At 46.9% G+C, this 71,252-nt stretch overlaps 2 protein-coding genes across 8 annotated transcripts in view; one reads left to right on the top strand and one right to left on the bottom strand.

Moving 5' to 3' along the window:
• Window positions 1-17,222, top strand: part of ELP4 (elongator acetyltransferase complex subunit 4) — a 183,626-nt gene extending 166,404 nt beyond the window's left edge. The window contains exon 10 of the mRNA XM_081099558.1: window positions 14,453-17,222. Coding sequence (XP_080955684.1) covers window positions 14,453-14,584 — 132 coding nt within the window. The 3' untranslated portion in view covers window positions 14,585-17,222. The remainder of the gene's footprint in view (window positions 1-14,452) is intronic.
• A 2,911-nt stretch (window positions 17,223-20,133) lies between these two features.
• Window positions 20,134-49,389, bottom strand: PAX6 (paired box 6). 7 transcript variants are annotated; one of them, XM_081099553.1, is made up of 14 exons: window positions 42,820-43,018; window positions 42,528-42,720; window positions 38,557-38,633; window positions 38,155-38,215; window positions 34,458-34,588; window positions 33,619-33,660; window positions 33,309-33,524; window positions 32,444-32,609; window positions 26,534-26,692; window positions 25,991-26,073; window positions 25,637-25,787; window positions 25,421-25,536; window positions 21,864-22,014; window positions 20,134-21,129 (listed from the first exon to the last, which is right to left on the bottom strand). In XM_081099553.1, the coding sequence occupies exons 4-14, from the start codon at window positions 38,162-38,164 to the stop codon at window positions 21,044-21,046; spliced, it is 1,311 nt and encodes a 436-aa protein (XP_080955679.1). In that variant the 5' UTR covers window positions 38,165-38,215; window positions 38,557-38,633; window positions 42,528-42,720; window positions 42,820-43,018; the 3' UTR covers window positions 20,134-21,043. The 7 variants fall into 7 exon arrangements, with proteins under 7 accessions (XP_080955679.1, XP_080955682.1, XP_080955681.1 ...); XM_081099556.1 differs by lacking the exons at window positions 33,309-33,524; window positions 42,820-43,018 and adding an exon at window positions 49,246-49,389 and having other exon boundaries at window positions 33,611-33,660; XM_081099555.1 differs by lacking the exon at window positions 33,309-33,524 and having other exon boundaries at window positions 33,611-33,660; window positions 42,820-42,960.
• Between the last annotated feature and the right edge of the window lie 21,863 nt (window positions 49,390-71,252).

The following is a 71,252-nucleotide window of genomic DNA, read 5'->3' as shown; positions in this document are numbered from 1 at the left end:
GATTCTCTGCTTACTTCTTATCTGTGAAGTCACTGCAGCATAGCAGCTCTTTGGAGCTATGTCCTCATCTCTAATCTGTAGCCCTCAGCTTGAGCGCTGGTCTGGTGCTGCCCCATCCCTGCCCTAAGGCATGCGGAGCGAGGGCTCTGGCTTTGCCCAGTCTGTTCACAAGCTCCCTTTTGAGACTGGTGAGGAGGGAGGTCTGTGGAGGGGGGAGATAGATGTCCCGGGTGACTATTTGAAACCAGGGTAATTTGTAAGTTTGCCATAACTTTTAAGTGAGAATTGCGCTGGGGGATTTCAGGGTTAGCATGCTTTCAGGAATCCAGAGGAAAATGGAACTTTTCTTCCCATTTCAGAGGGCTCTGATATGAAAGATTATTTTGTTTTGTTTTTCTAAATTTTGCCAAGATTTCAGAAATTTATCTATAGACTTAAAAGATATTAAATGTTCATGACAGCATTGCCATACTATATATTTATATATATAAACAGGCATAAACACATATGCACATAAACACACGTACACTCGCACTTTTGAAATAATGCTCCTTAATACCACCTGGGTATTAATTTAAGTTTTGAGCAAGTGAAATATACACCGCCTAGAAGAGTGTACCTTTATCTGACCATGAAGAGTGAAGAAAATCACTGCCGTAATCGATACTTTTTGTTCACTATGGAAAGTTTTTATACAATCAGTATAGAGAAAGCCACGTTTTATTTTGTCAAACCAAAAGCATACTACCTCCTCCCGTTTATATAAAAACTAATGCAACATGTCAAAAATGACAGCAGAGCCCTCAGCACACATGGATCTGGTGAAAGAAATGAACAGTTTGGCAAACATGAAATATAAAGTTAATTTTTGTACAATTTTCTTTTCATTCACATTCATATCAGGTAGACTTTGTCAAATACCTATAGTAAAGAAGGACTTGTTCGTGCATGTAGAACAAAATAAAATAAGATTAAAAGCCCCAGGAAATCAGCCCGCTTCAAAAAACCATTAGAGTGGTGCCTCTCCCTCAAGCTTTACAAATGTGCTAATTGTCATGTTTCAGTCATGTAAATATGTCTCAGCATAGAGTAACCAAGATTTCCTGCTATAGATGCACTGCTCTCCAGGGGTGTGGGGGGAGGGAGCGACGAAGGACTAAATAACACACTGTAATGAAACCTGCCTTTGGGCAGCACATGCTTCAGTTCTGAATGCCCAGAAATACTTCGCAGCCGCTCTAGGCTGCCTAGCAATGAGGATCTCTAATTCTGGCTAGCTTGACAAAGTAAATACAACTATTGAACATAAGGCAGCTCCTAAGAAAAAACAACAATTCCCCCTTGTAAACACCTACACTTGGCCCCATTAAAAATTCTTTCTTCATACCCAGGAACTAGCAGACCCTTCAATGGGGGTGGAGGGGTCTCAAAGTAACTAAAGAGGAGCTGGGAGATTGAATGCTGTCAGAATGGTTTACATTGCCATTTCCAGTGACATTCTGCATACACTGTAGGGCATTATGCAAACACATTGGCCATTTTGCTTTTGGGACTCATTCATGGCCAGCCTAAAGGAAATATATTTTTATGTATTATACTATGCTTACATACAAAAAGATGTGATTGCCACATTTCTAAGAGGAATGTTCATCAAAAGCTACCAATTTTGAAACTTTAGTGGAGTGCTGTTAATATGGTAACTTAAGGGATTATCTGATTCAGAATCCTCTGATTTCTTCCTCTTTACATCTAAGAATTCATATATTCCATTAGCTATGTATCAGTCAGGCCTTTGCCAGTGCCTACGTTGAATAGTGAATCTGCTGTAGTTCTACAGTTCTGTAGGATTTAGGGATCGACATAGAGTTTACACATTCATCTGTCTGCTAATAATTGACTTCCTGAGTAGAAGGCTTCAGATTATAGTAAAGAGAAAACATTAGTTTGAATTCAAGTAGACAAAAACAAGGAGGACGTTACCTTTTGTCAGCTCCAGAGTAGTTTCCTACGCTTTAAAAGCCAAGGGGGATAAAAAGACATTCTCATATAGTTAGTAGTTTGAATTTATTTCTAAAAAAGGATATGTGTTTTTCAAGCTCAACATGCAGATCTAAAAACACAGTGTTCCTAAAATATCTTGTTATTCATAAGCCACCTGAGAGGTAGTGCCCAAAATATTGCTCCTACAAGGTTTCCTCCCTGGTTTTGGGTAGAAAAGGGGCTTCCTGGACAAAGCAGGCTGGATGAGCCTATCAGAATGACAATCTGTCCATAGAAAGAGTCCGTCTCCTCCCATTTCCCGCCATCCAGCAGTAGGCCCTGGGTCTCAGGCACCGCTCAGCCTAGCCTGCTGAAACTTCTTTCAAACTCTACACGCTCTGGAGTGTATATGCTCCTGCCTGCCTTGTGTAGTCCACAACAGAAAGCCTGGGATGAGCAGCAGTTGCAGGCCAGTGAAAAGGTTGCCAGGGTGGGAAGCCCTGCTACACCATTAAGGAAAGAGGAATAGAAGGAAGTCAGTTGGGGAGATATGAGGAGACTAATTTAGACTATAGTGCGCACTCAGGGGATCACAGGGCTGGATGGTCATGGCCATGTGTGACTTACCCACCCCATTCCTTTATCCCAGAGAAGGAGCTCACCAGGGTTTGGGAAAGATCTTTTGCAGTGTCTCTACTGTCCAAGTTTCCATGACAATTTGAATCACCTTATTCCAACTGTTATTGTGACTTTTTTCAGTCCTGCTCATGTTGGAACTTTAGCAAGAATAATACATGCAAAAGAAAAAAGAAAAAGACTTTGCCTTTAGTTTTTATAGACAGTGCAACCATTTTAAATGAAGTTCTCCAGGCGTAATCTAGTTTGTTCTCTGTCTGTATCTGAAGTAAGGAAGAAAAAATAACATGACTGTCCCACATCTTAAATGTCTAAAAATTGGGGAACACTGGGACCAAAACATGGTGGTATTCTTAATACTGTGTAGTCCAAAAGATTCTGACTCATGTTTTAAGAGGATTAAGCTCAGCAAGCCATTCTCACAAAACAGTGCTGCCAAAGTCTCTCCTCCCTGAGCATTTCACACAGAGCACAACCCCTCCAACGGGAACCTTCGTGTTGGGCAGGCATGACACAGAGAACCACCGCTCCCCACAGGAGGGGGAAGGGAGATGTTCGTCACTCAGTGATAGAATGTTCCTTCTCAATCAGAAGGAAGGATCTAGAACATGATTACCAGAGTACACCACCTTTTGGGAAACTCTGTCCTTAAAGAATATATATGTTTGCAACAGTTGTTGTTTTCTGTTATTGAAAATGTCCATGCATGGTTTTGTAAGGCTATGGATGAGATAGCCCTGTATTCATAGAAATAAGTTTACATCACTCCCTCCCTGCCCTTTGCTCACTCACCACAGCTTATGAACCCTACGCCATCTGGTGCCTACCTGCCAAGCCAAGCTTCTCATAGCCACTCCTCTGTTTGACTGCTTCAGAAAAACTGACTTTTTTTCTATCCTTAAAACATGCCAAGCTTATTTCTGCCTTAAGGCATTTGCATTTGTTACTTTTGCCTGGAAACTTCTTTTTCCAGGTGTTTATAAGTCCCTTCACAAATTTAGTCCTTAGCTTAGATGTACCCTTCAGAAACGTCTTCACCAGTTAAAGTGGTGCCCCAGCCAATATATCGCCATGTTTGATTTCCTTAAGGGCACCTCTCACCATCTAAATTATCTTCTTCATTTGTCTGCTTTCCCATATGTTAGCTGCCTTTCCTTAACTTATGTAAATGTCTAGTATGTATTATCCCTTTCTGAAGTTCTCAGTTCTTTGAAAGCAGAGATCTGGCCTGTCTTATTCAGTATTTTATTTCCAATGCTTAGAAAAGTTCTGGTATGTAGAATGATGAATAGGAATGTGGCCTTTGAAGCCAGGCTGCCTGAGTTCCAATTCCATTCAAATGTCCGTGAGTTGCAACCTCACTTCTGCTTCTTGCAGACTTGGTCCATGGTCTACAACTAGCAGAAACGGAAGTGTAGAAGTGAAGTCTCTATTCAGGATGGCCATGTATTCAGGGGTCCTTCTACTAAAGGGAAAAGGAAAAGTACATATTCAAGGATAATTATGTCTCTGTCATAGTCCACAACCCTTTGGGACCCAAAAATACTCAGCTTTCTTCCCACACACTTACTGCCTCTTCAGGGGTGAATGGGAATCCTACTGTCTAGAAATGGCAAAAATTCTCTGCCCCATAGTACAGAACTTAGTCCTGTTTGTAGTCCCAGTTCTCCTCTCTGGAAGGATCCCTCTTGTCCGTGGCCCTCTGTATCCCGTTAGGAACTTATTCCTTGTCCAGTATCATTCACGGCTACATGGAGTCGCCACTGGAGAGTTGGCCTTGGGGGCTGTGCAGTTTTCACAGCCTGCTTATCAATAGATCAGGTTTGGGACCTAAGATTATGTTAGGAATTGAATAATCATAGACTTTTGACCAGGTTTGTGGTTTCTTTGGCAATGCAATTCCCTCAGGACTTTATGAGGTTCCCCATCTCTTTGCTTCCCTTCAGTTCCACATGCAGGTAATCACAGCCCAGGAGTTGTCTAGACATAATTCCAGGATTCAGCTGCAGGAAACAGATCCCATCGAATTATTTTGTGCGAAAGGAAAGTTTATACCGGAAAATTGAAAGGGCTGGAGGATACCACCACCAACTTGGGGTTCCTAAGTTCCTGCTACTGACGCTGCAATGCTGCTTAACCCCCATGAAGCAAGTAACTGGATACTGAAACTGGTCTCCCCTCCACTTCCAGGGATATATCTATATACATATCTTTATATACCTTCATATAAATATAGAGAGATAGAGATAGAGATAGAGATAGCCATTTGCAGCCATGAAAGCAGCAGGAAGGCAACTCCTGCTTTTCTGTTCCACCTTGTAAACCTAGACCAGATGCATTTAATTAGATAAGCCTAGTTCACACCCTGCTAGCCTCTCACCTGCAGCAGGCACACCACGTGGAGGTTGAAAAGGACACTTGTCCACCACAACTGTTACGTTGTAAGACTTTAGTTGTATTTTCTGGCCTGTCTGTTCTACCCATAGTCCTCTCTTTCATAGTATTAGTAACTAGCTGAAGCCATCAATAATCAACATGAAAGGGAAGGCAACACCCTTAATCTGACCTTTGTCTCGAGCCACTGATTAGGAGGTAAGGTTTGCCGTCCAGGTTCTCATAGGCATAAATAACAAGGGCCACAGTATCTGACCTCAGAGCCCACCTTCCAACGCTAAGCCAGCACATCTTTAGATCACAGAACTCGAGCGCTCCATTCTCCAGGCACAAGATTTGTGTAAACAGGATATAGGCCAGGATTTCTATTACAAAGTTTAAAAAACATAGAAGTTCATGCATCTTTCACATAATAACCCAGGTCAGTGACCCCAGGCTCTTTTGGTGGCCAGAGAGTGTCAGGGACCCTAGACCACTTGTGTCACTGTGCTGTGTCCTCCTCAGACGTAGCTTCCATTGGATGGTCCAGGATGGCTGTTTCAACACCTGCCCTCAAGTCCATGTTTCAGCAAGTGAGGACCTTAGTTTTTATATGCCTGCATATTTTGAAGTCATCAAGCCAGCAAGCCATAAATATGCTTTATCTTCCTTCCTTCACAAATCTACCTTCCTAGAAAGCTAAGTTTAAATGTAGGTTCAGGGTTCCACTCCAGAACATCGAGATGTGGGGAGAATTGGCCTGCAGCCCACCTCCTTCCTCTTCCCACCCCTGCCTCCTTCCCAGAGCCGGCGCACATACTTCTCACACCAGCCTGCACATCCAGATCCCGTCCACACACCCACATCAGCAGTCCCGGCTACTCCAGGGGCCCGAGATGTGCGCACAGACAACACAGCCCACCCTTGCAGGCTGAACCTGGGGAAGAGACCTGTGCAGGCTTTGTGGCCATTTGAACAGGGAGTTCTGAGGTTTGACCACCCAGAGCATGTCCTGTAAAGAAGGGTTCAGGCTCTAGATGGGCACGACCCCTTTGCCATGAAGAGGGGTGGATCAGGGCCCAGGGCAGGGGCCTTCTTGCCAAGGTTGAATAGCAATACCAAGGGAAAGGAGAAGTAAATGGCACCTCCCCCCGTTTAAGGATCTGACCCTAAACTTAACCATAGCCCTTGTGCTCAAGGTGAAGCGACCAGAGCTTAGTCACTCAGCCTCACCTATTAGCAAGGGACACTGGGAAGTGTGGCCTCTATTTTGGGAGGCCATGTGCCCCAGACACATGCAGATTTTTTACTCAGTGCAAAAGAAGAGAATAGACATTGGGAGTACGCTAGCAATCTCTGCCACAGACATGTGCCTTTTCACAAATCACACTTTTGTTTAGACAAGCGAGTTCCTCACAGTCTGCTTTCAGAGGTGAGTTTGGAGACAAGACAATGCTGTCAGTTATAATTGACGGTCAAAATAATTGCACACCTGAGCATTTTAACACGGGCAGCCAACATGTAATGTTCCAGCGCTGAAATTTTCAGATCAACCAGAAAGACCCAAATGATTTTTTTTCACATCAAAGGATATAGCCCGATTATGGTATTCGGCAAAAAACAATTTTAATCTTGAACCCCGTGAATGAATTGGATCTTAAACAAAAACTAAAACCTAAAACCTGACCATGTCTGGCAGAATTTTTTCCAGAAATCTTCGGCCACTAAAAATGTACACCCACCAAACCAAAAAGAGCAAGAACTGCTCTGGCATGGTTTCCCCTCGCCTATTCTTACAGCAGAGTAACGCAAAATTCACCCAAAGTCAGCAGATGCATCTTCCACACTGCATAATGTTAACCCGATGTAGAATAATTGCAACCTAATATTACATTGTAATAATGTAGTGATTATGGAATAATAGAAATTTAATCATGTAAAATATAATAATTACATAATAGCACATAACATTGCTTTTTTATATAAATCGAAACAACGCTCTAAAATCTTGTGAAGAAATAACAACAATACTGTGATGGTGATGATGAATATAGCAAGTCTTTTTCATATGTCTCCTCCCCCTATCCTCCTCCCTAAGTGCCACTGGAAGGAAATCAGTCTTTCCACAAAGGAAAGGGAAACCTTTCTTTTTATGTAAAGAGCCCCAGGCAGCCAGCTGTAACTCATACATGAGCATTGAATACTTCTAGAAGATGATTCTTTTGCTATGGCCCCTCTCAAAACTATTGAGAAGTTGTCTCCTGCTGGGGTCCAACCCCAGCAGGTCCAGGGGTCCCCAAAGGTGTGGACGGAGTCAGCGAAGAAGGAAGGACACGGAGACAGCGTTCACTTGATCAACAGCCTAGCCAGGATCTCTAGCCAAGTTCTGGTTAGGATCTCCAGCCAGGTTCTGTGTCCATGTTCTCTTGCTAGGTTCTCCAGCCAGGTTCTGTCCAGGTTCTCCAGCCAGGTTCAGTCACCAGATTCTAGTCAGGTTCTCTTGCCATGTTCTATCCAGGTTCTGTAGCCAGGTTCTGTCTCTAGGTTCTTCAGCCAGGTTCTCTTGCTAGGTTCTGTCTCTAGGTTCTGTTGCCAGTTTCTGTCCAGGATCTTTTGCCATGTTCTCTCCAGTGAAGTTCTTCTGTCTCTAGGTTCTATGTAGGTTCTGTGTCCTGTTGTCTTGTTACATCTGTATTTATACCAGTTGATTCCAATCCTATCAACCTCTATTCCAAAGTTTAGGGCGTTCTTATCTCCATTCCAGGGAGTAAAGATTATGTAGCTTAAGCATGATTGTTCGTAGTTAAAGTCATTAATTACCCGCCTGGCACTTAGTTAAGGGGTTTTATTCCCTCCCTAACTTCAGGGGAAAAATCCCTACCTGGGGAAACAACCTTTCTCAGAGAGGTGACCTTGGTTAAAACACATAGTGCCAAGAAGGTGAGCAAACATATTAAGAACAGTATGCCATATATGCCAGGTCCCTTGAAACAGCAAGGATGGACCGGCTCCCGGCAGTCTCCCAGAACCATTTGTTCCTTCTTCATAGTAATGGATTTGTTAAACATTTTTACATGTTTTAAAACATTTCCCAGCCTCCCTTACAGCCATGTGTAAGTTCTGGACATGAGTGGAAGTGTTGTGTCCAACTTCCAGGTCTTGTCTTCTTGGTCCCTTCTTCTTCCCACCAACTGAGAGAGAACAGAAACATCAGCCCTGGAGGCAAGTGGAAGCCCCTTGTTGAGGATGGCAGACCAGTCCTTCCAGCTGAGAATTACCTAACCTGTGGACTGTAAATTGGGAGAGAAATTCACTTCTACCTTTTTTAAGCTGTTTGTGAAGGGGGTGGGAGTGTCTCTATATGACTACTTAGCCTATTCTCTGATTCATTCCCTGCCCTTCAGAGCAGGACCTCATAACACAGAGCCTGGCCACGGAAATCCTCCAGGTGAGGGACAGCTCTTGAAGTAACCTGGTATGGAATAGAATGCCATGCCTTTTGTTAATTTGTTTCCTCTTCGTTATGTAAAGAAGGGGGAATTCTCTGAAAACTTGAATGAAGAAGCTGCTGCTTCTTCTAACAGTTATTTTATTGGTTTTTCAGCAATGGAGACATGCAAAAGATAGATTTTTAAATTGAATGGACCCCAAATTGCCTCCTTCATACAGCCATGCATACTTCCCTAGCCCAGAAGCCGGGCATCCTGCAGGCTCCATTTCACTACTGTTTAGACTTTTTAAATCTTTCCAGAAGCAAAGAGCATTATTGCAGTTCCCTTTTATACTTCTTTGCAGAGCCTCAGTAGAGGGCAATACATACTTAATGCCCAGGCTCGGCTTAGTGACTGAGCCCTGCTGGCTAAGTCCGATATTCTCTTGCTATTGCTTATAATTATGTTGGTTTATTATATTTGTAGACTCACTTCTTGCCCTGATAAACTCACTGATTTTTATCTTTTGAACCATATTTTTATGAGTCACCTCAAATCCCTTTTCTTTGTTTAACAAGAATAGATATAAATAAATTATTGTAGTACTTGATAGTTCATAGAACACATGCATCTCACTTGATCCTGGAAACAGTCTTGTGGGGGGAGAATTGATTCCCTGGTGATAGAGGAGGATGCTGAGGCAGCTTATCTGAGGTCACACAGTGAGCGAGTGCCGGGGAGGTACCAAACTGTCGCTGGCTGTCTCTAGGAAGGGGCTGGTGTAGAACCCATGTGTTCTAAGCTCTTTACAAGTTTTAGATTAAATTGGCTGTGTCTTAAATTTAAAAAAAAAACTGTTAGGAAATATTTGGAGATATTAACACCTATATCAGTGTCTGTGAAAAATACACAAAGTGTGACTTTTTCAGGAAATGTCAAGTTGTAAAAGGATTAGAACAAATCTCTATTTATCTGCTAAGGGTCAAAATATACTAACTACATCAATTGTTTTCAGAAAACAAACCGTAACTGATGGTTTGGTGTTGTCCAAATACAAAAAATTATAAACTGATTAAACTTACTTTAATGGGTATTAACCTGCAATTTGTCTCAAAACCAGGTGTACTCTGGATTCATTATCTTGCCCCATCTGCCTGGGAACTGTGAGTTGCTGAGCACAGGTCTGGCAGGTGGGGGAAGGAATTAGGAAGGGAACTGTGGAGCCAGGAAACCCAATCCTGTGTATCTATAGGATCTGGTTAGTTGCTAGTTCAAGAAGGAACAAAATACAGACAGTGTCTTAGCCCACAGAGAGAGAGGCATGCAGAGGGGAAGAATCTCCAAGTCTGGCTGGGCTTGGAACCTCCCGGAGCCACAGAGCAAAGCACTTCCACTGTTCCTTCTTTATTGCCCAGGGTTCCTATGGGCCTAAGGGTGCCCTTTGGCAAGAGCCCCCCAAATCTGCCAGAGTATTTTGCCTGCCTCCCTGTATCACAAGAGAAAGGGGACCCGTTAGTCCAGAGGGGCTGCTGCAAAGGCCCAGGCCTCTGCGGGAAATGGGGAGTTGCCACACCTTCCCAGATCCCTTCACCTACATAAAAACCATCATTGTAGACAAGGCATTGATGGAAAAATAGGCGGCCAGCCAGGTATGCATCTCCTGCATCAGCAGCATAGTCCCTTCCTTCCAGAACCGGGGGAAAGGAGATCTGGTGGGAAAATTTCCACTTAAGATGTAAGATATGAGAAAGATTAATACCTTGATTTCATTTACAAGGTTGAAAATAGTATTTACCTTTTTATAGTCTGACTAGAGGCCCAGTACTTGAAATTTGTGAAGGGGAGGAGGGGGCGGAGATGGGGAGGGCTCAGTCTGGCGGCCTGCACCCTCTCCAATCCGGGACCCCTCAGGAGATGTCTGACTGCCTCTCACAATCTGGGACCACTGGCTCCTAACCATTCGCCTGCCTGCCTGCCTGATCGCCCCTAACCACCTTTGCCTGCCTGCTTGATTGCCCCTAACTGCTCCCCTGCTGGCCTGATCGCCCCTAACCACCTCTGCCTCACCCCACACCAGGGACCCAGAATTCCATCCTCCGGCCGGTCGCAGGCACCCGGGACCCAGTTTTCCCTCCCTCTGGCTGGCCGCAGGCACCCAAGACCCAGGCCAGCTTTGCCCGGGCCAGCCACAGCTGCAGGGGACCATGGGTGGGCAGCTTCACCCAGGCTGCAGCCACAGGCACCCGGGACCGCGGGGCATGTGGCTTGTCCCTCTCCCGAGCCGCAGCCTGGCTCGTCCCCATTCCTCTCTTGCGAGCTCATTTGTGCCTGGCTGGTCCCCATTCCTCTCTCTCCAATGTTGAGTGAGCTGTTACAGTGTGAGGGCATGACGACCATTTGCATATTAGCTCTTTATTATATAGGATTTTTATTTAAACCAGCAGTTCTCAACCTGTGGGTCGCGACCCCTTTGGGGATCGAATGACCCTTTCACAGGGGTCGCCCAAGACCATCGGAAAACACATATATCATTACATATTGTTTTTGTGATTCATCACTATGCTTTAATTATGTTCAATTTATAACAATGAAAATACATCCTGCATATCAGATATTTACATTACAATTCATAACAGTAGCAAAATTACAGTTATGAAGTAGCAACGAAAATAATTTTATGGTTGGGGGTCACCACAACATGAGGAGCTGTATTAAAGGGTCGCGGCATTAGGAAGGTTGAGAACCACTGATTTAAACCATTGCGCACTGAAACCCCAAAGTCTAAAAGCTCAGATACCACCCTGACTGGTGTGGCTCAGTTGGTTGGAGCATCATCCTCTGCACCAAGAGGTGGCAGGTGTGATTCCTGGTCTCTCCCTCTCTTTCTCTCCCACCCCCACCTCCTTCCTCTCTCTAAAAATCAATTACTAAAAAAGATTAGAAGAAAGAAGTTCACATGCCCCCGCAGCCTTGCAGCTGAGCTAAAGGACGTCACCATGCTATGCAGAGTAGCTGCCCCACAGCACGTTTGTTTAGGAGACAGATCTGGTGCAGCAGCATCGGAGCATTTCCACGTCAGGTGTGTGAGTGCTTTGGAAGCCTCCGAGGAGAAGTCCCTGACACGCCTGGCAAGCCCAGAACCTGGTCTCTCCTTCTTCCTCGCTGCTTCACATCGCACTGACGTGGTGCACAGGGGGAGGCCCGGAAAGAAGGAAACAAACCCACTGCTTGAGAATTTAGACTGCAGAGCAAGCGAGCTCAAGTCATAATCCACAAAAGCCGACAAAATCACACACAGGTTCGCATATTTCCAAGAGCCACCCTTGGGCTTTTTCAAAGGACAGGAGTATGCATCTAGGCTTTGCAATGTACCATTTGGTTAGAAACATTTAATCACATCTCCCCAAATTGTTGTGCTTAGAAGTTACACACCAATGGATTTTTTACTTCAAAGCCAAGCAACCTGAAAGATTTCCAAGCATGTCACGCATCACATTTAGCTGCCTTTGCTATGAAGGGCTTCCAGCCAAACGGCTCACACTCGTCACCTAGAGAAGCAGAGGCAGAGAAAATTTTCAGCAGATAGTAAGCTCCTGAAATACATTGTATTATGCTGGTTCTGAATAAAGTACACCAGTTTCCTCATTTAGATGATCAGAGCTATTCATCTAAATGGATCTTAAAGATATATCAGCTCTACTCTTTGTGCATCAGAATGCAATAATTCATTACTTAACATCTAGCCCTTCTCCTGCAGCTTTTTCTTGCTCTCCTCCCCCCACCATGATTTCTGCCTCGTCTCTGTCTTGCCTATAGACACCACCTGAAGGGCTCACTGTGAAGGTTACCTGTGTGCTTGTCCTGTTGGTGTCACTGGATGGTAAGCAAAGGCCCAGTGTGGAAGTTGTTCTGTTCACATATCCTCTCAGAATGCCTTGCTTTGAGTCACTTCTATATATTTGTTGGCTCCCATTGATTTCCTAAACAGCCTAATCACCCTCTGGCTTCATCTCTGTGAGGTCCCAACCAAAAGTGTGCACACACATTTTAGTTTTGTTGGGGTTCTTCTTATACCCTATGTTTATATTTCAATATTTAGGATATACAGTATAAGAGAATTTGGGGGGATGGGGCCAGCTGCAGGCAGCCGGGGAAGATGGCCCTGATTGCAGGCCAGGCCTAGGGACGGTACCTGAGCATGAATTTCATGCACCAAGCCTCTAGTACAGTATAAGAGAATTTGGACTAGTAGGTTTGCTTTGTGACCTATTAGATAAGCTTTGTGAGTTTCAGTTAACCTTCAGATCATGCATGCATCCTAGTCATTTTTCCTTTGTTCATTAGCAATAACTACAAGTTCTTAAAGAAACATTAAAAGTCAGACGTATAATTAAATGTCTCTTTCCCTCCTGCTTTCTCACATAAACAGTGATAGAGTTAACACTACAGAGACATCCATAGCCTCAGACTTCAGTCATGCACGTCCTTTAGGTTCCTGGGCCTTTCATGCTTCCATTTCTGCCCGAAATCCTTTGTGGAAAAACTAGGGCATCAAGAAATGAAAAGATTATTTAAAGAAAGAAATATGTCTTCATTAGAGCTTTCTTATCAGTCAAAAAGTAGGCATTTAATTACTTAATATGCAACAGGCTGGATGCTAAGGATACAAATGAATAAAACTATCTGAATATTCCTATCTGGATATTCCAGCTTTTCTTGACCTTTATGACATCTTTGTTGATCATATATCTGTATACTGGTGTCTTTCATCCTAGATGTGTATGCATTGAAAAATGCGTACATGTAGGCAAACTGAAATCAGGGAAGAATATTTTCATAAATTATTTTCAACCTGTTAAAATATTTTGAGCCTCTGCACATAGATTGTGTTTACATGACAGTAAACGAGCCTTTTATCAGAAGAAACTAGCCAAAACATATGCTTGTGAATCACAATATTTTGACCCAAGAAAAAATGTTTCTACCCTTTTCCATCTTCAATTTTTTTTTTTTTTTTTTGCCATATCGGAGTTTTCCAAATGAAGTGTCTCAGATAGGTTGTCTCCAAGTCAGTTCACCTCTACGAGGCCTCGGTTAGTCACCAGTGGACGGCCCCATCCTGCCCTACTTACCTTTAGCCTCCCACACACAACAGATATGTTCCTTTGAGGTTGGATGTTTATGAATTTGGTAGAGATCCTTTTGAAAACTTAAAACTTCTTTTGAAATGTGAATATATCTCAGCAATTATAGTAACTGCTATGTAACTAGGGACAGTTACTACTTAAAGCAACCTGTACCTGCTTAAATCAACCTGTATCTCAAACAATTAGCAGGGGGAGGTGGTCAAAGCTGCACTATACTTTTGAAAACATGACCCAATGTCATGCATAGAAACAAACTTTCCAAGACCTGTGCCAGATGTTACAGCTAACCCATCTGAGCACATGAAAAATACTGGCTCTTTGATTGGTATCATTTTCTTCATTATTATGTATTTATTTCTGTGGAAATCGTAAGTTCTTAGAGAAAGTACAGCCTTGAAATAGAATCATCTTCAGGTCAACTTACTAGACCAAGGGAAGCAGGTGTTTGTGGGAATCCTTAATTGCTGAAAAGCTATATTCGATTGAAAGATAACATTTCAGAGCTCTGGCAAAATCAAAACAAAGCCAAAAACAAGCCTGCCATCATTATGTGATTTTTTTTTCAATTATGCTTTTATTTATGCATCTACATGTTTTTATTGCTACCTAAATAAGAAACTCTTCATCCATTTAGGTTTGGATTCTGGAAATGTTCCACTGAGATTCCTGGTCCTGATTGTGTGATGGCTGTAATTTGTGAAATCTAGGAGGGGCCGAATGGTTATATTAGGCTTCAGTCTGAAGAACTGTTTTAATAGGAATTTTATATGCAAGGCTAAATGCTGATCAACAGAGCATAATATTGTATCTTGAAATGTGCTCGTGAAAACAAAATTAATTTTTTTTCTTCTTTCTTTCCTTCTCCCAAACCATCTTCTGCCGTAGCGACTGCATTTGCCTCCAGACTTGTCAGACACAGTGAGCCGCTCAAGCAAACCGGATCTGGCAGACTCCACCAAGCTGCTGGGCCCAGGCTGTGGCACGATGGCCGGAGGCAAGAAGCACCTGGACTTCTAGATGCCTCCCTAGTTGTTGCACGCAGAATTATGACACTCTAATTATGAGTGCTAAGAGCTTATGTAAATATTTTTCTTAACGATCTGACCCTCCAATTCTTGAAAAACACAGGATTGCAAAATGATGCCCCCCAGTCTTCATTTTTTAAACCAAATTTTTGTACAGAAATAATACAGAAGAAATACTTTCATTTTAAAAATGTGTTTTATGCTACCTCTAAGGAAAATAGGCACTTTTATTTTTAAATAAAATGTCAAAAGTTCAAGATGCCACACAGTGGTCATGGCTGTATATTTATTAAGGCACTTAGCTCACGGTAAAGTGCGAGTCACAGAGGGGGTAGCGTATAAAGCATTCTGAAATTCAAAATTGTGTATGAAAAACGTATTTTCTCTTTCTTAAAAAGTCACTTGCCACCAAAAATGCTAAGCTTTATAAAACATTGAAAAATGTGTTTGCTAATATATGAAGACCAATAATAAAATGAATTTGCATTTATGCATCCTATGATTAAATTGATGAAGACAAAATAATATTTTGGGATTAAGCTCCATTAAAGGTAATTAGTCTGCTGTAGTAGTTAATGAATATAAAGGACTTGAGTGCTAGAAAGCATAGAGAAAGAAGTTGATGGTCTTCTATTTAGTAATCTTAAACAATTGAAGTCAGCACTACGAAATTATGTCAACACACATAATTTGGGATTGAAATTCAAACTGACAGCTACATTCATGCTAGAAAACTGGGGAAAACATGTATGGAAGCTTGGTGAGGGATTTTTACAGAACATAGGGCTGAGACAAAGCAGAAAACAAGCTAACTCAGCCTGCATCAGGTAAACTCTTTGTTAATTATGAACATTGGGCACTTACATTTATAGCCATATAGACATGTATTTGGGGTTTATAGCATACTGAACCAGTTTTCATATGAAACACTAGGATTTTGAATCATAATTCTACACTCTCACAGCTTTTGATAAATAGACCAAAAAAATTTGTTAAGTAATTTGCATATGTAAGTAAAAAGTTTCAATTTTTTAAAGCTATTTAAAGCTGTTACAACCTAAATTTCCAAAATACATTTTCAAATATGTTAGAGTATTTTGAAGCAGTTTTATAACTAGCATTTTAAGTAGTTTGCTTTTAATATACCACAAATTACACTTTATTTGTTCTTGACAACATTGTAGAAAACAAAGACTAGGTTTTTAAATTGTCTAACCAATCTGATGAATGTCAGTCACTTAAAAAAAAACCCACTGTAGCATAAACACACACTGTATACAGCTTTTATTCAGAATTAGAATAATTGAATCAATGACAGTGATTCGCCAGGATGTCAAATCTCTCCATCAGATCCTGTCACTACCAGTTTATTTTTTGTGATCAAAATCAAAAAGACAACTATTTTGTCACCCACTATTTCATTAGTACTAAAAATCAGATTTCTTTTTTTCTTTTTTTTTTTAGAATGTCTGGTTTATTTTTTTTTTCACTTCTTTTAATTCAAGAGACACAAATTCTTTCCCATTTTCATTTCAAAATAAAGTTTCAGAATTGATCTGTCAGTTAAAATTAGAGGGCTTTTTATATTAAGCAAAGGTGCTTTTAAAATTTAAAGCAACTTCAGAAACTCAATTTAGTCCATAGATAATAAAGCATGTGCAGTTACTCCCCAAAAGCTTTGCTATATCCTTTGAAAGCGTTATGAACAATCTGAATAAGTTGAAATGACTAGTTTAGTCTGGTTATTATTTTAATAACTCTAACCTTTTTCTTACCGTGTTGTGACTCATTTATGCAAACACACAATGGAACAATTACATAGCATTGGACTCTGAAAAAAAAAAGTGAGGTCATCAGATATGTAAATTGCTTGTCAAAAATACTTAATAGGTCATTGATTTACTACCCTGGCTACCATGTCTATAAAATTAGCAGCCAATTACTAGTTAATGTATGCTTTGCAAACAGATAAATGCTATAAAAATTGAGCATATTTGATCCCAACTTATTTTAAATATAAAAGAAACTTTTCAAACTCAGTAAAAGTGCATTTTGAACAATAGTACTTGGGCCTTCCAAAAATTAGATGCAAGTGTTTGGTTGTTCTGATTCATTAGCCAGGCTTTGTAAAAATTAGCTACTGAAGAGGAATGTATATTTTTGTTTTCCTCTGATAAAAATGTATTTTCCTTCTGGAAGAATTATCCAATTAGCCATATGTTAATAATTTACTACATAAAAATATCACTGATGCTACCATAGGTATATGGACCATTTTTGATACATGATGAAATATACATTCTATAAACAGATTTTTTCAGTTATCAACTTATCTCAAATACTTATGTATCAATGGCACGCAGAGTTTTTTTTAAATGTTTCTAAAACTTCAAAACCCTCTCTGGTATTCATTTCTTACGCTAGATTTGCCTTTTTTTTGGTGAGGTAAATATTTTGACCACTGCAGTCTGCTCAGATCCTGGGGTTCTAAGACCTTAGGAATTACTTTCTGGTAACCACCAATTTCCACTTTTCTCTTTCTCTCTTCCATTTATTCTTTATTTGTACCTCCGGGATCTGTGATCACTAACACTACACAAAATAAAACTACTTCAAAAGAAGCAACACTTGGCAATCGATTCCCTGTCTTTCTTTTAATTTTAAAGAATCAGACACAGGCATCCACATACAAAAGGAAAATGGGGGTGGGGTGGCCCCTATTCATTTGTTTAAGTCCATTATGAATGTCATTTCTAAAACATCATGTAATGCCTTCCATAGATAGTCACCATCAACACCATCAAACTTAAGCAAGACTAACTTTAAATACTTACACTCTGAACTTTAAAACTGAGCAGAAGTGATGCAAAAAAAAAACAAAACAGGTGAGGTTTATTCTGGAGAAACAAACAAAGGACGAATTTGTGTTTCGTCTTCGTGAGCCAGATATTCAAAGAAGAGCCTTCTTTTTATAATGTTGTTAATGTGAAGGCCTAAGGAAAACCAAGAAGCAGAAGAATATAGACACCACCCTAAGATAACAAAAATTCACCAAAAAAAAAAAAAAAATGCTGAATCTTAACAAATACTGTATCTCAGGAAACTGGTTATGATTTTTTTTTTTTTAAAGCAGGAGGAGATGAGTATGTGAGCCGTATCAATTAAAGTCAGTGGGTCACCACGTAAGAGTCAGGAGGTACAGCTTTGAAGGGAAAATATTCTGGAAATTTCTTGTAGTAAAAAAGAATTTTTTTACTCAGTAACCTGAATGTTTCTTACTCAAACATTCACCTCTGATTCTGTTCACCTGGTCTCCCTAAGCCAGCCAAGTTTGGAGGAAAAGCATAAGCTGTTAGTCGTGTGGTTCTACTGAGGTCACCCCAAATACCAGGCCACCGTCCTGGAAGATGGTGTCAAAGCTTCCCTGCAGAGTTCCCACCAATACATACATACATACATACATACATACATACATACATACACCTAACTCTAAATAAACAGTTTCAACAATAAGTCAAAGGCAGCCTCCTGGGCATTGCTTCCACACAGTGCTGGCCATGCTGTCCCCGGGAAGGCGCCCAGAGCTGCATGCAGGGTACCGCTCATCTCCCCGGGGTGAGAGCAGAAGGCAGGGCAGCCTTGCAGCCTGCTGGATTAGAGGCCTTCTGCAGCTGAGCAGCCGCTTCTTCCAACTCAGCCAGGCCGTGCCACTGTGCCCTGGAAATCCAGTCCCTCAGAGGTCACGGGCCCAAGTGCACACGCACCGACTCTCCACTCCCCCAGCACTCCCCTTCTCCCATTCCCAGCCCCTGCACCCAAGGGCCACCAGTTCTCCTAAGTCTATACTCTACACAACAGAGCCATGGGCCAGAACTGGTTGCCTAACCCTGGCCCAAATCATAGCCAGTTGGAAACGGTCCTCCTTCTTCCAGCGAAGAAGCCAGGCAGCAGCTGCAGCACACACCACACGTAGCCCTTCCGACAGTTCCCTGGATACATGTCCCTCTGGGAATGTAGGCTGTGAAATGTCAGGAGGTAGAAACACCTGCACGGGCAACTGTACCAACAGTGCATCTGTCTGCACATGCCACTGCAGAAGTGTGCAAGCATGCAGTGCAGACTGACATGGAATCAAACCACACACACACACACATGAAAAAGCTACAGTCACCCTAGGAAGGTGTCTCTAAATGCACAGCAACTCTGGTGGAATAAAAGCATTAACACATAACATGCCAGAGAGATGGATCACAATGATCTGTTCACAAGTGACTCCTTAACGAGAAAATAGGAGATGTGGAGGTAGAAGGTTGTTTTTTTAAAGCCTCCAATTAATTTCTATATTTCTGATCATTTGCTTTTGGGGGTTTAAAACATAACAAATAAAAAGCACAGTACAAGAGGGTACACATATGTAATATCTTAATCAATAAAAAATATATAAAAAATAAAAGCACAGTACAATTCAGTGGAAGTGGGTCTTTGTCCCCAGAGGTTTCTGCCTATGCAAGCATTTAATCTAGACTGCCGGGACCCCCAGCCTTTGATGGAAGTTTGCAGAAGGAAACATCTATATTGACTTATGTGTTGCACAGAACATACAGAAATAAAAGTCTCAGACAGGTTTTCAAAACAACAAAGGCTTATTTTCTTCCATCCTTTGGGCTCAAGCACTCCTGCCCTGCGTGCCGCCACTTTAAACATGATCAGATCTGTGCTTCATTGCAAATAACAACTGACCAACAATGGGCCCTGCTTCATAGATTTGGGAATGTTTGGCTTAAGCTGCCAATGACTGAAGGCCTTTAACTCCCACCGGCCAGTCACAGTCTGCTTTGTTGTTGTCTGTTGATGTGTCTGTGCTCATTATTCCTTGACATGCAACATCCCCCCTCCACCCTCCAACCATCCACAACTGCACAGAAAGGGAGATTCAAATGGGAACAGCTGTAGTGGTTCAATGGGGAATGATGCCTCTGTGCAAAGGGGAGGGAGAGAGAAAAGGGAGAAAGGCAACAGCTTTCAGAGAGTCTTGTATAAGAAATCTACTTTTGAATATACTTCAGTGAAATCGCTGTTGAAATAGGCTGACAATGGAAATCTGCCCAGATTGAATATGCCAGCCTTAATTCAAAAGACAATTCTTAGTTAATAGCTTGTTGCATTTTTAAAATTATTTCTAGACTTTGAGCTTTTGGATGAAATGGCTAGCTGGAAAATGTTTCCATTTAGTATGTGTGTTGTTGGCATAAATGGGCATGCAGCTTCAAGTAGATTTTTTTTCTAACACATTTCTGATTTATGATATCTTTAAGAATTATTTCTTTAAGGATCATCAGGATTTACAATAGAGAATGTATGAAAGTAACCATTGGTTTAGAATGTTACTCCAACATGGGAACAAAATTTGTAACACCACACTATAAGGTTAAAAAGAAAATAGTATAATAAAGGAAATACAAAGGCTTTGGCATGGTTTTTACAATCAACAATGGTTAATTTTGATATGTAGTTGTGAACAACTTCAAAACACTTAAGTTTAAAACTCTTGCAAGCACTTTTAATTGATTAGGAATGAATTCTAGATGCACAAAATGATTGGACTGTGAACAGTAATACAACTATATCTAAGAACAATAAACTTTTGCTGGCCAAAAAAGAAACGCGTGATTGCATGAAAATGTGTATAAAACATCTATAGAGTATTCTTGTCAAATATAAATGAAATTAACTTTATTATAGAAATCATTCTGAGGATTTCTAGGGAAGACAAATACTTACATTTTGACATAAAACAAATTGGATTATATCGAAGACACACTCTACCTTTTAGCTATCAACTTTTTTCTTCCTTGAATTTATATCTTACCCTTTTTTGCACATAAACCTCATCTGTTAACAACCTTTGGAAAACCAACAGATATTTCTTACATAAATCGAGTGCATGTTGTTCCAGGTTTAATTATATGCAAAGGAATGATTCAAACTTGGAACCTCAGTCCATAAACTATGAACAGATAGATGGGTAGAAGTAGTCGATATATCTTGATAAAATTCTTAAATTCATGGCAAAGCTTGTTGATCATGGTTTCCTTTTTTTAAAAAACAAAACAAAACAAAAAACAACTTCATGACCAGCACAGATCAAATGTCCATCCAGTCTACGTTGTTCTTTTTTTCATTATTACAAATGCCCATTTACAAATAATACACCAAAATGAATAAAAGTTTGGATACCAAAATGAAGATTTGTTCCAACTGATCTCGTGCCTTCTGTATACAAAGGTCCTTGTTCCAAGTCCATCCTCCAGTGGTACCATACGGGACATAATCGCAGAACCGAAGTGCTACTAACAGCCTTTTTCCTTTCCTTCCTGAACGCCCAACTGCGGTGTCCACATCGTCACTGACTGAATTAACACAATATATTTTTTCTTTCTCTTTTTTTTTTTTACTGTAATCTTGGCCAATATTGAGACATATCAGGTTCACTTCCAGGAACTTGAACTGGAACTGACACACCAGGGGAAATGAGTCCTGGAAGTGGATGAAAAAAATAGCCATGTAGATATTCCCTTCGAGAGACAGGCAAGGAGTATGACTTCATAGGTTCAAACAATGAGCTCTAATGCATTCTCACATTTGTACTGTGTTTTTATATATCTTCAAGTGTTACAAACCAAAGTAGCAGCTTCAGAAGCCACATAACATTTTGACACACCCCTACTGAATCCCAAGTCCCCTATGCAAAAGGAAAGAAAAAGCACCCCATTGGTTGCTATGTTTGGAACCTCATGATAAAACTATCTCTGAAAAACCAATGTGGAACTTCAGTTGCAATGAGAAGCACAGAGGAGCTAGCGGGGAGAGAAATCGTCCAGGAAGCACTCACCGCGCAGCTCAGGGAGCCCTCACTGCTGAACTCTGGCTACTGATAGCTCCTCCGAAACCTTACATTCGCAGGCCGTGGCTTTACAGACAACCTCTGTGACCAAGCTCAGGAAGAACAACTTTGCTTTCTGTCTATATGGTGTCAAGTTACTAACTAGGTTGGCTGAATTTCCCTTTTCAATCAGTTTTCCCCAGAAAAGCAAGCAATAAAGAGTTAAACACACCATCACACAAGGCCAGGAGGTAGGTTTTGTGTGTGTGTGTGTGTGTGTGTGTGTGTGTGTGTGTTTTCTTTAGGTCAACTTTGAGTGAAGGGAGATCACCTGGCAAAAAGAAACTCCTAAGGCCACCTCTGTGCAGCCTGCGGAGCAGCGGCTCACCTGTGGAAGTGGTGCCCGAGGTGCCCATTGGCTGACTGTTCATGTGTGTCTGCATATGTGGGGGGGTATAGGTATCATAACTCCGCCCATTCACCGAAGGGCTGGTAGGCAGCATGCAGGAGTACGAGGACGTCTGGCTGGGGACTGGGGGCTGAGAGGAGAAAGGCAAACCTGTGGTTACAGAGAAACACATCACACAGCCACATCCTCAAGCTCCTTCCTCCCCAGAAACTCTGCCAACAGCCCTGACCATTAAAGATGTCCTCCTGTAAAGTACTGGAAAATTCCATGTGGAAACTCTTAAGATCAGGCCTCCAACTAGTCCTTCCATTGTCCACTGCTCAAGTAAAATTGCCTACACACCAAACTTCGGAAAGTATTACAACCCAGCTGGCATGGCTCAGTGGTTGAGTGTCAGCCTATGAACCAGAAGGTCATGGTTCAATTCCGGGTAGGGGCATATGCCCAGGTTGCAGGCTGGATCCCCAGTGTGGGGCATGCAGGAAGCAGCCGATCAATGATTCTCTCCCATCATTGATGTTTCTGCCTCTCCCTCTCCCTTCATCTCTGGGATCAATAACAATATTTTTAAATAAATAAGTGTACTACAAATTTAGACAACTGCCCAGGTAGGACTTTTGTCCATTTTTATCTTGGATCTCTGCTGACATCTTTAGAGAAGCTATGGCATGAAGACTTTCATTAAAACACATCCTTTCTTCTGTAAATCCAATCTATTTGAGAACCCAGTGACCCCCAAATCCCATTATCTCAAGCTTTGGGGCAGAGAGCAGTGGAAGGAGCTCTCTATAAAGTTGGGTTTGGGTACTTTGGGAGCCTTTCATGGTTGGACTCATGGGATTAAAGATTCTTTGAAGAGGCAGATCAGTAATGATCTCATATGAAAGTGGTCAGAAGTATCAGTAAATACCTAGCCCCATCCTAAGAATTAGCTGAAACTTCCTTACAGACCCACAAACCCAGACTGGGTTTTGTCCTTAAAATTGTGTTGCTACTCTCTAAATGTGTACAATGGTGATATAGAAGAGATGAGCCTTTCTCCTAACTAAATGAGAAATACACAGAACTGGGGCAAAACTCCTCATGAACTCCCACCGACAGAAAACTTGGGATGAATTAATAGAAGCATGACGTCAGAAACAAGGGAGAAGATGACAGTACTACTCTACTGTGCAAACTATAGAAATGTTTAACATCCCAACATCCACAGTCTCAGAGAGCATGACACATTAAAGAAGATTCAGAGGAGGACACCCAATCTTTTTGTAAAATGGTGGAAGATTTTGGTCAACATGACGAAGTGATGGACCGACAGACTAGCTCCCCACATACACCAACAAGCCCTGCCCCTGCTCCAAAATTCAAAGAGTAATTTTCTCTGAACAGAATCATGGATATTTTTATTTTCTTTAGGCTTTATGAATGCATGTATATTTTGGTTGGATAGGTTGTGTAATTTTTTTAAAGTCAGTGAAATCAATTGACCCATGCCAGTTTATATGTGGAAACAACCCTAATAGAATAGCAGCATCTGCTTGTTTCTATCGTTTTCCCATGTACACATTTGGTTATCTTCACAGAAACCTAGATGTTGCTATAATTTACAAAACTGAGCAAGCTACTCAGTGGCCTTACTAACGTCAGAGGATGACTGCTAACAGCAGGTTCAAAGAGGCAAGCAGGCCTTGAGGGCCCTGCCAGAATTTCAGCTTGCATTTGTTTCTAATTCCCAAAATCACTTCCTCCAGGCAATCAGACTTCTGGAAAATTCCAAGGCAGTTGTAGTAACACCAGCTAATGGGCTGTTAATCCCTTAATTTACAATAATTGCACTATGGCCAATAATATCCAGGTGCAATAAAAATAAACATGGAAATAATTCTTCTGAAGTTGCTTATCTAGCTGTTCCTGTATTAGTCTGAAGACTGTGAAACATTTATTTTGCTGTTATTTGGATTAGAAACCCAGCAAAAGATATTCAGTGGAGAATAAACACTCTGTAACCACAGAACTGTTTCCAGAAGGGGCTCATGCTGGTCAATCTCACACCACTGGCATCTGTAATTGTTGCACAGACAGGAGTCCTAGGAAAGTCACTGCAGAAGGCCCACCAGAAGACCAGTTTTCCCCCCATCCAGAATCCAATCAGCTGCAAAGTTCTAGTACATCCCACCTGCACTGTACAATTCCATCATAAAGGCTTAACCTGCTACAGCAGTGATGGCGAACCTTTTGAGCTCGGCGTGTCAGCATTTTCAAAAACCCTAACTTAATTCTGGTGCCGTGTCACATATAGAATTTTTTTGATATTTGCAACCATAGTAAAACAAAGATTTATATTTTTGATATTTGTTTTATATATTTAAATGCCATTTAACAAAGAAAAATCAACCAAAAAAATGAGTTCGCATGTCACCTCTGACACGCGTGTCATAGGTTCGCCATCACTGTGCTACAGGGTTTAGCATGTGTAGGGGCTGATAAATATTTGGGACAGAATTGAGAGTTGGTAGGGACAGGTTGTTATACCAAGTAAATAGCATCAACCCAGGCAGCTCGGAGTGCCACAAACTCATCACATAATTCTTGGCAAAGACACACTAAATTTCTGGCCAATACCTGCTATGTCTTTTCTTTATTATAAGATGTACAAAGAAAACTACTTGTTTCTCTATATTAAGCATATACCACTATGCAAACATGAATCCCATTTCTGACCCATTTTATCTTCCTCACTAGTTTATCACATATAATCCCAAAATCCATACACAGATTATATATCCTATATAATAAAACCCTAATATGTAAATCAACCGGACAATGGAACAACTGGTTGCTATGACACACACTGACCACCAGGGGGCAGACGCTCAATGTAGAAGCTGCCCCTTTGTGGTCAGTGAGCTCCCATAGGGGGAGCACTGCTCATGGCTGGTGAGCGCCACAGCAGTGGTGGGAGCCTCTCCTGCCTCCATGGCAGGCAGCCATCTCCCAATGTGGGGAGCAGGCCTAAGCCAGCAGTCGGACATCCCCCAAGGGGTCCTGGACTGCGAGAGGGCGCAGACCGGGCTGAAGGACACCACACACACACACACACACACACACACACACACACACACACAGTGCATAAATGTCATGCACCGGGCCTCTAGTCTATTATATGAACACATTAATATAAACCCCAATTTTATTTCTAACCTCTTACTATCTGATAATGTGCCAGCATTATTTCCATTTTCCAGGACAAGTTTCACTGACATCCAAAACATGCCTCCTTCCCACCCACCATTATTAAGCTAACATTCTCTGTGAGCAATAAGCAGATAACTTGACTGAACATCAGGTTTTTATATTTTTTAGGGGCATGAATCAATCAATCAATCAACTAAAAACTGGATTGACTGTTTTCATCTCAGACTAGACTGGGCAAGCCAATTACTGCAGTGAGAAAGGCTCCCAAGGGGGCGTACAAGACCAATGCAGGCCCTGACCCACTCCCCACCTCCGCTAAGCAGGCAGCTACAGGCCTCACTTACTTGCATAGGCAGGTTATTGGCCATGGTGAAGCTGGGCATGGGTGGCAGAGCGCTATACGTATTGGTGAGGGCTGTGTCTGTTCGGCCCAACATGGAGCCCGATGTGAAGGAGGAAACTGCAGGGAAAGAGACACAACCAACAGTCATGTTGAGAGTCAGAGCCCAGGGCAAGCGGGTTTAAACAGATTTCTTAGTAGTATTAACACTTCACATTACCAGGCGTGGTGGGTTGTGGGATTGGTTGGTAGACACTGGTGCTGAAACTACTGCTGATAGGAATATGACTAGGTGTGTTGCTGGCCTGTCTTCTCTGATTCCTCAGTTTTTCTTCTCTTCTCCATTTGGCCCTTCGATTAGAAAACCATACCTGAAATCAGACAGAACAGGTTAGCCCTGCACCCACCTCTGGCATTTCCGCTGTGCCCCTCCCCGAAATGGTGGCAAAGTATTCAGCACACTGAATCTGTTACTATTTATATAAATGAATGAAGTTTCTTAGAAGCACTTTTGTCTCTAGAAAAGGCAAACGGTTTGAATCACAAAGCATGAAACCACAGGGAAGCTGGGTACCTGTATTCTTGCTTCAGGTAGATCTATTTTGGCTGCTAGTCTTTCTCTGGCAAACACATCTGGATAATGGGTCCTCTCAAACTCTGAAAGAGTAAGTTTTCTTTGTTGTGCCAGAAACATGTCAACCACATCCTGAATCCAACTGGCTCCCACTTCCAACCAATTCCTTTTAAAATGCTACTACTGTTGGAGGAACTATCCCACCAGAACCAAACATTTTCTTTGGAATAACATTCATTCAAGGACTCTTCTGTGGGCTGAACTAGCCAAATCATCTTTTTTTTTTTTCAGTATGAGAAGTCAGACTTTTACTCTTTGAATTACTGGTACATGAAAAGAAGGAAGAAACACACACACACACACACACACACACACACACACACACACACTGAAAAGATGCCCAGAAAAAAAAAAGAGACAAAAAGGAAAAAGGAATCTTTTCAGTCCTCTATGCAAAGGGCCCTGGCTAAATTTAGCTCTTTGTACTGAAGATGTGACATTTACTTTGATTTACTGCTTCTCTACTTTGAAAAACTCCATCACCTTTCTCCAGGGCCTCAATTTGCTCTTGGGTAAAGGATGTTCTATTTCTTTGTAGCTTCCGCTTCAGCTGAAGTCGCATTTGGGCTTCATCTGAATCTTCTCCATTGGAACTGATGGAGTTGGTATTCTCTCCCCCTCCTTCCTGTTGCTGGCAGCCATCTGGAACAAAAAGAACAGGACAGTATGAGAAATTTGGAATAACCTGGGGCTCCAAAGCAGGTCTGGTATAGCCACAAACTCCAAGGGCTGTATATTTAGACAGTCTTATGAAAACATTCCCAAGGGATGTTTCTTTTTGATAAAAGGCATTTGGACATACAATACCTGACCTTTTTTTTGCTTTCTGTTTTTATCAAGATGAACCCGACCATACGATATAGATACTTAAAGAGTAACATTTCTTCAAATGACAAAATAAGTACTAAAGTTTCTGATTAAAATTATCTTTCATTACTAAACTTGACTCCCCAAATGCCTTACCCAGTTACCTTTCCCTACAGAATTACTTACCTATGGCTGTGTTGGGAAAATAGAAGAGTGATGCTCAAGATTTCAGCTGATCTATAATCAGTAATTCCTATCTAATCAATTAGATGTTGATAGGTTTGTAGAAAATGCTATTAAGAAACCAAACCAAGCTTGTAATCTTTTTAAAAAAATATTTATCTAGTTTTTATTTTAATTCTGCACAGTCAATTTCATTTTAAAGGTTGTGAATTTAGAAGTACTCGCATTGTTCTGCAGTTTTATTCAACTATTGTATGAGTGCGCTTTGCCTTGACACCTATTACAAGCACAGCTGTAATTATATCATCACCAAGAACAGGCTATAATTGCTGAAAATCGAATTTTATATTTAGATAAAAGGACTGTCCATTCTTTGTAATGTGTTGCACCAGAGAAAAGTAAGATTTCTTTTAAATTTTTAACGTGTAATTTTAAAAAAAGAAATAGAGAGTTCACTAACTAGCTAAGTATTCTAGGCTGCAGCTGAGTCCTTGGCATATCATTTAAGTGGTACATTTTTAATTAGGGCATTTCCACCACTTTTAATGTAATTTCTATCATTAAGCAGGGGAAAGTTTTATTGTTTTCCCTTGTTGCTTGGGGGGCAAGATGTGCACTTGAGCTAGCTGTCTCTTGTCTTGCGCCTTGCCCAGGAGGCCACAGCCTGTCTGTAGGGAAGCACTCATCCCTGACTGGGCCCGCAAGCTGGGTCCTGGGTCTTGGGTCCTGAGGCCCCCAAGGGATACCAACAGGGGCTGACCTAGAAACTTGGCCAGTGGGGGGAGGGGCTACTAGGGGGCCCTGGTGAAAATCGACTTGGCCAGGAATATCATTTATAATCAGGAGACAATAGGCATTGCCTTCAAAGAGTTCAGGGAATTGTGACAGGATCTAGTGGGATCTTTTCAGGAACTTTGAAATGTTTTAAAACCCCAACTTTCTCCCCCATTTAAACAGGCGGATTCATCGGCACTGGCCACCATATGGGCCCTTGGAGATCTATTGAGATGACCACCAACACTTGAATAGCGAGGGGCTGCTTTTCAGCGCCGCACAATGCCCTGCGAGTAAGGGAAACTATTAAACTCCTGGGGCAGGAGCGCTGGCAAACTTTCGTGGGCAGAATTTTGAGGCCACAATGAGCGCGGACAACAAAAGGATTCTCTTGAGGCGTGCAGCGGGCCACATTGTGTTACAAGAAGCCCAGTCAACAGACTTTTCAGTGAAGTGTGTTAACCCCTCTGCTCCGCTATCATTAATCACTGTCCGGAGAGCGGGCGCCTCAATGCTATTTAGGGGCTTGGCTGGGGGGGGGGGGTGGAAGGTGGATGGGGGGCCAGAGCATGGGGTAGGGGAGGCAGGGAGGGTGGATGGGGACTAGTGGGGGGGGGGCCGACAGTCAGAGATGATAGAGACCAGGGTTGGGGAATAGGGGTGGGAGCAGGGAGGGAAGATGGGGCTGGATTGGTGGGGGAGAGGGAAGAGGGGAGGGAGATGGAGGAAGAAAGGTGTAAGAAAGACAGAAAAGAGTGCTCAGAGGAAAGAGATAAGAAGGTAGAAGGAGAAGAGGAGAGAAAGAGGAAAAGGAAGATAAAGGGGAAAGACAATATTAGTCAATAGGCCGAGGCACTACTTAGGGTGGCCTTGTGCTGTCTCAGGAAGGGGGGAGTGAGGAGGGCTACTTCGCACAGGGGGAGACTCGCCCACGCCAGCACGTCTTCGCTAATTTACTGCCCCAGGTTTCCGAGGGACTTAGCAAAGTGGGTTTTGTTTTGTTTTTTTTCAGGGAAAGAAATGAAGAGCTGCCCTTACTTGGGGGTTCAGTGAATGAGGAGGACTTTAGCAGGAGTCCGTTTGGGCCAACTAGACAGGCTCCTAGGGTACTGCTTTAGGAAAACACAAACAAAAACTGATCAGGGGCAGGGCCTGAGGAGACCACAATCCCATCTCGCAGGGGTGATCAGTCATGCCTTCCAGGAGGCCCCATCCCAGTCCTTTTTCTGGCACATTCGATCTTGCCAATTAAACAAAGCTGCCTGGTCTCTCTCCGAAGACCCTCACAGATAGCATTCTCTGCTCTCCTTTGCTTCTCTGACATCTTCCTAATTTTAAAACATGGACATTTGCCCATGCTTTCCTTCTCCTTCCTTCTCCCCCTCCCCCTCCCCACACACTCACACAATCTCGCACAAACGCAGGCACAGAACTGACTTGAGAACTGACATTTAAGGAGAGGAAAGTCAACGGAGACGAGGAGAGCTGGATTTTAAACTTCTCTGGGGGAGAGTGACTTGGAAGCGGGTCAGGAGAAACCCGTGGCTGTGGCATCCCTCCGTGACTCCTCGGAGCGGAGCGAGCCTGCACCCCTGGAAGCATTTTTTTTAATTATTATTATTACTTTCATAGTAGCAACTGTTCTAGTCAGGCGGTGCCAGAGCGGTCACTCTTAGATTGCTCCCTCCCCCCTTCTTTATTTTTCTTTAGTTGGATTTACCTTCCTCTCTTAAAGCTTTTCACAAAATAAAACTAGAAGTTGGGTCTCAAATTCCCCATATGATAAACCTAAGTGGCAAACAATTAAGATATCTTCTTTAAAAGGCGCCCCCTCCGAGCGCAGGGAAGGCGCCTTCAATGGGCTGGGCGCCGGACCTTCCAGCCTAATCCGTGAGAAGGCCAGTGAAAGCGCCTCCCATTATCCCAGCCCCGGGACCATCTGACGCGGGGGAGAGGATTTGTTTTCTGGAAGGAGAAGAGAGGTGGGGGGGAAGGACGCTGGGAAATAAAATCATTCCTTAGTTTCTTAGTGTCTTAATCAGTGAGGCGGAAAACAAGCAAGAAAAGATAGCAACCCGGTTGCGGCACCTTTTCAGCTCGGGAGCCCGGATCAAAACATTGTAGCATCTGTTGAAAAAGAGACTGACTAAATCCTATCGAGGGCCTGGGTATGGTGGGGCGGGGCGGGGGGGGGGGGGGATAAGAAAAAGTGTCTCGGGGATCCCTAAAACCCAAATCGCTGGAGAACTGGGGCCGGATAGAGTTGTCTCTTGTCAGCCCACGTCGTCACGATTTTATCCACTGCCGCGGGGCGTTGATCAGATGGAAACCATATTTGTCTCCCTCTGAGACTTAACCTCGCCTTATGCTTTCGGAGTAAAGGGCTCTTTAAAAGCCCCCAAATGGTTTCCTGGCCCAGGGAAGGGGGCCAGTGCGGGAGGGCATCCTTGCTAATGCCCCGAAGTCTGAAGATCCCCCAGGCGTCAGCCCAAGCTCTCCGCCAGCGCCCCGCGGCCCCCACGCGCGGGACTTCCACGCTCCGGGTGCGAGCTGCGTGCTCCCGGTGCAGCCGGAGCTGCGGCCCGCGCCCGGACCCGGGGCACGGAAATGGGTTTTGTGCGGGAGCAGAAGGGGGACTGGCAGTGGTTCGCGGACTTCTCTAGCCACTCACGGCTCAAAGTTCAAAGCGCCTGAAGGAGCGCCACCTCCCGCCCCAATCGCCGCCGCCAGGGCCCTGTGGTTAGGCAATCGCTTCCCGCCCTGGCGCTCCCCGAGACAAAAAGCTGCCCTACGCAGTGCCGCCTCCAAGCGAAGCGGTGGGGCTAGCAAAGCTGCAGCCCTCGGCTCCTGTCGGGGCTCCAGGAAGCAGGAGGGGGTGTCCCTGCTGGAGGCCCCAAGCTACGGGAGCCCTGGAGCCGAGGGCCAGCGGGGCCTTGGGGATCAGCTTTCCCAGGCTCAGCCTCTGCGCCCTGCACCCTCCCCAAGACTTCTGGGACCCGGGCGGCCTGAGGCCTGGGATTGCCGGGAAGCTGGCGGGCAGGCGCTGTGGAGTGTGAAGTGCGCTTTCACTTGAATGTGTCCACTGTGTGCACGTGGGATTCCTAGTTCCAAAGGTCAAGTGAGGGTCTGGTGGTCCCCACTTAACCATGTCAGTCCTCGTGCTCAGCTGAGGCCAGGGTGGGCCTGGGCCTGCAGCCCGGCTGGAGGCAGATCCTCAGGTGTGCCTGCTGAGCTCCGGGAGGCTGCGGGTTGGGGCGATCCGGGGATCCCGCGGGCGGGTCGCTCAGCTCAGCGCATCGGGAAGCTTCGGCCGGCTGCGCGCCGCGCTGGGAACCCGGAGCGAGCGCTCCGCTCCCTATCTTCCCAGTGTCCGTCCTATATTGTTTCCTGCTCTTAAAACTGACATGTCTAATTGGCAATTGGTGCCGAATCGTGTCCAGAGGTCTCTTGTGGAACATTTCTACAGCTGTCTCCTTCAACTAGACGCTTATTCATGTCGCCTTAATGAGAAACAAAACGTTCTCTAATGAGCAATTACAGAGCGACAGGATTGTTCCCATAACAAATTCTTGGGAGTGACAGAAGCATCCTTTGTACCAGTTACTTCGCATACTGTTACCGATTTTCCCTTCTCTAGTCCGGCTCCGTGGAGGCGCGGGGCACCCAGAGCCGTCTTTAGAGCGCGCGGTCGCGCGGGCAGTCCCGCCAGCGTCCTGCGCCCAGAAGCCCCCAGGCTGCGTCGTGCTCCGGGGAGTGAGACGCCACGTCCCATTATCTCGCATATTATCTCCTTGTCACCAGGACAACAAATACCGATTAATCTTCCCAGTAAACTGTTTCCTATTCTTGACCAAGCTACCTCTGTGTGTGGAGGGAAGGAGAGAGCCAACGGGCCTCGCCCCATCCCTATCTGCCCTTCTTCCTTCATCCCTACTCACACATCCTGGAGTGATCCAGATCCCATCTCTTCTCCCAGACCCGGGCACCCCAAGTCTGGCTCACACTATTGTCACCCCACCCTTCTAAGCAGTCGCCACCTACAGAGAGTGAGAACTGGGGGCCCAGAAGGTTGGAGAGAGTGTGGGGGTGTTTTAGTTGGGAGACCACCACTTCCAGTGCCCCATTCTCCACTCGACCATGCATCTCTCTGCTCACCGTCTCTCATTTGAACCCTACTCATAGTCACATAATTTGTCAATTATGGCAGAAAGCAAAACGATACAATTATGTTTACCTCACAGTCTGGCAGTGTTAACCTGTCTCATTTCTACAGCAAAGGGACTTTCTATGTATGCATTTGAATGGCAAATTTGAATAAGGTACCTCGAAGCTCTTACACACACACACACACACACACACACACACACACACACGCACTTACTCCTGCCCATAACACACATGTACACACACCAGCCACATGCATACTACTCCTGACATAGCCCTTCCATTCCCAGGCCAACCAGAGAGTTCAATAAGCACCAGCTACATACAGTCCAAGCCAATGTGTCCCAAGCCTTTGAAGAGTCACCCCACTGCATCCTCTAAGCACAGAGGGCCGGAGAGGGAAAGGTTGGGGAGAAGACTATGGCTGCATATACAGAGAGTTTCGGTGGTTGCTCGGGTTTTTACCTTGGGTAGGTTGCCCTGGCACTGAAGTCCCTGGATACCAACCAGGGCGGGTGCCCCAGCTTCCGGTCTGCCCATTCAACATCCTTAGTTTATCATACATGCCGTCTGCGCCCATCTGTTGCTTTTCGCTAGCCAGGTTGCGAAGAACTCTGTTTATTGATGACACCTGCAAATCAAACCAAAATCAAACCAAATGGCAGTGTCTCCTAAAAACAAGGCCGCTCTGTCTTAAATCCCCATCTAAACACAACCACCCCCTTAAAGAGCAACCCTTAACACATTTAGAAAAAACAACTCCCAACCATCATAGGACAGTGTAGGGTGATTTGCAGGGACATGAGGGACAGAATGACAGCCATCACTTTGGGCATGGAAGCTAAGTTGGGTCAGAACTGGTGGATGAGGGGGTCTCTGGTGACCTATCACATGGCTGCCTTACTTTGTTAAAGATTTCCAAAAATTTTTAGACTTATTTAGAGCTTTGTTGCACTTAGTTTTATATTAGCGCAGAAATGGATGTTTGACGCCTGAAGGAATGTTCAGGCAGGCGGATTGGGAGGAAGTTAGAATCTGGTTTTCATTTTCATTTTCCTTCTTGATTCAAGTGCCTCCTCCCTCTACTATGCAGCATGCAAATGAGGTGACCAACTTCCCACACTTGACTCCCATTTTCCAAGAAAGTCAAGAAAAGGTCGGGATGCTCCTCTCAACAGCCCCAGGTACAGAGAGCAGGGAGGTAGAGCAGAGAGGAGATAAGAGACAGACACTGGTGGGGAGGAGAGCAGAAGGAGGTGAAGAATGATATGGTAAAGAGGAAAGAGAATGGTGCTTAGGGCAGGGAGGGGCGTGTTCTCAGTGAACTTACACTTGGTATATTATCGTTGGTACAGACCCCCTCCGACAGTAATCTGTCTCGGATTTCCCAAGCAAAGATGGACGGACACTCCCGCTTATACTGGGCTATTTTGCTTACAACTTCTGGAGTCGCTACTCTCGGTTTACTACCACCGATTGCCCTGGGTCTGATGGAGCCAGTCTCGTAATACCTGCCCAGAATTTTACTCACACATCCGTTGGACACCTGCATAGGGGAAGTGGACAGAAAACCACATTATTAATAATTTCAAGACAAAAATAAAATTGTTTAAGTATGCATTAAACAATGACAAGCTTACGTTTTGATTGTCCAGCACTTGGACTTTTGCATCTGCATGGGTCTATAACACAAAAATATACCTTCAATGGTACGAGAACTTACTGTAGAGAGCTTTTTTTCTTAAAATTACATTTGTAGCCCTGAAAACTACAAATATGATGATACTTTTAAACAGTTTGAACTAAAAAAAAACTAATTTAAATTTTTAAAAAACTGTTTTCTTAAACACTGCCAGAAGATGCATCAAAACGAAGTCAGATTTGTGTGTGCGTGTGCTGACCTTGTTTAAAGTGGTGTTATGTTTTAATGAGCAAAGGGGGAAAATAAACTGAATTTAAACTTATTTTTCCTTTAAAAATATACCCACTTGAGTGCATGTGAGTTATGGAGGGAGGTAAATAGCACTTGTCTTTTTAAATAAATATATATAGATATGCTTCCTTAGTTTATCACATGCAAACCAGTAACTCAAAATCTGAGGTAAACATGGGATGAGAGAGAAGGAAATGAAATGATGCCGGTTTTGTAAAACTCAGCTTATTCTAGTACATAAACTATAGGACATTTAAAAACAAATGTTTTTTACCAAGTGAAAAGAGAAAGGTTTTTTTCTTTTAATTCACACACTCTTTTTTTTTTCTTTTTAGATGAGTTATGTGACTGACCCAGGTTGAAAGAGATGGGGAAGGATGGTGGAAGGAGAGGGGATGGTGGGAAGACAGGGGAGTGGATAGGGACTGGGGGGGGGGGTGGGGGAGGGGGTCCCATAATTAGCAGCGTTTGCAGGAAGAAGTGAAGAGAGGGCCTTGCAAGTGGAGGGCCGCAGGGGCGGCGAGTGGGGCGCGCCAGGAGGATCACCTGCAGAATTCGGGAAATGTCGCACGGCCGGGCCCCGCTGTGCGCTAGCTCCACGATCTTCTGCCGGGTGGAGTCTGGCAGTGGCCGCCCATTGACAAAGACACCACCGAGCTGATTCACTCCGCTGTGACCTAAGGAAAGGCAGAGGAGAAGAGAGGAAAAGAGGGGAGAGCAGAGGAGAAGAGAGGAGAAAAGAGAGAAGAGAGGAGGAAGAGGAAAGAGGAAGAGGAGGAGGAGAAAACAACCAAATGCATCCTCAGCTCCCTGCCAACTCCTGCCAACCTTGGTGATCAGGCCCCTGCAATCGATCAAAAATGACAACAGGACCATGCAGCCATGCAGGGCATCGGGCAGCCCAGCCCCAAACACAGCCGTACTCTTGCCCACCGGACTGCAGAAGCACCAGGCAGGCAGACACCTGCCAAGGAGCAAGAACACACTCACCTCACTCTGGCACCACCCCAGCAGTGTCCCCAGACCATGCCCCTCTTCATAAACACCCCAACCAACCTCTGAACCCACGAGATGCAAACAATCAGCTCTAAAAATATCTTCCCAAAGATCCCTTCTGAGTTGTGGCAAACGGTGGTTCCACAGAACCGACAGGGAACCTCCAAGCTCTCCGCACTGTTGGAACTGTAAGGGTAAATCCCACAGCCTTTCCGCGCTTCCACGGAGGCCAGAGTCCAGAAACGTTTGCTGTCACACTCCAAACTCTGGCGAAGGCACCGCACAAACACCCGGGTTAAAAAATACTACGGAGATGGGAGAAGAGAAGGGGAAGGAGAAGAGAAGAACCAGAACAGCAGATCTGTGGCTAGTGAACCTAACCTGGGTTTCAGCGCCTCTACCATAGGCATGAGGGTCAGAGCGCCAGATCTGCTCCAACCACAAAGTAGTCCGGCTGCGGCGGCGGAGCCAGAGCTGGGCGTCTGCTCACAGCGGCCACAGCTCAATTTACTTCCGCTGCTGTGCTCAGCTCTCCCCACAGCCAAGGACCGATATTAGCAAAAATCAAAAAGCGAAAGGAAAAGGAAGAGACCACACCACAGTGCCCCCCCCCCCCCCACACACACACACACATCTGTCCTTTATCTTGTTATCTCACAGCCTCCTCACCCATTGTCTAATCTTAGAGAACAGGGATAGGAAGTTAGCACTTCTCTGTAGCCCCCTCCCTAGAAACCACAGGCACACAAATAAAGCCAATGGACAATTTCCACTTCCGTACAAATCTCCAACCTGAGCCCGGAGTCTGGAGAGCAGCCCTTCCAGGAGATGTGGCTCCCTGCTCAGCTCTCCTCTCCTCTCCTCTCTTCTCCTTGGAGTCTCTGATAAATTGACTCCAGGAGCCTGAGCTTCTTAGCAATAAATAAGCTCCAAATATAGAAGAGGGGGGAAAATATGATGAGCCTCTCTGACATTTGTCTTTAAAATAAAACTAGCTGCACGTCAAGTTTGAGCTTAATTTCTGGAAATAGGCGGAAGTCGCTCCGGATCATGCATGGAAGGCTAATTGAAAAGATCAGTCGGGGCGCTTGTGGCAGCCTTGTCACTTTGTGACAGTGCTCCGCTCCGGGAAATTGCATCGTCACGACAAACGGGACCATGATAAAACGACCCTTTCCGTCCCTATTTGTAGATCACTCAGACGAGATGGAACTGCACTCGTTTCCCCTTCGAGGGGAGCCGCGTGTCCAGGGTAGCAAAGGCTTGGGGCGAGGGGGGCCCTCACGGAGAGGGGGGCCGGAGCCTCAGCTCGATGAGAAGTGACAGGCGTTTGGGGGACCTGGGCTCTGTCTGGACGCAGCATGAGTGGGGACGTCTCGGGGACATCACTTTTCCAACAGAGCGAGGCCTAGTCCGCGCTTCCGGTCTCTCCCAAGTATCTCTCCTTTGCTTGGCAGGACCCAGCTACCCTCTAACTACAGGGCTTCCCCTTTGGACAAAGGAAACCTTCCCAGAAAGAGAAGTGTTGTCCTAGAGAGACCAAGAAAGGCTTCCCAAACTTCACGCACAGCCAGGGCGAATCCCAACCTCTGAATGCCAAGGCATATGAATATGAGGTCGCCTAATCCTAGACCTTCCTCCTCCCCGCCCCCCACATTGCAAAATAATATAATAATAATAATAATAATAATAATAACGTCCCCGACACCTCCGCAGGGACCTAGGGCTGGTGCTCGCCCAGGACACACCAGGGCCAGGTCGCCTCTGCCAGCATCGAAATGGCAGCGAGGAAGCGCGGCTAAGTTCCCCGTCAGAGGTTAAGCCTCAATCATTGTGTCCCTTCCCTAGGGACGGCCGGCGCTCTTGCCCAGTAGCGATGATTATGCGCCTAGAATTCGACCACGAAGCATCTAATAGGAAAACATATGGTGTCAATTTGGATGCTCCGCGCCTCGCGCACACCCGGGAGCGAGCGGCACAAAGCCCCGCAGGCCTGCCTGCGACCCCGCGCCCCTCGGGGCCCGCCAGCCAGGCCGCGGCGAGCGCTCAGCGCTGTGCGCCCCAGCCCCGCCGCCGAGAGCGCTGCGGAGACTGAGCTGCGGGAGGAGAACCCAGCTGCCCGGAGGGGTGGGCAGAAGCCTTCGCCTGGCCAAGAAGGGTGCCTCCTGGGCCAGCCCCGGGGCCTGCCAGGTTCTGCACAACTGAACCCCCCTTTAAAGCTCGCCACCTTTGCGTCCTCTCCCGAGCTTCCGCCCACCGGCCGCGGAGGCACCGAGAGGCAGCCAGCGCTCCCAGGACAGAGGCATCTGGCTCTAGGCACCCTCCTACGTCTGGTCTGCAGATCGGCAAGGGAAGGTTGCTAGAAGACGTGGGCCTGTCTGCACTCCTACAGCTGGGCCCTAAAGAACCGCGTCCAAACTCCGCACCTCAACCCGGACTAGGCTTCACTGGGCCTCCAGGCTCTCAGGTCGGGACTCCAGACCAGCCCTGCTACGTACCAACACGCCTGGACTGAGCAGGAAGGTGGACTGGGACCTGGGGGCCTGGGCAGAGGGAGCATGGGAAACTCAAGAGCCGGGAATCAGGGGCACTGTGGGCTCGAAACAACCAGCACCCACACAGCTGCAGCAGGGCTTCTCCAACTCCTGGGCTGGAGCCCGACTCTCTTCCCAGACCCCAGAGCCCGGTAACAGCCCCATTGGTGGAGTTTACCACCTTCACCTCACCCGCAGGACTGGGTGTCTTGCCCTCTAGGCCCCCAGCGGGGTGGAGAGGGAAGGAGCTGACCTGGGAGCGACTGGGGGAGGGGAGCCCCCACACCCCGCCCTGATGGAGGAGACCTCAGTCTTGGCTAAGCCGAAAGGGGCCTCCTTCTCCTCAAGCAACCAGGAGAAGCCTCCGCCCCTCTCTGCTCAGCCCAGCCCCTCTCTCTGGGGTCAGAGCCCGGGCAGGGGAGAGGAGGGAGGTGTGAGTTACAGGATTTGGGGGGATGGGGTTTCTCTACCTCAACTTCACAAACTCCAGCGGGCTGTTCTGAAGCGCCCAGCTCCTGTTTTTCCAGGAGCTAGAACAGCAGAGCAAACGCCCTCCCCTCTCAAGTTGCCAGGCGCAGAGGGGGGCACAGTTGCCTTAGGTCCCTGGGGTTTTTCCTTGCTACCATGGTGGCCTGGTCAGCGCTGACGCCCTCCCCCTGACCCACTGGTCTTCGAATCCCCAGCCCCACATGAGAAAGGCTAGAGGCACTTACTGTTCTGCATGCTGGCGCTGGCGGTGGGGCGCGGGATCCCACGGGGCTCGAATATGGGATTCTGTTAGCAAGAACACAGGCATTAATCCTGGGCCCGGTAGGCCTACCTCTGGATGGAGGATGACCTGGAGCCAGGACAGGAGACTGCCCAGGTTCTTTAGGGAATAAGCCACCCAATTGCTTAGAGCTATCTGAGGGCCATCCAGCTCTACCTTCCAGGCATGAAAAAATCCAGTATTTCCAATCTGTATCTTCCAAATCTCTAAGTGTTAAACTCTTTAATCAGAAGAAAGGATGACCCTATTTTGAATTTTTTCTTCCATCTGAACAACACTGAAGAAGCATTCTGAATCTTTAGGGTTTGGGATCCCAAAGCAGCTTTCAAGCCACAGCAGAACTTGCCTGAAATCTGGGATGTCTGTCCACTCTCACAATAAAAGGTCTCACACATCTGCGCACCCCTAGTTAAGGTCTTCCCCCTAAGATAAAACAGAAGGAGAGAAAGGTATGTCAAATTGTGGCTCAAAAGCAAAGGCCCATGGCTCTCTGAGCCATACTCTCAGAAAACAAAACAAAACAAAAATACTCATCTAGGGCTCAAACTGCCATAAAACCCTAAATCTCAAAGCTGCACCCACGTTTTCAGCGGCCTCTCCCGCAGAAGTCTCCATCTTTTAGAAGTCACTGCTCTGGCCTGGCTTGGGAGAACTGGAGAATCTGACAAGTCAGGCCCCATTTTGCAAACATATCAAGAGCCAGGGAAAGAACAAGAGAAACAGTGGAATAAGGGGTAGGGGAGTATGCGCGAAGTTTAGATGTGAGGTGAAGAGGACCTCAGAACTTCAGAGTGCCTGAGAGTGCAGGCTGGGGCTGGTCAGGAGGGCTGCAGAGCCATACTCCCCTTGAGGAATTTTACCACCCCAGCCTCCAAAGGCCCCCAGAACCCAACTTTCTGGTTGCCACTTTATCCTTTACTCTCCCCTTCAAAGCTTCCCGGTCAGGCCCTTACTCCACCCATCTCCCAGCCTTTCTTGGCCTTTGAATGTGGTGAGCCCAACTTTTTCCCCCCAAACCTCACTTATTGTGATTAACTTTTCTTTCGGTGTTTAGATCGTCCCCCCTTTTACTGTACTGTGACACACGCTGTCTACCTCGCCTCGCTGCTTTAAAAAGTAGGAACAGGAGGGGGTGAGCGTGGTGGACAAAGCCTACAGACAGTGAACAATGGCTCCTATTCTCCAGCTCTCCCCAAACCCAAAGAGCAAAACGGACTCTCCCTAACCAGCAACACAGCTTCCAACCACACGTACCAACAACCCGCCAACTCGCAAAGGGAACAGAGGGACACTTCTTGCATTGTCAATCCTGATCTAGTGCTTGTCTCCCCAAGATTCATCCTCCACCACCCCTCCTTACCTTCCCCTAAGAAGGTTTTGGGGGAGGGGAGAGAAAATAGAAAAGTAATTTCTTGTTATAAATATCTGGAGGTAATTGTGTTACTGGTGTGAGTTGTTAGGGGCCGTAAAAAGATACAACGGCACCGTAGGGTGCTCAATTGGGAAGAGAGAATTACAATAAAGAGTCCATTCAAAAGCTTTGGGCAGAAAAAGAAGTAAAATAATTAAATAGTCACAGCATCATTTCTCCCTGTTAAAAAAAAAACAACACCTAAAATACTCTTTCTTTTTCCTGTTTTGCCTATGGTGATTATTAATTTTGCCTGCCTGCAAGCAAGGAATTCCAAGAAGCACATTTTCCCCCTCCAAAGCTATTCATGGTCTAATTTATTACCTAGCTGGGAGGCAGCTTAAATCCATAAAAAATAAACTTAAGTGGAACACTTCTTCCCAGCTTCCAAATTTGGCCTGGTAAATACTGGAGATGGCAGAGGGCTACCTAGTTATGCCTAGCTGCACTGGCTCTCAAGGCCTTCCGCCTCTCAGTCCCCTTGACCACGGTCATGCCCCCACCAGGCAGAAACCCCAACTTGGATCAGAATGTGTGCCCCCCCCCCCCGCCAGCCCCCCCCCCCACACCCTCAAAGTGGGACTCTGAAAAGGCAAAGGTAGCAGGCGGGAGAGGAGTAGCAGAATACTCCTGAAGGGGGAAAACTTCCTAACTCCTCTCCATACCACTCTGTACTCAACCACCAGTGAATGCCCCCATCCCAGCAGGTACATTCTTGATGCTATTTTTAAAGAATTCAGTAGCTGATTACAGAGAGGCCTAACCAATTACTTTTCGAAGCATCTGGGAAAGCATTTCAAATTCCGGTTCTACTCCATTCCCACCCCCTCTCAGCTTAGAATCTATCTAATTGCTTAAGTAATGGCTAAAGTGCAAAAGCAATGCGAGAGGCCGGCACACCACACCCGGAAGCAAACACGCCAGGAGAGTTGAGAACCCCGAGCCACAGACACAGCCCCCTCCCTCCAATCTCAGCCTTGGGCTCCCTGAAGCCCTAGACAGGTCAGAGACCTGCACCAGGAATCAAGGAGTTTCCAGACATTTGGAAGTCGCCAGGGCCTTGGTCCCCTAGGCCACTGGGCTACTGACTCCCTGACACAAGCCTCCGCTTTCAAATAATGATGTTTTAAATTACTTAATTCTAAAATCCAACCCCAAATTCCTCAGCTGGAGTGAAGGGGAGAGCTTACTTTTGTCCTTCCCGGCCCCTAGCCAAAAAGTAATTAGCAATTAAAATGACAAAGTTTTACTCTCTAGGGCCAAATAAGATAACTAATCAAATCGCCTTCAGACGTTTGCAAAGGTCACTGGCTATAAAAAAATGTAATGTCAATGGCAACAACTATTATTTCTCCTCGGTAAACTCACCAAGCTTTTAAGCTCTTTGCTTTTTATTTCATTTTTTGCTCCCGCCCCTCCTCGACCTTCCCAAGTTCGAGTTAAACATCCAAAATGGCTTAAGGAGCTGTGCAGAGTATGAGAGAAAAAGATTCCACATTCACGTTGTTTTTAAACTTTGTAGAAATCACTCGAGACTGAAAGGCCAGGTTTTAGCACTCAAAAAAAAAATAAAAAATAAAAGACGAGAGAGAGAGAGAGAGAGAGAGAGAGAGAGAGAGAGAGAGAGAGCGCATTTCCACTTGAAATTCAACTCCATTTTCCCCAATTACACTTGCTAAAATTCGGGCCTATCATGGGACACGGAGACGGAGAAAATCTGCACACGGAAAGAGGCAACAACTTCATGAACTTTGAAAAGACACTTTTCCTCCTGGGGTTTTAGAATCAATCGAAAAGCTCTCAAATTACTCAGACTAATTGGCTGGGAGAGGATGTGATCAGACGAAGGGGAAAGCCAGTGCTTTCATACTGATTTTTTTAAAAAGCCTCATAAAGAAAAAAATCAGGGAATTTAGATGTTTTTTTTTTAAAAAGCAATCCAATCCACTTTTCCACCTCGAAACTTGTTGAAATGGCAACACCGAGCGCAGCATTGTCAGAGGAAGACAAGGAAAAATACCCACCGAGCGCTGGGGGCTGGAGGACAAGGAAGACCCCAGCTTTCGCAGGGCGAGGGCGAAGGTTGGGGGAAGCGTGGGGAGTAGAGAGTTTTCAAGTTCCGAGCTCTGCGCTCTAGTTGAGGGCGAGAGCCTGAGGGCTTGAAGGAAGCTGCCAATCCTGGGCTCGGCTCAGAGCTCCCTCGGAGCGCGCGTTCGGCCGCTTTGGCCTGGTGGCTTCCTTCCCGGCTCCCGCTCACACTCCCTTTCTCTCCGCATCCAGTGTGCCGTTGCCTTGCCGACTGACTGCTCCAGCGGACGGCGGGCGCGGTGCCCCTCGGCGCTTGAGTGCCAGCGGACTTGTGTGCCCCGGCCCAGCACGGCACAAAGGCGGAGGGCGGGCGGGGAGGCGGCGGAGCGGCGAGCAGGCTTCCTTGGCGCTCCCTCGGTGCGCCCGCTCCCTGCGCGCTCCCTGGGCCTTCGGCTGGACAAAGCAGCCGGCAGCGTTTGGTCCCGGCAGCCGTTCCCGGGCCTGGAGCACCGCAGAGCCTCTTCCTCGTCTCCTGCGAGCCGGGAGCATTTGGAGGTGATGGGGCCGGGAGCCGCGGCTGCTGCTGCGCCTGGTTCTTCTGTGAGCTCAGCCCGCGCTGGTGCTGGCGCTGGGGGTGAGCCGGCCGCCGGCCCGGAGCCCAGCGCCGCTCCCGCTCGCCGGCCGTCGCCCTCCGACGCGGGCTTTTGCTGGAAGTACAAAGTTTGGGCTCCAGCGTGGAAACTTCTCCGACCCAACTCTCCGGGCGTCGCAATGGGGGAGGGGACCGGCGAGACCGGAGGAAGGAACGGGGGGAGGAAGGGGGAGACCTGCCTGGATATTGCGATAAAAATGAAGCGAGAAGAAAGAAGCGGACTCACCTTTATGAGGCATCCTCTCCCGTCAAAGCTCCTGTCAAGAGTTTTGTTTGCTTGGGTTTGGGGTTTTTTTGTGGCTGTTATTGCTGCTTAAAGACCACAACGGTTGGAAAGGACGGTGTTTTAAAGGAGTTGCTGGCGAGAGTTTTCTCCACGGATGCTGCTGGTTTGGTGTGTAAGAGCAATTCTCAGATCCCTGGGAAGGAGACAGAGATTGACAATAAAATGGGCTGTCAGCGGCTGGAGAGGGAGAGATAAAGAGTGTGGGCGAGGGAAGTGGCTGCAGCCAGCACACCTATGCTGATTGGTGATGGCTCAAGTGTGTTAATGTGTGTGTGCCGGCGCCCGGCCTCGCCTCCACCGCTCCTCACTGGCCCATTAGCGAAGCCTGACCTCTGTCATCATCCTCCGGCAAAACACTTCCTCCTGCGCCTGAACCAGAGCGGGAAATGAGGCCGAGCCACGGTCCGCTTTTCAAACCCACTAATCACTCCGCAACATGCAAATGCACCGCTCGCTCCCACACAAAATATTGCTTTATGCAAAGCAGCGCCGGGGCCTCGCGCCAGCCGATTGGATGCTCCCTCTCCCCGCCTGGTGCAATTGGTCCGTTTGTTTGAATATGAATACACTTGTTTTCGGCTCCGCCGGTGGGTCGCGGCTCCTCTCCCCGGCGCTGGGCCCCCTGCGTCCGGGCCCGGGAGCTGGTGCTCGCCGACATCGCAAGGCTCCGAGCGGCCTGGGAGCTAGCGCGGCCCGCCCTGTGGCTGCTAACTTGAGGGGTCGAGTGAAGGCCGCTGGGACGGGGGGTCGCGCCCCCGACCTCCCTAAACTGGGCTCGGAACTCCCAACTCGTGGGGAGCAAGTTCCCGCAGCTCCACGCAGCCCTTTCTTGCCATCTTCCGCGCAGCTTGGCCGGCCGCCCCGCCCCCGCCCGTCCGCCCGCGCTCCCGCCCCTACCAGGTCCTCGCCTGGGCACCGTGACCCCGAGCACAGCCGCGGCCGCGCCCCAGCCCACCTGGCCGCTGGGAAGAAGAGAAAGAGGGTGTAGGCAGCACTGGGTTTCGGCAGCAACACTCCAGTGATGGCCGAGGCGAAACCTCGGCGGAGAGGAGGCCGCCAGGCTGGCAACTCGCGAGGCCGGGCCGCCTTCCCAGTCCAGGCCTCCCGAGCCTGCCCATCACCCCACCCTCGCTCCCCCGGCCCTTTCTTCTGTTCTTTCTCCTTTCGGGAGCCGCCGAGCGCAGCGGAGCGGAGTCACAGCCGGGCTGGAGAGGCCCGAGCAAACACGCCACTTACTTTGTGTACAGAGGGTTCTTGTGAAAAGCCCTGAAGAGTCCTCACCAAACACTCACCAACTTCTCCCACGTGCCATTTGTTGACTAAGTGCGGTTGCTTTTCCGGGCGCCCCAAGAGGAGGGGATCCCAGGGGGGGATAGGAGGGGAGGAGGATGTCTGGGGTCTGAGGTGGAGGGAGATGACCAATGCTGGGAGAGACTGCGTGTGCGTGTGCGTGTGCGTGTGTGTGTCCTCGCCAGCGATGTCGGCGTGTCGGCGCGCGTTATCTGAGTGCGGTGCAGGTGTGTCGGCACCACGGTTCCTTCTCTTGGGTCTGCTTAGTCCACGGAAGCGGCCCCCCTTCAACTGTTGCCAGAAAACCCGGGGAGGACAGTAAGTCAATGGCTTTTCTCTTCTGACCACACACCAGAAGTCCATTTGTTGAATGCTGGACCATTAGGACACACCTCAGTGCACTCCAAAGGCACCCCTTGGCGCCGCAGTTAAGGTGACAGGGGAGAGAGCCGCTGCCCAGTCTTGCGAAGTCTGGAGCTGTCTTGGAGCTGGCAGGCCCTAGCACAGGGAACCGGCCGTGTAGGCGTGGGGAGCACACCCCAGGACCCGGCACAGTCCGGGGTTGGAAGAGCAGAGGCAGGGAGGCCAAAACGAAGCCACCACCGGGGACACTTGACTCCTCTTGACTTACGAAAAGTGTTGAAAGTCAGAGCTCATCCAGGCAATCTCTACACTCGGAACTCCGCTGACGGTATGGCAGCCGCCCCTGGGAGCTGGGGCATGAGGACGCTGCAGGCCGCCTTGGGCCGCTGGGCCTAGTGTGGGCCTCCCATTCTCGTCCCCAGCCGGGACCCAGTAACCCGGCTACTGAGGAGCTTGGGCAGAGCTGGGGAGAGCGGAGGCCTCCTTAGCGGCGGCCAGGGTTGGAGCAGCACAACCCGTCCACTTCCTCGGCCTGGGAACCGCTCTGCCCGTGGCCCAGGTGCACTCGGCGCCAGGACAAACCCCAGGCCAGAAGCAGGTGGCACTGGCGCTCGGGTCTGCGGTCTCCTGAGCGAGGTTTCGTAGGACCCAGACTTCTCCCGATCCCGGGATCCTGGACGTGGGACAGCGGGCCCAGGTCTCAGACCGACCAGAGTCCGCGTTATTTTTCTCCCCCTTTTTACTTCTCAAACAAGCATTAAAGAAACTTGAATTCAAGTCCACTGGGCATAAGCAAGCGGGGAGGAGGAGGCCCAGAGGCTGTCGAACTGGAGGCGAATATCATTTTTACAACCTCTCAATTAGGGACCGAGTGGATTAGCACCTTCTTAAGCTTTGCCTCGGAAAGAAGGGCCCATAATCTTGTTGCTATTTTCCCCCTGGGCACTGTCTCTTTGAATCGTTCCTTCTCCCACCCTTCAACCCCCACCTCACCTCCGAGAAAAATTTTAACAACAACAAAAATGATAAGAGGCTAGGAGCCACTGACGTCATTGGGTGGGGGTGGGGGTGGGGGCCAGGGGTAGGACTCTTGGAAACCCCTCTGCACAAGCAAGAAACAAAAAGGGACTTAGCTGCTTCCAGTGTGTCAATATTTGGGGGCAGCGGGCGGGGCGGGGGGTGGGGGGAGAAGTCAGACCCAAGGGAGACAGAGTTTTCAAAGTTTGAGGGGTGGAGAACGAGATTTCATGTTCTCCCTGGTCTAGTTTCAAAGGAGGTGGGGGTGCTGTTCTGCCTCGTGGGGCGCCTCTCGCTCTCCGCCAAGTACACGTTCTGCGGGCGACGCGGCTGGTTGGGGGGCTGGGGCGGAGAAGCAGCCCGCCAGGGGCAGAGGTGAGAGCAAAACTGAGACAGCTCGCATGTCGCCATTTTAATTGCGGCTTCCTAGGCCCCCTTGCTGCCCTCCGAGCAGGGGGGTAGGGGTGGGGGGATCGCGCCTAGGGTTTCCATCTCGCCTCTTCCCGCCACTCTTCAAGTCTCCTCCCCTGCCCGCGGCGCCCGCAGTGGACAGCTCCCCGGCCGGTTCCCGCAGGGGCCGCCGGGGTCATCCCACCCGGTAGGGGAGGGCTGTTTGTGCCGAGCGCGCCGCTCACCGGGGAGTGCCCGGAGCCTCTGGCCTGTATCCGTTCGTCAATGTGAGATCCGCGGCAACTCACCCCCTAGCGCTCCCAGGCATTCGCGGTTGCCCACTCCCCGGGTTTCCGGTCTGGAGGAGGCCTCTGGCTAAGCAAAGACGCGTCCAGCTCTTGGGAGATGTGCTTTGGGCTTGGGAGCCAGGAGTCTCCCACCCGGCGTGGGTGTTGCAACACCTCTGAACTGCCGCTTTCCACCCCCTAGCAGAGGCACGGTGCTGGCGCGCTGGGAAAGGCGAAGACGAGCTTTTCTTTGAAGGAGGCAAGTCTCCGTAAACACCTGCACCACTTTGCAGAGACTCCAAAGGCTCTCTCTTTGCTGGCAAAACGGGTCAAATGAGCACAAAAGGCAAAGGCCGACCAGTTCTAGGTGCCTCCTTCACTCCAGGCCTTTCGCCCTCTTTTTTTCCACCAATATGTGGGTTTCCAGTTCACCCCTCAGCCTCCAGAGCCCAGAGTGCGGGAGGCAGAGAAGAGCCTGGAGCTGGCAGTGCCTCCGGCCTGTGGCCAGGCTTGGCTGGGGAAAGCCTGGGTGCCTTGGCCTGCCCTCGCCTCTGACCAAATGGCAAGTGGGTTCGGTCCTCTTCCATTCACATTAGGTGGTGGAAAGCGTCTCTCTCTAGATTTCCACCAAGTACTTTAAACACACACACACACACACACACACACACACACACACACACACACAGGCTCGCACTGGCCAACTGGGTTTCCCAGCAGACACCCAAGCCTTTGCTTCCCGGATCCTGCTTGCCGCTGTCCAGATAGGGGCCCCGCTTTAAAACTCCAGATCTCCAGTATGTAGGACATTTGCAAATAGGGTTCTCAGGAAAGTTAGCTTTCCATTTGGTCACCCAGGAAGGTTCCCCATCTCTCCTTTCTCTATAACTCCCGCCCCCAAGAGGCAAGAGTTCAGCTTTAAAAGAAAAGCAAGCTAAAGCCTCCTCAGCCCCTTCTCCCTAGAGATCCCATCTCCAAACAAACAGAGTCCGAAGTTTTTCCTGGAGAGGCGCAAAGAACACGCGAGCTGGGAACTGGGGAATTTGCTGGGGAATCTGAAGCTGGGGAAGAGGGAGGGAGCAAATGTCAGGGCTGGTTCGCTGGAGCAGCCAGGAACGGAGCTAAGCACATCCTGGCAGCTCTTAAAGTGACATTGATTGGGACAAGCTGTTCCCCACCCCCCGGAAGAGTTAATATGTTTGTTAATCAAGACACTAAGGGCCCAAGTTTTATTAGCGATTGGAGGACATTGGCGGCAGTGAGGATCAAAAGCCAGGATCCCGGATATTTGTCAGCACGGTCACACACACGCACACACACGCACACACACACACACACACACACGTATTTTAAATTAGAGAACAATTGGGCCATCACTTCCTAACCAGTCTCACAGGTGGTGACTTACAAACCTGGCTAGCAGGGAAAACCGATGGGGAGGATGGGGGGTGGGGGCGCAGCCAGGGGAGAGATTCCGGTGAGGAGCTGCAGACTGGTTCGCTCAGCTCGACCTGACTTTAAGAATCAGCAGCCTGGGACTCTGAAGCCTCAGATTCCCACCCCCCTGCCCCCAGGAGAGAGAATTAAAAAAACAGCAAATAATACAGAGAGTATCGGCATCCCTCCCTCCCGGCCAGCTCCTCACTGCTCTGGCCGGGCTCTGGCGCCCGGTGGCGTCGGGTCCCCTGCGCGCAGCAGCCGGGAGGGCCGGAAAGTTTGTGCGGCCGGAGGGACTCTCTTTCCGCTGCGCCCGCGCTGCCCCCTTCCGCCCGGGAGGGGCGTTAGGTTCCCTTCGGTTTTCCTTTCAAATTCTAAAATAAATAAATACACGCCATGCCCTGGAGAATTCTGAACAGTAGCTCTTTCAATAATCCAAATTATAGGAGAGGGTACATCTGCCCTCCGATCCAGAAGGCGCTGGAGTGAGAAGGCGACCCAGGAGGTCCCGGCTTGCCTGGGCGCTGGGGGAGGACTCTGGTCGGAGGTAATTATGTCACTGCGCTTTCTCGCCGTGACAGCCGAATAAACACAATCTCCAATAAACATCTCTAATGAGGGAGGAGGCCCGAGGATGGCTGGCTTTGATTTATGGCTAGAGGAGAAGGTCCACTTCCCACAGCGAAGTGGGCAACCTGCTCGCTCCTCAGTCCAGAGAAAGCAACTCGAGGAGGAGAGGACCCAGATTCAGGTAAGGTGCTCGGCCCAGTGACCACTGCTCCTGGGCGAGGTGGGCAGGGGACGGCCACTGCTCCCAAGCACCTGTCGCGGGTGTCTGAGATACAAACGTCCTGCAAAGATGACCCCCCCCCCCCCAGGTCTAGCGAGGGGCCGCCAGAAGCAACAGTGGGAGTGCGGGGCGAGCCTGGGCCTGACCGGGACGCCTATCCCATCTCCTGGCGGGTGCCCTGTGCCCTGCCTAAGCCTGCCCTGGCGTCTCCGGACGCCTACGGCTGGCCTCCCGGAACTTTCGCCCCGGGGAACCATGGGTTAGTATAGGTTTGGGGGTCTTTCCTTCCTTGACCCACTTTGGAGAAACTTCTGGCACCCGCATAGGCCGTCCGCGGACGGGAGAGTCCGGGCGCTGCTCTTCCCGGCACTAAGCGCCTGGGCTCCCCGGGCGCCCGCAGGCTTCCCGCCGAGGCCGCGCAGCGCCCGCGGTAACCCGAGCCCGCGTTCTCGCTCAGTGCGAATCGCTAATTATTAGGTCTCCGAAGTGAAGCTCAAATCACGCCGGGGGCCTTGCGCGCTGCCCCGCTCTGCCGGCAGCATTCTTTAGTCCTCATCTCCTTCCTGAGAAACGAACTCCCATCGCTAGGACTTTGTTTCGGCCCGACCAGCTACACTTTGCAGCCGCGGGGAAACTTGTGCGGCACGCGCTTCAGGAGCGGGCGGGGACTGCTCCACGAGTGAATGGGGGTGAACTGCGATTCGGGGGGAGTTGTGAGTGCAAACTGCGTCTGCCCTCCTGTATTTCGCACGGTGGCCAGCGGCTTCTGCGGACAGCAGCAGCAGATCCCCGCTCCCCTCCCCGCCCCTCACCCCCGCTCAGCACCCCGCTGGAAGTCCACTCTGGGGACTGGAACATTTTGCTACTTTTGCAGAAAAACACGCTCGGCGAAGACAAGGCACCCCCCTCCTCCCCTATCCGATTCCGCCCTCGGTAACTCCCCTCCATCTTTGTATTCCTCCTTTTAAAGGCAAAAATCAAGCCCCCGGGCTACTTGGGGCGGGCTTGGCTTTGGAGGCACCCGTCGTGGGCAGCTGCGAAGCGGCGCGGGCCCGAGCCGGGCCAGGGCCGGAGCCCCGGCGGTTACCTGGGAGCGGAGGGCGGGGAGGCAGGTGAGCCTGGCGGCGCCGGTTCCCACACTTCTCACCGCCGCTCGGCAGGGGAAGTGGCAGATCTGACAGCCGCGATCTACGCGAGGACCTGCCCCAGAGTTTAAATGTCAAATATAAGAAAAGAGGGTGCTCTGGCAGGCGCTAACTTTCCTTAATATCCTTGCCAGCGCGGTCCTCATTGGCTGGCAGGCCCGCGTGACGTCATGGCGGCCAGAGTTGGGCTCAGCTCCGCGCCCACCGGCGCTCCGGCTGGGCGGGAGCCTCCTGCTCTCTACGCCCAGTCGGGCTGCGTCCGAGCCCTGCCGTGGCCTTCCTGGGCCGGCCCGTGGCTGCCCACGCCCAACCCGGCCCCCGACTAGCCCTCCCTTAGGGCGTGGAGTCAACCCCAAGGAAACTAGTCCTGCTGAATGCGCTCCGCCTCCCCTCCTGCAAGGAGAGTCGTCCCCCCCGCACCCCCCCCCCTGTCCCCCGAGGCTGGCCAGCTACCTTTCCGGGTGACCACCAGGTCCCCTCCTCCGATCCCCGGGGGAGTCACTTCATCAGAGGGACCTGAGGTAGCACGGGGTTGAGAAGGTCCTCTGGCAGGAATCGTTTTCAGGAGGAGCTGAAGGAGCAGTGGCTACCTAGCCACGCCCTGGGGCCTACAAGTCACCAGCTGGGCACAGACGGTCTCCGGGAGAGGATGAGCGAGCCCTTCACCCGGGCAAGGCCAGAGTCCTCCTATGGAGAGCCACCAAAGGTACCTGTCCGGGCTTCCCTAGCCTCCTTGAGCTGAAAGGCTCCTGTCATGTAGAAAATGTCGTGATTTTATTAATCTCTGACTTTGGGGTTAACTGTTGACTTTGTGGCCTAGAGGAGGAAAACAGGAAAGCCCCAGATTCTGAAGTCAGGATTCCCCTCCTGGGAGCTGAGGTAACCACAGAAACTGGGGTGGGGGTGGTGGAATAATGACCTGGTGGTGTGTACTTGCTTTGCTGTCACAGCCAGTGTGGACTGGGAGATGGCTTCGTTGCGCTGGGACTGGCTAACTTGGGATGGGGGCTTAAACTCAGGTTGTCATTCATGGTCTCATTCCGCAACCCCCAACAGAGGAGGGGGCTTCTCAATGTCCAATCCCTTCCTTCTCTGCCTCCAACCGGGTCTGGAACATGGAAGTGAGAGAGATCGGGCTGGGATGGGTAGGGGACACTTGACGAGGGGTTGGAATGGGGAGTGGGAGTGGGGAGCATGGACTTGCCTTAGGCAGCTGTGGGAGGCCTAGACCTGTGGCACCATGTGTGAAGGCTAAGAGAGGAACGCCCAGGCGGGAGGAGGGCCCCAGGGCCAGTACCTGCTCACCTGGCTTGAATGGGGTGGCACAGCGAGAGCAAGTCCAACGAGAAATCCAGCGGTTCCAGCTCCTGCCCCCTGGCACACCTGGACAGTTGTGGGGTTTCCGAACCCTCCAGGAGAGGGCTCTAGGCAGCCCGCCTGCCTGCTCCTCTCCTTGTTTTCTTTCCTCCACCCTTCTCAGGCCTGAGGGCAGGGTAGAGGTGGGGAGGAGAATGGGAGCCTCTTGGTGGTCTCAGCGTGATGTTCTTACTTATTAACAGCTGGTACCTGCCACTCTCCCCACCCAGTCCCCTGGTCTTCCAGTGTCAGGGGCAAGGAGCATCCATCCCTACACACACACACACACACACACACACACACACACACACACCGGCCACTCTCATCTAAGCCAGAACACTGCTGTGATCCTGGCTCCCCACGTGGGCTCCACTGGGGAGTGACGCTCAGAGAGGCGCTTGCTCGGGTTTGTCCACCCTCACCGACCTTCTTCCCTGACCTAGTTTCTTGGCAAGTGTCCTAGCTGCCCTCCAGGACCTGGTCCAGCTCTGAGCTCCAGATGTCCTGAGGTCTCCCCAGCTCCGCGGTCTGCCTCGGAGATTGGGCTGCGTGTAGGCCCCAGGCCTGACCAGGCCTCCCTTGCTCCCTAGTCTGTGTCGACGCCTGGCCCCCCACCCGCCCCCTCTGTCCGGAAGGGAGGCCGCCAGGAAGGCTGCTCCGGGCTTGTTTGGAGTCCAGGCCGTTAAGCGTGCGCGGATCCCTGCAACCTCGCAGGGTGCTCGAGAGGGACGCTGGAAACGCCACGGCCCCGGTCTTCTTATCTGCCTGTCAATAAAGGACGCGCTGGAGCCGCGCCGGAGCGCCGGGCGGTGGAGGCGAGGCAGGGCTAGGCCCTTCCGCGCTCCGGGCCAACGCTCGAGCCGCTCTCCATTTGCCCTGGGCACAGAAGGCTGGGCGGGAGGAGGCTTGCGCCAGGGTCGCCACCGGGGAGGATGCAAGTCTCACCGCTGCAGGAGCTCTTGACCCCCGGGTGGCCCTTGACCCGGGAGCCGGCCATCGGCCTCTGGGCGGCCCGGCCCAGCCCTTCGTAGTGCCCAGCCTACAAGGGCCGGGCTGGGCACAGGCAGACTGCCTAGGGGCCGCACTGCCCAGCAACGTGGGAGGGCACCGAGGGTGGCTCAAGGGCGTCATCCACGACTTGTAACTCGGGATGCGAGTGCAAACTGTAGGTGGGGGGCAAAAGGCCAGAAACAGAAGTTCTCTGGCACCCAGGGCAGGTCGAAGCTCTGAGACTTCAAAGCAGCAGTGAGCGAGCTCGGCAGCCACCGGGGCCGCCCTGGTCAACCCGGGCCTAGAACTGCCAGGGAGCCCAGAGTTTACCCGCTGGCGCACCAGGGCGAGGAGGGGAGTGGGAAAGGGGGTGAGGGGCCAGAGATAGGAGGTAGAGGTGGAGGAAGGAAAGGAGAGCGGTTGCCCGGAGAGAGGGGCAGGGGAAGATAGATTCATCTTTGACTTGAACTGTAACTAAGATCTGTTCTTGTTCAACGTAGTCTCTCTCTCCCCCCCACCATCACTACTTTATGCAAATAAAGCTGCTTCCAGAATCAAAGCCCCTCCTGCAGGATCTGTGATTTAGGTGGGTGGGAATTGATATAATATTTGTCTTTTCACTGACAATGCCCATTGCCAAGTGAAAAGTAAAAATCGAAAAGTGAAAAAAAAGTTTTTTTGCACTTCAGTATTTTAATTTCATTTTACTAAATCTGGGCGATAATGCATCCTGTTAACTTCTATATTTAAAATTATTGTTCCTGGAGGGGTGCTAATTTATAAAGGGATTTAAAATAACTTTTTCATATAAAAACTAATAAGAGAGTGAAAACTCCCTGACTATTTGAGAAAAAAAATACTGTGCATATTGTGTGTCATTTCAAATGGAGGAATGTTTTGTGAATCCAAGCACCAAAAATGGAAAATATTTCAGGAAGGAAATAGTTGCCTTCTCTTTACCGAGGTCTCAAAGATTGCACAATGGCATGATGATATGCAATACTGTGGTTTCTCTGCTATTCGATTATTTTCCTGCTCTCGTTCAAAGAAATACTTAGTTTTTTCTCTCTTCTGTCCATTCTACCCCACTATAAAGTTTTCTGGGACAGTTTGCTTTCTTACTAAGAAAATCTGAATTACAATCAACCTGAGAAAACTCTGCCTTTCCTTCTAAACATTTTCACATTAAGTCACTTAGTCTGTGGCACCATGTTTGATTTCTTTCTCTCCCATGTTTGGGTAGAGACTGAGACATTAGCTGAATTCCCTGGGGGTGATTGGATGCAGTTCGCTGAAAGTAGACAGGCACGTCCTGGATGTTAGAAATTCACTTTTTCTCAACGTGACAAGGCTGCCTTCGATCTACAATTGTATTTGAATGGGCAATGAGCGGAAAGATCTCTCATCATTAAGCCCGCTTCCACTTTAGCAAAATAACGAGAGCCTCATTTGCACACAAATGCACATAAAACTGGGATTCCCTGCAACTCTTTAATAAAAGGGGATGGCTGCCTAATTTCAACTGGGAGGTGAGAAGGCAGGGGGAGATAGGGATAGAGACGTGAGGTTTCAAAGGCATCCTCTCCCTTCCCCCAAAAGGTCCATGTGATCGAGTTGACTTTTTTTTTTTTTTACTTTAAATCTTAAATAAGATGTGAGTTGTAACAAGAGGATTGGCATTTACTCTGTGACCCTTATAATTGGATTAAATATAGACTGAGACGTACAAAAAACACACCAAGATTGACACCTGCCAACTGGACTTCCTTATGATTGATTGTGATGCTTCGTGCTGGCAACAATAATGAAATAAATTGTACGGATAAAACAGCACATTTGTCATTTCCGTGCCATGAGTGAGGAAGTCAACGAGTTAGGCAAGCTGTTAGCTGACAGGCGCGAGGGGGAGGCAAGCTAAAGAGATAAATAAGGATTCCAGGCATTGACAGGACAAATTATAACTTGTCACAACCTTTTTAAATTCAGAAGTTTTCAATTAACATATATATATTGCTGTTGCATATAAGCTAAGGGGGGGCTACGTAAACACCCCGGATGTGCAGGGACACTCCCACCCCCAGTGACAAGGGCTTGGGCTCCCAGGCCTCTGCCAGCTGCATGGGTGGGTAAGCCCTGAGGGCACCCACCACCCATGTGTACACAGCCATGGGGCTCCGTGAGGTGGGTGAGGGTGTATTAAGCTAAGGGGTGGCTCCTTTTGGGACTAACAGGTCACGGCTCCAGTACCTTTTCTTCACAGAAACGGGGCTCCCAGCCCAAGGGAGAGCCGGAGGAAGGCCTGCGCTCAGGCCTGTGCCGCCCTTTCTGCCTTCCCATGTCACGGTGTAGAGCGTAAGAGCTGGAAGGGCACAGGCACCTCCCTTTCAGGCTCCAAAATCTCACCCTCAGGAGGGAATCTGAGCTTCTGGACTTGGGGTATCAGCGATGGCCACATCCTGGGTCTAGACCTAGGCCGCTGAACCCTGACGTGGCCTGAGGACGCTCCCAGGCTAAGGCCTCTTCCTCTTATTGCCCAGCCCAGTGATGTCCCAGAGGAGGCCCCCAAACCAGCTCTTTCTGTCTCACCCAGGAAAGGGGCTGCTTTTCACTCTTCATCCCTTGACTTTTGCACACAGTTTCAGGGGCTCTTCGTTGGGGACAAGCCCACTGGCGGGTCCCTGAGTGTCCTCAGGCCACTGAAGTAGGCTTAGGGAAGCTTTAGGAGGAGCAAAGCTCCGGAATTGTTGGGCTCAGGGGCTGCCATGGGATTTCGGATGGAGTCTAAGGTCTGTGGCCAGAGACTAAACTGGTAAAGTCTGAGTGAGTTTGACAAGTGTGCAGGGGAGTGTAAACTCCTTAACCATCTCCACCCCAAAGGAGGCTGACGTCTTAGTTTTAAAGCTCATCCCCACAACAAGCTAGAATCTGGACTTTGCAGCGCCTCCGGTATTCCCAGTCTCTTTCTGCAGGGAAGTCCTGACCTCTCACCAAACCAGCGGAACTTCGGAAAGTTAGAGCCTGGGAGTGAGCGTCCATAGGGGTGCGGCTGCTGGGACAGAAGCGCGGCCTGGGCGCGAGGGTGGGGTACAGAACAGGGCCTCTCTTGACCGGGGAGCTGGAGACGGCTGGAAGCCGGGCGGGTCCGGATCCAGGCGGGCCGAGGAGAGCCTGGCCTGGGAGGGCACTCGCTTCTTCCCGAGGTCACGGTGCGCCTCTGGTGCCTGCGCCGCGCTCCAGTCCGAGCCCGCGCCTTTGCGGCGTTGTGGCCTTGCTGTCGAGGCCAAAACCGGTCACCACCAACACTCGCAGAAAAGGCGTGTCAACCCCAAGCTCTAGCGTCCAAACCTCCCCGGCGCTTGCCTGCCTGCCACCAAATTAAACACCGCGAAGCTCTGAAGCTGTCCAAAGACAGAGAGCGAGAAGAAATGGAGGTATAAAAACCAAGTTACAGGGAATTAGCTGGAAGCAGCCGCATTCCCCAGCGACGGCAGCCATTAACATTATAATCTCAAACGCCATTTTTTATGTAACACTATTGTTAGTAAATCAACTCCTCCGGTCCTCTGAGACGCTGACCCCTGGCAATTCAGCGAAAGTGTAATTATCTCCCCGAATCTTGGACAGATTTAAGAGATTACATTTCAACTAAATCTATATCAATGCTAATTCCCTCTCTCCCCCCACCAGCCTGCAGGTGCTGGGCACGGGAACGTCAGGCCCCAGAACAACGTTTCACAAAGAGGCGAGGGCTTGCTGCGAACAGGGCCAGAAGAAATGAAGCCCCACATAAAATTACACCTTTTTTTTTTTGCTACAAAACCTGGTTCTTATATAGCAAAGTTAAACAAAGCAGCTATGCTAAATTAGCGTTACATAAAGGCGAGTTTAATGCTCGGTTACAGTCAACTGATGTATCTCTGATGGCTAATTGTCTATCAAAATTAAAGAGAAAAGAACAAATGATTCGTTATAAGAAGGTGTTAAAAGCTTCAACAAAAGGACATTTCACAAATATAATATCCGCAGCTCTAGGCTTGCCCGCGGGGTTGTTCAGGCCCGGCCCTGCGCAGCTATGAAAAGTGGGGTGCGGGTTGCTATTTTCCTGGCAAGAGCTCATTTCCTCCTAAATGAGTATAATAAAAACCCGAGAGGCGATATTAGTGTGAAGATCGGGATTAGTCCTAATGGGAGCGATGGACGTGGGCTTCAAAGGCGACCCCTACTTTCTCCGCTCTGGCTGGGGGCGAAGGGCGCCTTGCCATCCCCAGAGGACACCAAATCCAACTGGCCACTGCCTCCGGTTCAGGGGCAAGAGGGAGGCGCAGGGCTGGGGTAGTTTCAACAAAGGAGAGCAGGCTCCGCTGGCTCCCCCCGCGCTTCCCTGAGTTCTCCGGCTTGAAGAAGACGGTCCTAGGCTCGCAGGGAGCGTGGAGGCGCGGGCACCGTCCAGCACGTGCCTTCCGGGGGCGCAGGCTGCTGCCGCCAGCCCACTCTCCAAGGCTGGAGAGGACGCCCGATATAAGACGACGGCCCCCTTCCCCACGGCGACACCAGAGCTAGAGCTCCAGGCATATTTGTTGTTCAAAGTTAATTGCTGCTGAAAGCAACCAACATGCGCGCTCCAGGCTCACGGCGGCAATACCGGACTCGCCGGACTCGCGTAGCCGGCCCGCAGCGCCAGGGAAGCGGCGAGGGCCGCCCGGGCTCGCTCGCTCCGCCGGAGTCCCTGCAAGAGCATCTGAGGCTGGGGAATACAAGCCGAAACCAAATCAGGCAGCAAAAGCAACAAACCGTCTGGAAAATGGACCCACGGAGCCGCAAGAATGTACTTAAAAAAAAAAACTTTGACAACTTGTGTCCTAAAGAAAGTGTATTGAAGATAATTGAAATGATTACAATTCATTGCTGCCTGACTTTGAATATGAACAGTCACATAATGACATGCCCGCCATACAACCACAGTCTAATTTCCATTATCCGGCTTCGGGATCCTCGTGCCAGCCGCCGGGGCAACGCGCTAAGGCAGAAACCTTGGCTCCGGCCTGCATTATTCATTTGGGGGGGGGGGATGTGGGGGTGGGACAGGGGTGGGTGGAGAATGGGTTTGTCCCCTCCTCCCCCCGAAACTTGTTCTGCAAATCCCAGGGACCGGTGGACACGGAGGAGCCGACAGCCGAGACAATCGTCGTCAAGGGGCCACTTTGACCGACGGGCCTGCGGGCGACGGCGCTGCTGCCTTGTATGGTACTCAGGGGCTCTCGGACCTGCACGGGACAGGTCCCCCAGCTCCTACCCTAGCCCCATCCGGTCTAGGGGGAACCTAGGCTGGGGCCGGGTCTCCAGGCTGCCCTTTAAGGTGATAGCCGCCCTTCCCTCTTTTTTTTTTTTTTTTTTTTTTACTCTGAGGGCGGAGCCGGGGAAGGGAGGAGTGGGGGGGCGGGGGGGGGGGGGTGGAAGCGGCAGCAGAGAGGTGGAAAGGCCCTCCCGGATTTGAAGTTGCTTTGTCCTTGAACTTGCCCTAACCTCACCCGAGGCCACCCCATACCTCACCCCCACCCCAGGCCTCAGGGAAAGGGGGTAGATAACCAGGATCTCTGCGCCGCAGAGTCGCTGGAGCTCACCTTGGGGCTCGGCCTCGGCGGAGCATCTGGGCTCCAGCCAGAGGGAGAGGGGATGGGCGCGGAGAACGGCTTCTGCAGTGCCCGTTGCCCCCTTCCCAGGCGCGGGGTCCGGGGGACAGACTTTGCCCGCCCCCCCTCTATGAAACTACTGCCTCAAAAAAAAAAAAAAAAAAAAGACCATCTGGTAATTGTCTTTCTTTAGATCTTCCCTTAATTATGCTTTTAATTAAAGATGGTTCAAGGCACCGGACCACATGAAGGGCAGTAATTACAAATTACATTACAAACCCGACAGATGTAGCGGGACCTGCTGGGAAAAAGGTACCGGAATAAAAATTTGACTAAACTTTGGGATAAATTAATTGGCGTCTTGGAGAACAGAAGCATAGTTCTGATTATGCAGGCTCTAGCCAGGATTTAAGTTCTGTGTCATGATTGTTTTCATATTTCTTTGACGTCTATTGATTTGGAGGCAGCTGCAAGCCTTTGTCACAGGAGAGAAGAGCAGTCACAATATATTAGCTTGATGGCATAACTCGAACCGGAGAGGCGAGGGGAGTCGTAGTGACGGGGGCACACGTGACCCGCCTGGGGCCTCGCTGCCCAACCCTTACATTAACTTGTTCCAACAGGAATAATGGAGTATTACTATTAATCCGTGGTCAGAAGGTGCGTTCCTGTCCAGAACGCGATGGCAGGAGGAGCGCAGCCGCGGCCGGACAGGCCGGGTGTCTACGCGCCCCGCGCCGCCTCCACGCCGCCCGGCCGCGGTGGCGACTTCAGGCTCGGCTTCTGGACTCCCAGCTCCGCGCCCACGTCTAGGGGCGCCAGGATGGTGAAGTTCCGCGGGTCCCGGGCCTGGCCCGGAGGCGCCAAGTCCCAACTCCGGCTCCTCCTGGGGGCTTCCCGCAGGCCGAGTTGGGGCTGGAAGACCGGGGTCCAGAAGGCGATCGCCAGGCGGGTGCCCCGAAGCCCGCTCACCCGCCGCAGCCTCCGAGAGAACAGAAGCGTGACGCAGGCTGTGAATACAAAAGGGAGGGATCGGGTCATTTCCCTCGCTAATCATCGCCCCCTCCTGCTCTTTCCTCCATCCCACCCCAACCCACACCCCGTCCTCACCGCCACCCGGCCTCGAACACGCTTCCACGCCAGAGTCTGACTCACTTTGAGCCAGTGGCTGCACTTGATAGAAAAAAATAAACGTGCCCATTACTCACCCATCTATTTACAGCTTCGGTGCTAAGCCCCGGGAAAGACGCCTGGATAATTAAGCACGCCCACTTATGGCTTTCTATTCCGCACATGCTTTCAGAAACGGATACAACCTCAGTTTGACACAAAACTCTCCTGATGCACCTTGCCATAGATTAGCATTCCCCGGAAAGGTGTGTTATTCACCCCCCCTCCCCCATCCCCATCTAAACCAACAGAACAGAACTATTGTTGGAGAAGACCCCAGGCCTGACACCTTTTCTGGCTGCCTGGGGAAGGCAAGTTTTTCTTTTGATTCATCCTCTCACTATGTTTCTCTTTTCCTTGGCGTTACAGTTTCTGAGAGGAAAGTAAATATTTTGACTAGTCCTCTGCAGGGGCCTTTTAAACACCAGGCACAACCATCTGTGGAATACTGTAGTTTTTAGTTTCAAAACTTGGATGTGAGAGCCTGTCTTGCTGAGGAAACTCACAGAATTTGCGGCGACCTCTCAACCCCCCATTTGTATAATGAAATGAAGTATTCACCATTGATTGTTCAAATTTTAACAACTTTTTCTGTCACTGTTTCTTTCCAATTTTTTTGCTGGGGTGAAAAATCAATCTACCAGACTTTTCGTGGGGTTGTGGCAAGATCACATTTCATGCGCCTCACTCTTACCTCCACTCCTTTCCTGCTGTGGGTACAAGACATTAAGTGTGTAAAACTAGAAATATTTGAAACCCTGTTTAGCTCTTCTGTGTATTTGAAGTGGGGATTTCCTTCTTTTTCTGTTTTAGTATCTGATACAAAGCACATACGTTGAAAAGTTCAGAGATACTACAATAAGGAGGAAAATAGTGCTAACGTTTCCCTGGTTTCTGTATATAATTTAAATAACATAATGACTTCCTACCCGAAATGAAGCAAAAGTTGCCAGGAGGCATAACACATCACCGAATATTTGTTTTTCAAAAAATATATTCCAATCATTCCACAATATTGATGTATCTATGATTTTATAGTCTGAAAATATTTCTGAGCACATATATGGTATAAAAACATTGATTTCAACTCTGTTTTTGTTGCTAAAAAGGATAATATCTTATTCTTGATTTTAAAATACCTGCACTGTTAATGTCAACTGTGTCCATTTTAGGGCCTGGATGCTATAGAAAAACCACCTATAGTGTGTTCATTTCTCTATCCCATTGTGCTATAGTGTAATGAGTATTTCACACAAAACATTTTGGGCATCCTTAAGTCTTTTTAAAAATCATGCGCTCTACATGTGTGACAAATAAGACTGATTTTTGTTTTGTTTAAAGCAAATTCATTCTAAAGAAATAAAGCATAATACCGAGAATTTCATAGTCCAATACAATGTTGACAAAAAATGTTTCAAAGTAGAAAAAAGAAAATGTTAGTCTTGCCTATAATGCTTATGATCTCCAACCCCCCCTTTTTTGGTGTAAAGAATCTGAGTTTTTCAACCGATATTATTCTGTTATTTCATTCTGTGTTTCCATTAGAATGCTCACCTATGCTCTGTCTTCCCTTTCTGTTTTCCCATAGCTTATGTGTCTACATGAATTTTAATAATATAAATCATTGCTTAAAAGAGTCAAGAATGGTTACTTTATGTCTCATTGTTCTCCTTACAATCTGCTCCAAAATCTTTTTTTTTACAAATGCCATTACAGCTATTTCCCCTCAGTTCCATGATGAAAGTGGATGGCAAATGCCATTCGATTTAGAGGAACTCAAGCACAGAGAACATAAAGATTTTGTTCAAAGCCTCTCTCAAATCTATTTCTGGACTTGGAAGCAGAACTAGGCTGGAGGCAACATCAGTACACATCTCTGACTCCATCTGAGGCTACTTGAAGCAGGTGGGGTTCATTTTGGAAACAGAAGACCTCCATGGAAGTGTGTGTTCCTGTGAGACTGACAGGGTATGGTGGACCCCAGGAGGAACAAAACAGCTCAGGCTCTCACCTGCCTCAGAGTTGCAGGCAAAGAAGAGTTTCCTCTCATTTTCTTGCCTGCATTACTTTTTCTGTGTTTGGCAGCTGAACCAGAGAGCAGCCTGCAACATTTTGCCTTTGGGGACTTCCTGCAGCTTTACCACATTCCCTGGAGGAACTCAGAATCCTGGAATTGATGGAGGGATTACAGAGAGTCACAAACATCATTCTCCCTCTAATCCATCTGGGCTGATGCTGTATTGATAACAACCTTTCTGTTATTTGTCGGTTTTAGACCATCCAAATGAGAACAAATAATAGGAATTTAGTATAGTGTGTGTGTGTGTGTGTGTGTGTGTGTGTGGCAGGGGGTGGGGGGGGGGGTGGGGGGCAATTGGAATAGGCTTTTGGGTTGACAGGATTGGTTTCTATTCCAAAATCATGGAATCATCATGGAAGTGAGGGGCAATGACTGTGATGGAATTTATAAGAAAAAAACAAACAAACAAGAAAAAAAGTGTTTAACAAAATTAAACACTTCCCACTTATTTCTTTCAGAGCAAATTATTCTCTCTTTTGGTTATTGCAGTGGATTTGGGTTGAGGCATTGACACGTTTATTTACCAAGAAATCTTACATTATGCCAGGACAAGACAGTGCTCAGTTGCTTGAAATTCATAGCTTCGGTTTGTGTGGCCCTCCCTGCTTGAACGACTCTGTTAGGCAATGAGGAAGCCCATTTGCATTAGATAATAAGAATCAGGGACAAGACAGACACAGCGCTGATTAAACAAGGACTCGTATCCCACTTTGAGAGCTCTCTGCTAACCAGAGCCACAATCACATCAGTAGGTCAAGCAAAAATCTGAAGATAAAATCAATGTCAGTCTTCTGTCTTGGTGACAGAGACCCACCAGAATCACATCCAATAAACCCTGTTATCAAGTACCTCATTGTAGTTGATGAATTTAGTTACGCTGCGGGTCAAATCGTGCCCCCACCTCCAAGATGATGTTTACGGTATCCCTCACTTTGACACAGACTTTGCACAGAACAATATGCTCACAATTATAACTGTCCAGCAACTGATGGGCTGCTTTGCAAGGTAAGGTGAGTGGAGACATTGAGACTGTTCAAGTGGAATCTGGGGTGTAGGGAAGGCTAAATCTGCATGAAAGGGCGGTTGGGAAAATTAACCTCCTGCCCAAACTCCTGTTCAGGGCCAGTTCTATTAGGATTCTTCCAGGAATATGTATCTATTGGTTAGCGTGTTCAATAAGTTTAATCGGATGACTTTTTAAAATATGATTATACATTCATGTGATTCAGAATTTTTAAGATTCAAGAAAATATTTCATTTTTTCCTGCGAGACTGACAGGCTATGGTGTCACCTAGCCAGCCAGTTCTAAACCAGTGTAAGCAACCAATATTGCTAGTTTCTTGTGGCTAGGGGAGCTTAAAGAACCTTGAGGCCTACTTAATGAGATTCTTTGAAGAGAGAGGCTTTGTACTCTGTGTTTTAAAAAGCTTTCAGATAATTCTGTTGAGTTGGGCACCACGGGCTTAATTGACTTCTGGATTCCCTTAAACGCGTAGATTCTGTGGAAACCTATAGTGTAATAGTACTTGTTCCAGACATCTCCGCAATGCCTGCAAAGTATTTTCAATGCCAGTGTACTTCTTTATTTTTCTTGAAACCCTGTGAAATAAGTGCTGTTTTCCCGATATCTCCCTATTTTATAGGAGTAAGTCAGTCTCAGAGTTCAAATGACTTGACTGAGATAGCTCAGCTAGTAAATAGCAGAGACAGGTAGCATCATTTAAGGCCGCCCCGGGACCTACCACTCCACATTACATCAAATAATAAGATGTACCCATATTTCAATATGATCATTTGCTATAAACTTTTTTGAAAGAATTTTGTTAGGGATGAATTATTCATTATGTTTTTAATATTTAAACTTTATTAAATTTATGTATAACTGATTATTTGAATTGCAGCTGGCAGGCTGACTTAATGTTAACATTTTTATTTATGTAAACATTTATTAGTGCTGACTTGACAGGTTTTTTTTGTTTTGTTTTCTATTTTGGAGCTAATAATTTTTTTTTGGAAGGAGGAAGCAGAATTCAAACATCTTTTCAAGCCCTTGAAAAGCTTGTACGTTTTAGATTCTATACCTGAGCTGCCTGTATTAATTAGGATTAAGTCTAAGCGTCTGTAATTCAGTGGATTAAAGAAGATAGAAGTTTATTCCTCTCTCACCTAACAGCTCAAGGTATGTTGTTCCAGGCCAGCAGGCAGCTCTGCTTTCTATGACTACTCAGATATCCAGGATTCTTGATCTCCTGGGCCATTGCTTTTGTCTATGTGGCTCACAGGCTCTTTCAGATTGTGGTACATGGGAAATGAAAAGAGAATGCAGGAGGCATGTCTATGGTCTTTAGGTCTACCTTAGAAGTGGCACACATCCCTTCTTTTTTAATTCCTTTGCCCAGGACTTCATCACATGTTCACAGCAAGCTACAAGTAGAATGGGAAATGTATCAATCCAAAAGCAATGAAAGGAAAAGATAATAGACTGTGGTGAACAACCAGCAGTATCCACAACAATGCATAATGCAGACAAGAGACTGTTATAATAATCCAGGTAAGAGCTAATGATGGCAGCAGTAGAATTTACAAGAATTGATTGGATTTGGGATATATTTAATTTTTTTTTCTGATAGATTGGATAGGGTTGTGAGAAAAAGAGGAGTCAAGGTTTTGGCCTGAGAGGTTGGAAAAATGGATTCGCCATTTATAGAGATGAGAAAGATGGGGGCGGGGGAGGTTTATGGAGAAAAATAAAGAATTTGGCACTGGGTATACTGAGTTTGAGATGCCTATTAGACATACAAGTGGAAATGGTAAATAAGAGTTAGATACATGAGTCCGGAGTTCAGGGCATTGTTCGTGCTGGTGAACTGGGGTATGTGTTATTTAAGAAATAACAGTAAACATAATAAGGAAAAATTTAAATAATACAGAAATTATTAAAGCAGGAAGTGATTTTTCCCTTCTTATATTTCAACCCTAACTTCATCCTTTTTTTTTTAGAAGATTCCTTACTAACTCTTTAGTAGATAGCCTTTCAAATTATTTTCATTGCTCACTAGACATTTATCTATGCTAATTTAAGGAAATTAAGGTTGTTGGTTTTTGTCCACCCCCCCCCCCCAAGGGGGAATCAATTGACAGAGATATCTTTCCAAGTCGTGGCCATAAAATTTCCTTTTTAATGGCCACACAATATTCCATTGTCTGGATATGACATACTTTATTTAAATGGTCCTGTAGTGATGGACATTTAGGTTGTTCGGAACTTCTTTTCATTATAAGCAATGCTGCACTATGCTTCCCTGTACATACATTCTTGTGCTAGAAATTTGGAAGCTAAGCCCCTAAAAACAAAGTTGTTGTGCTACATTGGTATGTGCATTTAGAGTTTTGATAGACACTGCCAAATTGCCTCCCTCCCCAAATCATGTACATTCTGTACTCCCACCAGCAGTGTACTAGCGTGCCTCCTTCCCCACATCCTTCCCAGCAACATACCTCCTTCTGGAGATCTGCAAAGAAGCAATCTGTGAGACAGAGGAAGAGGCAAATGAGAATCTGTGTACAATCAATACACCTGACAACCTTGTTGAATCCCAGAGCTCATTCTGCTGGTCTGGCTGCCTAACGGGGGAGTCCCCCTCTCTCGCAGCTCCATGGGGAGCCCAGCTGAGGAATGGTTGATGAAGGGCACTGGGGCATTCTCCTTCACTTTGATTTAAAGTCTGCTCCTCAGTCCACTGCAACTCAGGGACAAAAATGTTCTGATGGCTGACAATATGCTCTATTTGTATTCTAGTTGGATATAGGTATCAGAACCAACTGTTTACTCATTTTATTAGGGGAAGTCTTCAGGCTCTGGGTGCTCACCTTGATCTTTAATTGAAGTCACAAAATTAAAGCCCTGCTGTCATCTCAAAAGCTCATTCAGGTTTCAAATTTAGGTTTATTAACCTGCATTCCAAATGTGTAGGACAGGTAGATGCTTAGGTACAAGGCTCCCTGTCCTTGACCTGTCCCCTGATTAAAAATAAAGTGCAGCCCTGGCCAGGTATCTCGGTTAATTGGAGCATCGTCCCATACACCAAAAAGGTTGAGGGTTTGATTCCCAGTCAGGCCACATACCAAGTTGTGGGTTTGCTCTCCAGTCGAGGTGCATACGGGAGGCAACCGATCAATGTTTCTCTCTCACGGCAATGTTTTTCTATCTCTTTCCTGTCCTCTCTCTCTAAAAACCAATAAAAACATATCCTTGGGTGAGTATTTTAAAATAATAATAATAAAGTGCAGAGGAAGAGAAAGCCAGTGCTCCACTGCAAAAGTTCTGGACTTTAAAAGCACCAATAATTTGTATGAACAATGATGCCCACTTTTGTTTTTATGACCATTTAATAGACTTCATTTCTTAAACTTAAACCACAGATTAATCTTCCCCAACCATGTTTTTGGAAGATAACATCTACAAATTTATTCAGAGGACTTTAAGCAGTAAAAATCATCTCTGGTTCATTTCAATGGGTCATAAAAGGCCCCAAGAAAAATTAATCTTTTCATATATATAGTAGATGATTTTCAAAGGAGATTTTCTTATTATCTTGCCTTTTTTTTTTTTAAAAAAAGAGCTTATTTATTTTTGTAAACTTGACACATTCACAGTAAAAAAAAAAATCAAGCAATGCAGAAAAACACAATAAAGAAAGTTTAAAAATAACATTTGAATCCTACAACCCAAGGTCAATCACATTAACATTTTGGTGGGACACATTTCTAGAAATACTGCATTTACATGGGCCATACTCACGTAATGTATATATCTTTATATCTATATCTATGCTTAATTTGCTTGATATGCCCTGACCCCTCCTGAAAGTCTCCCTTTCCTCTCCCCACCCCAGGTTTAAAAGAGCAAACTGAGGAAATTGTAGAGCAGATTGGGAATTCCATGTCAGGAGGGGTATGATCCTTTGCATAAATACTTCAACCCCTTCACGGAGGATTGCAGTAAATCAGGTGACTCTATAGGAGTCAATGACAGGGACTCCTCCTTAGGTCAGTATCAAAGCAAGATTGTGCTCTTAATTTTCAATCTTATTTATTTAAAGAAAATCTTAGTTTTAAAATGTTTACTTTTTAATAAGTAGTCCACGCATACAGTAGAAAATTTACTATGTACCAAATGGCTTATACTGAAAGATGTCTCCTACCTTTTCCTATACACCCAGTTCCCCTCCCAAGAGGCAACCATTATCTTGTGAATTCACCTAGGAATATTCTATATGCTCATACAGTTATGCATGCACACATATATTATCTCTGCACCACTTCCTCGTGGAAATGGAAACATACCCTAACACTGTCTTACTTTTTTCACTTAATATTGTATCTTGGAGACCCATTATTCTAATCCACTGTATGGATTTATAGACCTGACAAAATTTATTTAATCAGTTAAAAACAGGTTTTGTTTTGCTTTGCTATTATAAGCCAAAGTAGCAGTGAATGTTCTTAAATATACATTATTTTGCATGACGATGGGTATATTTGTTAGACAAATTACCAAGGAGTGGAACCATTAGATCACAGGGCTCATACACTTTTTAATTTTGAAAGATGGTCAGGATGTTTGCTTAGGTAGAACCACTATTTAATAAGTAGTTCTTATGTAATAAGATTATCCGGCTAACTAAATTAGTAGTGTCTTGGTCAGAAGGAACCTCAAAATTCCTTTCTAGAAATGTCTCAACTAGGTGCAAACTACAGATATCTAGGACGTAGTGAAACGGTATCAAATTTGGAGATGTGGAGCCTGCCTGTCAAAAGCAATGTCAAATAGACCCATGGAGTCCTGCAGATGCTTCTGGGCAATGAAAGTGACCTTAGAGGCCTTGAAGGGCAATCTACTGGGACTACCAATGTTACATACTGTAGGTGCTGCCTGCTATTAGGCTGAACCATATGAAACTGTAACTGTTAGACCACCTTTAACCTGTAAAAATTGCAATTTTATTTTATTAGTAGTTCAACTAATATTACATTTATATTTTGGTATAATAGAGAGAATTCCTTAGGAAATTGGGGTTTAGAGGTTGGGACGTGGAGAGCTAAGAGTGAGGGTCAGGAAGGTGGACAAGGGCATCACAAATTGAGGGATAGGAGACCCTGGGGATGCGCCTGCATAGAAGGCAAAAGTGTGAATCACAGGACTGAGGTCTCATTTCTACAAATATTCATGGACTGAAGCCGCCATCCCAGCTCCCCATGTGAAGCAGAGGACTGCAGTGCAGCAAGAATGATCGGGTCAGGGCACTGGTGGTCCACATCCCCAGGTATGTGCATCTGGATTAGGGTTTAACCCCACAGTAGATTGAAATTTTGGTTCATTCTGGGATTTGGTACTGAGAACTTCAGTTCGACACTGCGGTCTCTCTCTGTCCTGCCAGCATAGGCTTAAAAGTGGCCCTGAAGTTCATCTTAAGTGGCTGCTAAGGGGATGATTGTAGGGATTTCCCCACACTTACGAAGAGCCATCCTGGAGCACTGGGATAAATATATGGTGAGTGAAAGTGTGTTTCCTTCTAAAATTATAGATACATGATAACAATGTGAGAGTTTAGAAACAGAGGGGAAAACCCCACCTATCATCACCTCCCTGACAAAACAGCTCTGAATTTCTATAATCCTTTCTACTCCTTGACCATTTGCTTTCATATTTTTACACCGTTGCAGTCACACACTTTTCTCATTTTACATCTCAGTTTTGTCAATTATTGTTTCAAATGGCTGCATACTAGTCTTTTGAATGGTTGTACTATAATGTTCCTATCCCTCCACCCCCATTCTCAGATGTTTCAGGTTGCTTCTAATTTCTCGCTCTTAGAGAAAAGGCGGGGCCTTAAAAAAGGCTTCCATCCACACTTTCGTGGTTTTTTGTTTTTTTATTATTATTATTAAAGTATTCTGCTACACAGCTTCCCTCTGCCAGCACAGAAATCTATTTGTCTATTTTACTAATATAAAGGAGATAATTTGTATAGCAAGCACTTAAAACAGTGCTTGGGAAATAATGAGTGCTACATAAATGTGAACTATTAATATTACTAGTCAATATCTTTCATTACCAGTGTCAGAAAAAGACCTGCAAATAAAGAAATTTTTGAGATGATATTGGATTGCCCACAGAGAATTAAAATCAACAAATGGGAGTAGTCAAATAAGACTTGACACTTTTGCCCTGACCGGTTTGGTTCAGTGGATAGAGTGTCAGCCTGCGGACTGAAGGGTCCCAGGTTCGATTCCAGTCAAGGGCATGTACCTTGGTTGTGGGCACATCCCCAGTAGGGGGTGTGCAGGAGGCAGCTGATCAATGTTTCTAACTTTCTATCCCTCTCCCTTCCTCTCTGTAAAAAAATCAATAAAATATAATAAAAAAAAGAAGACTTGACACTTTTAAGAAATGGTGATTAGCTATTTTGTATAATGCTGCTCCATTTGGGTTTATAATTTCTGAAGTGACAGGTTTGGGATAACCTATGTATACCACAGAAGTTATATACCTTTCTCATCCCATTCTATTAAGGGATACATAATGTTGATATATTTTATTAAGTGATGTTACCCTTGATCACTTGGGGTGGTGTCTACCAGATTTTGCTAGGCCATCTTACAATTTTTCTCCTTTCATATTCCATTTAGTAGAGGCAAGTCATTAAGTTGAGCTCACATTCAAACGGAAGGAAATGAAGTTCCACTTTTTGAAGAAAGAAGAATCAAGTAATTTGCAGACATATGTTAAAAACACTACAGTAATTCATTTTGGGGGAGGTACTTCGAGTCTATGCTACTCTTCAGTTTCTCCTTAAAATCTCACTCATTAATGTTAGCATTCATCAGGGATCTTGCCTGCACTGTAGCAGTTATATTATGGTGCTCATGGATTTCTGTTTGTACAAATAATGCAAATTCTTACTCATAAACTCATTTGAAGCTTGAAGTTAGTTTTTCTGGCAAAGAAAGCATTGTTCTTATGGCAGAGAATTCATCCTGGAGAAATGCGAATGAGGAGATTTGGGGGTTTTGTTTTCTTCTCTCTTTTTCTAGCCTTAAGATGGAAATCAAACCATAGTCTTTAATTTATAACAACAGTTCTCAGCTTTCAGATCACATGTTTGTTATGAAGATTAAAACAGAAGAGTTAGAAGAACCAGAAGAGGTGCTATCAACAAAGTGGGGTACTAGGTACTTAGGCAGAAATTAATAATACACAGAGAAACTTGTTGAATTTTCAGTTTCATCAGCAAATTTTGTAACGTCTGGAGTCTTAGATGTTGCCTAAAACATAAAGTCCTTATCCTTCACCCATTTTGTTTTCAGTGACATGAGGCACATTTCATAGTTAATTCTCTCAAGAGGGACAAGGATGGTGAGAGAAGGGTAAAGCTCCTACAAACGGGAGAGGTTGGTATGATTGTTATTATCCCAATGACACCATAAGAAAAAGCAAAAACTTGGCAACACAACATTGCGTTGTTTTTTGGAGAATAACTTTGTCTCCATCTGCCAGGGACACAGAAAACAGGCCTACTCTTTACCGAGTGTGTAATCTCCATGGGAAGAGGGAGAGAATGAGGTGGGAGCCACACCAGAAAGGATGCTGAGAGTTCTATCTTTTTAAAGAACGGCGGGGGCCTTGGAAGAACTTCAACTCAAGAGAAGAAGCAAGACCCACAGTGGTATCTGAACACTGAATTGGGATTAGAGAATGAAAAACATGCAAATAGGAAACCGTTCAAAAGACCAGAAGAAAGGTTATTCTGTGACAAAAAAAAAAAAAAAATCCTCCCAAATACTTCCTAACAGTATCACGGAACCTTGACTCTTGACTCTGGGCTGCACTTTGCGTTCCAGATGACTTGTAAAGCAATGATTTATTGGCGCCGGAGCCAGGGAGCTTGGGAGCAGTTCAATAAGACAGTGTGGTCTGTGAGTCCTGAATCATTACTCTGCCTGGCAACCTTATGACAGCTGCTGAATCTTGGAGGGGGCCAGGAGGAAACGATGTTGATTTATAGAGGGAGTAGGAACGTTTGTCAATGAAAATATAATTGTACTTCTTCGTAGCTCAGACATCTATGGAAACCAGACCAGCCTTCCTGGCAATTTCACATAGACCAACATGTGGAACAGGAGCATCTTCTTAAGTCCTTGTACTTTTTGTTAAAGATCTCACTATCATTCTCTTAATATACTTTCTGTAAGATAATTGGTGCACACCTCTCCTTTATAGCTTGTAACCTTTGCCATAATGTTAATAAGTGGCCCTCTGAAGGTGAGTGTAATGCACAGGGTACATCTATCTTTGAAGGATTAAATTTGTATTTTGTAAGCAATCATAATACCTGCATATGTATGTACATGTGATATGACAGTCATAGCTTCGTTTGCTCTTTCTTTTTTTTTTTTTAATATATTTTATTGATTTTTTACAGAGAGTAAGGGAGAGAGATAGTTAGAAACATCGATGAGAGAGAAACATCGATCAGCTGCCTCCTGCACACTCCCTACTGGGGATGTGCCCTTAACCCAGGTACATGCCCTTGACCGGAATCGAACCTGGGACCTTTCAGTCCGCAGGCCGACGCTCTATCCACTGAGCCAAACCGGTTTCAGCCGTTTGCTCTTTCTAACAACCATGTGTATAGCACATTTTGAAAGATGAGGAAACTGGGACTCTGAGACTTTAAGTAACTTGGGTAATGTTAACCAGATAATGACAGAGCTATGGCTGAAGATTAGAGTGTGGCCCGTTGCCCTGTCTTTCCATGGCACTGGCCCCTCTGGATAGAGAGCCTCATGCTGCTAGCCTCCTATAACACATTGAACAATGAAGGAAGCACCTGCTTTGAGGATTTTGGCAGGGTCAATCAAAAGCAGTTGTATTTTCTCTATATTAAGCATCCAAAAATTAAAAGCCATCCAGGCTTGAACTTTAGATTGAAAAGTAATAAGTTGGCATCACTCTTAGGTAGAGCCCCCAGGAAAATGCTCTCAGCTCTGGACGGCAGAGACTTGAATAAATAGTCAAACCTTATCATACGAATAATCCTGCCCAGCACTGGGGGTGGGGCTGCTCAGAGAAAGTGGGGACGATGTTCCAATGGACACCAAAGTCCAGAGGTTCCAAGCCAGAGCAGGGGAGAGCCTTGTGTGGGCACAGAACCTTGGAAGGAGATTTAAACCAGCAGAGAATGGAACTACTGAGTGGGAAGGACCTGCAATTTACCTTCTCTCAGGGTGCATGTCCTTTAGGTACCAAAAAGGCATTTGCTTTTCATTCAACACAGGAATTTTCTTATACTTCTAGTGGATTTTAAAATCCAAATGTTGTGACATGCCTACAATTTTTTTTCAATCCTACTATTAGGGATATATATTAAGGATTATATACAATGGCCTCATATAATGTTGGACAGAATACCTGTTCAAGGCACCAATTTCATTCTAATTAGGCCTGAAGTCTGAAGTTGTTTGTATGGGAAACAATGAAAAGATTTATGGAGTTAAGATTTAACCAGATATGGCCCTTATTAAGAATAGAATTTGGTGGAAAGAGTGAATGATGTAATCCAATCTCAGGGATTATTTATATTCACACATTCAAATGTGTGTAATGCCTTCTCCTAAGTGTTTCCAAATGTGCAAAAGAACTTTTATTTATTGAAGGCC

Source organism: Myotis nattereri, assembly GCF_964212035.1.
Source record: "Myotis nattereri genome assembly, chromosome: 9".
Classification (NCBI taxonomy): Eukaryota; Metazoa; Chordata; class Mammalia; order Chiroptera; family Vespertilionidae; genus Myotis; species Myotis nattereri.
Note: the sequence above shows the minus strand (reverse complement) of the source record. Positions and strands in the feature narration are given on the sequence as shown.

Coding starts and splice junctions, on each gene's coding strand:
- PAX6 (XM_081099551.1), bottom strand. CDS start 34,787: ATGGTCCTGTTGTCATTTTTGATCGATTGCAGGGGCCTGATCACCAAG. Junction 33,661..34,457: donor ACATTTCCCGAATTCTGCAG/GTGATCCTCCTG, acceptor TTTGTGTTATAG/ACCCATGCAGATGCAAAAGT. Junction 25,537..25,636: donor CCCACAACCCACCACGCCTG/GTAATGTGAAGT, acceptor CTTTCCCTGCAG/TTTCCTCCTTCACATCGGGC.